At 48.3% G+C, this 53089-nt stretch overlaps 4 protein-coding genes across 7 annotated transcripts; 3 read left to right on the plus strand and 1 right to left on the minus strand.

Moving 5' to 3' along the window:
- Positions 1-1343: 1343 nt before the first annotated feature.
- WNT10B (Wnt family member 10B) lies at positions 1344-7820 on the plus strand. Of its 3 annotated transcripts, none has more exons than XM_043885383.1 (6): positions 1344-1956; positions 2281-2424; positions 3340-3459; positions 3583-3851; positions 5609-5982; positions 6643-7820. In XM_043885383.1, the coding sequence occupies exons 3-6, from the start codon at positions 3386-3388 to the stop codon at positions 7099-7101; spliced, it is 1176 nt and encodes a 391-aa protein (XP_043741318.1). In that variant the 5' UTR covers positions 1344-1956; positions 2281-2424; positions 3340-3385; the 3' UTR covers positions 7102-7820. The 3 variants fall into 3 exon arrangements, with proteins under 3 accessions (XP_043741318.1, XP_043741308.1, XP_043741326.1); XM_043885373.1 differs by having other exon boundaries at positions 2311-2424; XM_043885391.1 differs by having other exon boundaries at positions 2358-2424.
- Positions 7821-12334: 4514 nt separating this feature from the next.
- ARF3 (ADP ribosylation factor 3) lies at positions 12335-29952 on the plus strand. The gene is made up of 5 exons (XM_043885443.1): positions 12335-12541; positions 24976-25215; positions 26017-26127; positions 26361-26485; positions 27047-29952. Exons 2-5 carry the CDS (start codon positions 25068-25070, stop codon positions 27206-27208), a joined length of 546 nt encoding a protein of 181 aa, XP_043741378.1. The 5' UTR covers positions 12335-12541; positions 24976-25067; the 3' UTR covers positions 27209-29952.
- A 6447-nt stretch (positions 29953-36399) lies between these two features.
- Positions 36400-41067, plus strand: FKBP11 (FKBP prolyl isomerase 11). 2 transcript variants are annotated; one of them, XM_043885418.1, is made up of 6 exons: positions 37528-37796; positions 37969-38034; positions 38407-38494; positions 38815-38848; positions 39207-39277; positions 40821-41061. In XM_043885418.1, the coding sequence occupies exons 1-6, from the start codon at positions 37668-37670 to the stop codon at positions 41036-41038; spliced, it is 606 nt and encodes a 201-aa protein (XP_043741353.1). In that variant the 5' UTR covers positions 37528-37667; the 3' UTR covers positions 41039-41061. The 2 variants fall into 2 exon arrangements, with proteins under 2 accessions (XP_043741364.1, XP_043741353.1); XM_043885429.1 differs by lacking the exon at positions 38407-38494 and having other exon boundaries at positions 36400-37796; positions 40821-41067.
- Positions 41068-41662: 595 nt separating this feature from the next.
- Positions 41663-49970, minus strand: CCDC65 (coiled-coil domain containing 65). Its single transcript, XM_043885403.1, has 8 exons — positions 49643-49970; positions 48723-48890; positions 45415-45584; positions 44411-44549; positions 43370-43567; positions 42952-43170; positions 42176-42328; positions 41663-42065 (listed from the first exon to the last, which is right to left on the minus strand). Exons 1-8 carry the CDS (start codon positions 49772-49774, stop codon positions 41748-41750), a joined length of 1497 nt encoding a protein of 498 aa, XP_043741338.1. The 5' UTR covers positions 49775-49970; the 3' UTR covers positions 41663-41747.
- Between the last annotated feature and the right edge of the window lie 3119 nt (positions 49971-53089).

Consider the following 53089-nt stretch of genomic DNA (forward strand, 5'->3'; position numbering starts at 1 on the left):
GAGCCCCAGTGTTCTCAGATTGCTCTTGATACTGTCCACCCCTATGATGGGAAGTCAGCCCCCTACTCTTCCCCGCAGGGGAAGGGGGACCAGCTTGCTCCCACTCCCTCCCTGAAGTAATGACAGCCCCTCACTTTCCCCCTGCTGTCATGGCCCCAACCCTTGTCAAGGTCTCTCTGGTTCCCGCCCCTCTCCTTTCCTGGAGCTGGCCGCGTGCTTGGGGTATTAGGCAATGGGTGTGTACCCACAGCCCTCTCCAGGCCCCGCCTGCCCCACCACCCTCCAGCCGCCTGCGGGTCAGTGCTCAGGCCAGCCGGTCGGGCCGAGGGCACGGGGGCCAGCTCAGGCCACCCAGTCTGCCTGCCTGTGGCCTCCTGTCCCAGAGCTGGGCTTCTGCTGGGAAAGGAAACAGGAGTATGGGTCTTTGGATTTGGGACAGGCCAGCCTGGGGAGCCCGGGGGTCATTAAGATATTGGAATCTGTGATAGTAGCTGTGACCCTGGCCCTTCCTTGGCACCTGACTATACCACAGCCCGACAAGGGTAAAATCAGAAGGAGCAGTCTGAAACCTGAGGGAGACTTGGAGTCATGTGGAAAAATGCAAGTGTCCAAGAGGTTCCCATGGGGGAAGAGCATGGGAAACCTTGTCCCCCTCCTCCAGGGACCTAGGTAAAGTTCCAGGCTGACATGCAGGAAGGACAAGGACAGGATCCAAAAGCTACTAAGATAGGGTGCAGATTCTAGTGGTCTCAAAAGCCACACATGGTTTGGTTCTTGGCCCCTAAACAGGAAGGAGGGATAAGAGCCCCTTCTCTTGTAGGGCTTCTTCTCCTCTACTCCCCTCTCCACCCAGAGGTGGGAAAGCAGAAAAAAGCAGCCCTCTTTGATCGCAGCTGTCCAGGGTCAGGAACTAGGGTACTTTCACCTCCCCAGCCTGCCTGAGGCCTGGCACATAAAGGTGATTAATAAATATCCCAGCAGATGAAAGTCATTAATCTCTCTCAGATGGCTTTGCCCCTCAGACAGCAGTGCCCCCTGCAGCCCAGGGCAAGACCTGCAGCCACAAAGACTAGAGGCTGGCTGCCCAGGAAAGCTGCATGGCCACTACCAAGGAAGAGATGACTGTGGCTGTGGGTTTCAGCCCTGTGGCTCTGTTTCCCCGGGGGGCCTGTCTCTGAGTCAACGTGCCAGCCTTGGGCTCGCGGGGCCAGCCGTGCCTTGGGCTGCGGTCTGGCAGGGGCGGGGGGCGGCTGGGAAGCCTGGGGCCCCTCTCTGGCAAAAATAGCCCACAGTGGTTAGAGCTGGGAGGGTGAGTCAGGCAGGAGCGCAGTGGCGCCTAACCCCTTCGCTGCCACTGGAGCTCCCTAGGGTGGTTTGCCTCCGTCTGTACAACCCACGATCAGACTCTTTGCCTGGTCATCCTCAGGCTGGGCTCAGTTTGGGATCCCTCCTCTTTCCACGTGAAGCAAGTCTGCGAGTCTGGAGCAGGAATATGGGCCACCGCGGAGTGCAGACTTGAGATCTTAGGAAGGGCAGGGGACCTCTGCTGGCAAGGATGCCTGTGAGCCCAAGGAAGCACAGGGGCAGGCTGAAGATCTCCGGAGCTCCCGGAGACTCTGCCAGAGCCAAACTCTGAGGCCAGAGCTGACCCCTCCCAAGGGGCAGGCGTAGGGCTCCGAGGTGGGCGGAAGCCAAGCCACCCAGAAGGGAGTTACTCCCGCCAGCTCAGATTGCCCTGCAGTGCGCTCTCCCCAGGCTCTCGCGCAGAGACCAAGACCGTCCAGCCAGGCAAGTTCGATCTGAGTTCCGTCTTCATCTGGTCAAAGGCACCTTCCAGTCACTCAGCTATCGGTGGGGGAAACTGAGGCATAGAGACATGACCACTGGGGACCAGGGGCTTGGTTCTCTAGTCTGGGTCACCACACCCTCCTTGCAGCCTTGGCGGTCCCAGAGCAGGTGAGTGGAACTCTGGCCACCTCCCCCTTCGGTGGGGCCGAGCCTGAAACCCAGGCGTCGGGGGAGAGGGTGTGTGAGTACGCTGGGAGGAGGGGGAGCGGCTGGGCTCCCTGGGTCAAGGCGGGGGGTGTGAGGAGTGGGGTGGGGATGCCCCGGGCTCGGGGAGGGGCCGCAGCTCTGTCAGCAGCGGCAGAGCCGCCGGTGAGCTCGGCGCGAAGAGAGCCAGAGCCCCCAGTTCTGTGCTCGCCCGCTCGCTAGCTTTCTCGATCACTCCCTCCCTTCCTCCCTCCCTTCCTCCCGGCGGCCGCGGCGGCGCTGGGGAAGCGGCGGAGAGGAGTGGCCCTGCCCTGGAAGAATGCGGCTCTGCCGAGGGGCCAGAACCCGACGCACTCTCCCCACAGTTTGAACAGCCCGAGCCCAGGCGACCGGACCACGCCGGTGGCAGACTCGGCCCCAGAGCAGCTGGAGGTAATGGGAACTGGGAAAGCAGGGAGGGCAGGGACTCGCACTGGAGGACGCGACAAGCACTCTGTTAGTCAGACAGACACGCATCCGCCCACGGGGGCACAGAGACGCAGAGAAAGCCCGGGATATTGCCAGAGATAAAGACCTAGCAAATAAAGGAGTGGCCCCAGATTTGGAGGGCAGTGAGTGGAGAGCAGAGGGGTGGGGTCTGAGACCGAGGACCTGGTGGGGACCAGATGAGCAGTGTCAGGAGGAGAGGAACATGTAGTTAGGAGAGGTAGCGGTGGAAGAAAAGGACTCAGCCTGCACCACAGTCCATTTCAAGAGGGAAGCAAGGTCCCCTCCCAGACTTGTGGCACCTGGAGCCTCCCCTGGCTCCCTACTGGGGCTGCAGAGGGCACAGTGGGATGGGGAGCCCATTCCTCCACCCTTTTCAGGGAAGCTGCTAGATGGCACTTGGAGACTACACTCCCCCACCCCCACCCTGCTGGCTGAGTGGTGGGGAACCCCCTCTCAATCCTGGCCCGCAGGCCTCCTGAGCAAGAGCTGGTGAAGCTGTGTTGGGCCTGGGAAGCCAGTCCTGGGGCCCTTGAAAAGGGAGCGGTGGACAGGATAGTGGAGAGCTGTTTGTGAGACTATACAGCTGTTTGCACGTGAGTGTGTCTGTGTGCCGGGCACTGTGTCTGGCTGGGTGAGCTCCAGGACGCTGGCTTAAGTCCCAGTTTCTAGGCCCACACTCTTCTTCCAGGGCCCAGGTACTCTGGGAATCAAGGGCGTGATCTTACTGTTTTGTTTGAGCGGGATGAGAAGGGTCAGCGGGGTGGCCCTGGTGAGTTAGGAGCCAGAGTTGGGCATCCTTCGGTTGCCCAGGTGAGCCACCCTATTCTAGAGCCCTCCCTAAGTGTCCCTGTCCTGCAGGCCCTGCTCGATCTGCGCATCGGGGCCTTAGGGCCCGGGATTCGACATGCGGGAAGAGCCCCGGCCGCGGCCTCCGCCCTCGGGCCTCGCCGGTCTCCTGTTCCTGGCGTTGTGCAGTCGGTGAGCGGTGCCCCTGTCACCCAGCCTGCGAGAGAAAGCCCTGGGCTAGAGGCGGGTCGGGAGGCGTCGGAGGGAGCGCGAAGGCCTGGACTGCAGACCCTGAGACGCCTTCTCGGTTCCCAGGGTCCTCGGCAATGAGATTCTGGGCTTGAAGCTGCCGGGCGGCGGCGAGCCGCCGCTGACCGCCAACACCGTTTGCTTGACGCTGTCGGGCCTGAGCAAGCGGCAGCTGGGCCTGTGCCTTCGCAGCCCCGACGTGACGGCGTCGGCGCTCCAGGGCCTGCACATCGCGGTCCACGAGTGTCAGCACCAGCTGCGCGACCAGCGCTGGAACTGCTCGGCGCTCGAGGGCGGCGGCCGCCTGCCGCACCACAGCGCCATCCTCAAGCGCGGTGAGCCTGACCGGGCGAGTCTGCGCCGCCCCCGGGGCTGGGGGGCGGGGGGCTACGCCGACGCGAGCGGAGGCGGGAAGGGACTGGTTCACCACTCCGGGAGGGGCCTCTCCGGGAATTCCCCCCCCGGAGCTGCGCGGAGTAGGGTCTGGCCACCCGTCTGGGGCCCCGTGCTTCAGACTTCCACCTGCGCGCTGCCGGCAAGGCAGCTGGGTCCCTGCTCCCTTACCCCAGGGCCCCCCTTTCCTGCCTCCGCCCAGCTGATCTCGGCTGCACCTGTGAGCAAGAGATAACCCCCAGCCCCAGAAGCTTTAAATGCACCCCTCCTCCCCGTCCCCCAATTTTCTGCCCCTCCTCTCTGCATGGGACAAGCCCAGGCTGGTGTCCCAATAGCCTCAGCGGGGGTGGGGTGACGCCCCCAACCGTTTAAGGGTTAAACCTACTCCCCTAATTACTGGGGTTCCCAGGAGCAGAAGCTGGGAACAAAGACCCCGATGGCTTTGAAGCCAGGGAGCATCCCCCTCCTCCGTGCTGTGGGGGCCCCAGGTGGCTCTCACCTGAGCAGGTGAGGAAGTGCTGGAGGTGTGGAGAACAGGTCACTGCGGGGCCCAGCCTGGGGGCCCTGGTCTGGAAGGGCATCACTGTCTCTTGCTAGGCCATGCCCCAGTTTACTCCCTAAAGGAGTAAACATCCATCTCTGGCTCAGTCCAAGGGTGGGGGCAATACTTTGGGGACTATGGGGTTAATAGGCAGCTGCCATCTGCGGGGGAATTCCCAAGACTTGTGCAAACAGCTTCACCCCTGGAGGCTTGAGGTTGGGGGATCAGGAGGCTGGGCCAGGAGCCCTGCATCCTGGGACGGGAGAGGCCTGGCCCCTAAGGAGGTGCTCCCATCCACTCAGGGCTCCAGAGAGGGAGGCTGCTTTTCTACAGGGCCTGGTGTAGGGGAAGGCTTTGATGGCCCAATGAGAAGCATGTCTATCTAAGCCTGGGGAAGGCTTGTCATCCTGAGCCTCTGTGACCCCCAAAACATAACAAAGAAAAAAAAAAAAAACAAAACGTAACAAAGAAGTCAACATTTTAAGAGGGCCTTAGGGAGAATCACCCCCACCTCTCTCCCTCTCCCAGCAATTTATAGAGTAATAGCAGGTTAGGATAAATATAAGGGGCAATCTTAACGGGCAAACATAAAACTAGAAACTGGAAAGAGGAAGGACAGCTCCACAGCTCCAACACTTTGGGGATTTTGGGCTGGTGGAGGGTAAGTTGGTTAAAAGACTGATTTAAATAACCTTGATTGAAAAACCAACAACAAAAACAACACAAAACCAAAGGCCTCTGCTTCCATCCCACCTGCAGGGCTGGGGAATTTCTAAGGCTTTCAGATATAGAACTAAGTGAACATATCTTCAAAGACCTCAAGGACTCTCTCTTAGTCATCTCTAATCTCCAGGGGTCTTTCCCAGTAGCCTAGCTCTTTCATCCACACCTGAAAATCCCAGACTTAAACAGAGCAAGAATGGGCCTCAGGGATCATCTCAATTCATCTTCTCCCTTTATAGATGAGGAAACTGAGACTCTGTGCTTTTAGGTTCCCTTCCTTCTCCTGTGACTTGCTCCCAAACTACTCAACTGGTAAATGGCAGGATCTGGACTCAGTTAGGAAATTCTGGAATTGCAGTTTGGCTGTTTCCTTGGGCCTCCTTACTCTCAGCGGCCTGTCAGACTTACCCCTATCCACACCCCTTTCATCCCTAGGTTTCCGAGAGAGCGCTTTTTCCTTCTCCATGCTGGCTGCTGGGGTCATGCACGCAGTAGCCACCGCCTGCAGCCTGGGCAAGCTGGTGAGCTGCGGCTGTGGCTGGAAGGGCAGTGGTGAGCAGGATCGACTGAGGGCGAAACTGCTGCAGCTGCAGGCACTATCACGGGGCAAGAGCTTTCCCCACTCCCTGCCCAGCTCGGGCCCTGGCTCTGGTCCCAGCCCTGGCCCCCAGGACACGTGGGAATGGGGCGGCTGTAACCATGACATGGACTTCGGGGAGAAGTTCTCTCGGGATTTTTTGGATTCCAGGGAAGCTCCCCGGGACATCCAGGCACGAATGCGGATCCACAACAACAGGGTGGGGCGTCAGGTATGTGTGTGCAAGTTGTCCTGGGTCTTCCTGCCTTTTAAGGCCTGGCTAGATTTGAGAGGGTACAGCAGCATAAGAAGATGAGATGTAGGGGGTGATTGTTACCTGTGGGGTGGCCTGGAGCCAAGCAAGTCACTAAATCTCCGTTTTGCACCTGTAAAAAAGTCTAATGATACTACCTTACAATGTCATTAAGAGTGAGCTAGCAAACAGAGCACCCAGAGTAGTTTCTAGTCCTTGGTGCTCATTATATATATATATATATACATATATATATAATTAGTATAGCTGCCTTCCCTAGAATTTAGGGGTTCTCTGGGCTAGACTCCCTGGTTTACCAGGTTCATTCTGGAAAGAGCACTGGATTGGGAGTCAGGACAACTGGAGCTGAGTCCTGTTGCTGGCTAGCTACTAGCCAAATCTCCATAACCAGCTGTTTGTTGAAGATGGGCAATTTGCTCTCTGCTCTGGCTTCAGTTCTCCAACATAAAACGAGGGAGTTGGGCTATTAGCCAGTCTCATGGTGCCCTTTCTCTTCTGATATTTTATTGCCATTCTTCCCTCTGTTTCTGTATGCTCTCTATTCCCTCCCCTCTCCTGTGCCTCTGTGCTCTGTCCATTTGCTGCCCTCCCCTCATTTCTTCCTCACTGATGCTCTAGGTGGTAACTGAAAACCTGAAGCGGAAATGCAAGTGCCATGGCACTTCGGGCAGCTGCCAGTTCAAGACATGCTGGAGGGCAGCCCCAGAGTTCCGGGCAGTGGGGGCAGCCTTGAGGGAGCGGCTGGGCCGGGCCATCTTCATTGATACTCACAACCGCAACTCCGGAGCCTTCCAGCCCCGCCTTCGGCCCCGTCGCCTCTCAGGAGAGCTGGTCTACTTCGAGAAGTCTCCTGACTTCTGCGAGAGAGACCCCACTGTGGGCTCCCCAGGCACGCGGGGCCGGGCCTGCAACAAGACCAGCCGCCTGCTGGACGGCTGTGGCAGCCTGTGCTGTGGCCGCGGGCACAACGTGCTCCGGCAGACCCGAGTCGAGCGCTGTCATTGCCGCTTCCACTGGTGCTGCTACGTGCTATGTGACGAGTGCAAGGTCACAGAGTGGGTCAATGTGTGTAAGTGAGGGTCAGCCTCACTGCGGGGCTGGGGCAGGGGAGGGGCACCTTTGCAGCCTTTTGCTCTGATTTCTGTCCAGGGTCAATCTTGGCCCCTGGCAGCTCAGAGTGTCTACCTGGAAACAGCTTTGGGTCAGGTGGAGTCTGTGATGTGTGGCTTTCTCCCCCACAGTAGGAGGGCCTTGTGGGGGAGCTGTGACCCTCTTCTGCTCCTTGAACATCTGAATGGAATAAGATGAACTGTGTTGCTCTCCCAGCCACCCAACCTGGGGTCCCTTTAACTCTCATATTCATATTCCTTTTGGCTGGGGAGTCCCTATAATTTGCCCACTCTTTTCTTCTGAGGGATAGCCCCAGCATTGTGTGGAGCCATACAACCTGTATCCAGAAAGAGACCTCTCACTCCTATTTGCTGTTTCTAAACTCCTCTACTGCAGCCTGCACCCCATCTTAGGGAGTCATAGGAGCCAGTGGTAGAGAGGTTTTTCTTAGGGAAGGGACAGGGTGCAGGGCACTCAAAAACCGTGAAAGTTGTCTGTCAAGGCCCTTAGGGAAGCTGTCTGCCCCTATTCAGATGTTGAAGGGAAACCTCCAAAGGAGGAATTTTACCCAAGACTCTCTGAGCCTCTTTTTCTTTCTTCAGCAGGAGGGGTGGGAATGGATAATTTATTGTACTGAGACTTGTTCTTGGTTCTTGTTTGTAATAAAAATAAATTAAGTTCCTGGACTGGTGAATACAGATGGTTATATTTCTAGCCACACTTGGGATCTCAGGCCTGGCTTCTTTTCCAGGTGAATTCTCTTACCCTCCCATACTCAGTGACTTTATGTATATCATGCCTGGTTCCACAAAGGATTTGAAATGGTCTTCAGGTGACTCAGCTGACAATTTTTAGTGTGGAAAAAACTGGGCGGGGCAGGGGGACTTCTAGGTGTGAGGGACTCAAGATGTAAACATAGGCCCTATTCAGGTTCTCTGTGCCTCACTTCCTAGATTTTGCCTTGGCCACTGCCCTATAACAGGGCTTGGATTTTTTTTTTTTTCTCAACTCATGGGCATGCCTATGTCCAATAAAACTTTATTCACGAAAATGGACTGTGGGGCCAGATTTGGTTCTTTGGCTGTGGTTTGTTTTGACACCTACCCTACACAGTGAGGTCACCTCTGTTCTGGGATTTTCAGGTCCTGAAGATGTCTCACCATTGAATCTGGACTCAAAAATGGCAGGTGCTTTTCTCTGTGGTTTCAAATTGGAGAACTTGATGATAGATACAAGACTGATGGGAAACATATATAAAGGACTCCTGTGCTCAAAATTGGAGTTTTTTGCTCTGGAAACCAGCAAAATCAGCATGCTATCCCACTGAATTATTTGCATATGTAGTTTGTCTTTCCTTATTCAGAGCTCTTCTGCATTTAATCTCAGCAAAACAGCTCCTTTATCTTTTAAGAGATAACCATAACTAGAGAAAACAGAACTTCTTTTATTTCAATTCCACTTTCTTTCTATTCCTAGTCAAGTATTATTGAAAATAAACAATCATCTTTCAATTTAGAAAAGCTATAGCACAAATTTAGAACTTTACAAATAACTGATTATTTATGGGGTTGCAAGATGCTGACTCTGTCAGGTCATCTCCTTGGCCAGAAGATGTCGAAATAGTCCTTTTCACACCTCTAGGCGATAGCTATATCTGCCCCCAATTACCCTCAAAATCAGGTAGCATCAAGGTAGGAAGGACAGCAAGGGGTGTTGGTTTAGGGTAGTACTTTATGGCAAAACTTTATGTCCTAAATTTCCACTTGCACTCTGAGAATTCTTGATTTGGAAATTTGATGGAGGTAGGCCTTTAGGCATTGACTGAGCTTCATGTATGCATGGCCCAGCAGGAGAGAGATGGATGCAGCTACAACAGACATAGGATATGAGGGAAAATAATGATAAGGAACATCCAGAGTGGGAATTTCTCACACTCAGGAAGAGGGAAGAGACTGGCCAATGAAATCACAGCAGGAATATTTCAGTTTTCCTCCAGTTCCTTCCTCTGTGCTCTCTTTGGCTCCTTTTCTCTTTCTAACTTTCTTCTTTCGTCAGACACACTCTGTGGCAAACTGAAGCCCCAAACCACAACCTTGAGAAATTCCAAATGGATTTTGTCAGCGAGGCCAACACCCCCCTCCCCACCCCTGCTCCCGGCACACGCACTGGGCTCAGGCCCAGGCCTGGGGTCAGTGACGGAGACGGAGCGGGTGGCTAAAATTTCAGCTTTGGTTAGCGCCAATGGCAGCCAGAGGGATGGGGAAAGACTGATCAACTGTAGTCAGCCCTCTCGGCCTCCTTCAGCTCTGGATACAGCGCTTCTCCTCTTAGAGCATTAGCCTGTCAAGTGGCTGGGGAGCTGGGGAGTGGCAGTGACTGAGCAGCAACCCTCCTGTCTGTGCTCCTGTTTGCTCTATGGTGAGCACCCAGTAATGCTGCAATAGCACTTCCCTCTCCAGACTCCAGAGGGTGAAGGATAGCAGGGCTGGAAGATTCTCTAGTTCCATTCATCAGTTCTGACTCAAATACCTTGGGACTTGCTGCTAACCATACAACACTATCACCATTTCCTTCCTTCTGTCATACCTGGGACTCAACCTTGAGAGGATCTGAAAACTTGGGCAGGAACACTGACAGGTGTCACCTCCTGTCAGAGTCTCACAAGGCGTCTTGGTATGGTTGAGGCACTAACAAGGTCAGTTGCAAAGCATAATTTTGGTGATGAGTGTGAGGGCATAATCTGTGGTGTGTGCCTTGAAAAATCTAGGAAAAGAAATGGAAAGAAAAATCATGTGGAGGTATCATGTGGCCCACTCTAGGAGTCATTAAAACACTGGAGGAGTCTTCTGCCATTTAAAATACAGAGCTTAGGAGAGCCAAAGTCCTTTGATGGCAACAGCCCAGGAAGGATAGGATACAATTCTTTTTGTTATAAACATACTCCTTATTAGTCATCTCATCCTTCATCATCTTTTTAAAAAAAATCTTATTGGAGTATAGTTGGTTTACAATGTTGTGTTAGTTTCAAGTGTTCAGCAAAATTATTTAGTTATACATATGTATATTATTCATATATATATATTCATTCTGAAGTAGGTCCTTGTTGGTGATCTACTTTATATATAGCAGTGTGTATATTTTATTTTATTTATTTATTTTTAGTGTGTGTATTTTAATCTCAAGCTCCTGATTTATCCCTCCCCTCCCTGCCCCCCCCCCCCCAGTTCTCATATGGTACCCACAAGTCTGTTTTTGATCATCCTTCACCAACTTTTTTTAAAATAATATTTTACTTTTATTGGTGTATAGTTGATTTTAGGGGCATCCCTGGTGGCTCAGATGGTAAAGAATCTGCCTACAATTCTGGAGACCCAGATTCCATCCCTAGGTTGGGCAGCCCCTCAGGGAACAGCAACCCACTCCAGTATTCTTGCCTGGAGAATCCCACGGGCGGAGGAGTCTGGCAGGCTACATTCCATAGGGTTGCAAAGAGTTGGACATGACTGAAGCGACTTAGCACACATAGTTGATTTACTAAACTAAGGTTGTGTTCAGTTTCAGGTATACAGTGAAGTGATTCAGTTATCCATACACATATATTTGTTCTTTTTTAGATTCTTTTCTCATATAGGTTATCATTCATCCTTCATGATCTTAAATTAAGTTCCTGTTGACTTCACATTCTAGGGTTGTGTTATTCTCCAGGTTAAAACAAGAGCGAAAACAGACTGGGATAAGAGGAAGGGGTTGGTGAACGTGTATACCAGGGATTGATGAGGACAAGGAGTAGACAGAGTTATCTACCAGTCTAGTTCTTCTTGGAAGGAGACAAGAAATAAGGCCCCAAAAAATTGAATTAAAAAAATCGACAATTTTGGTTCAAGCTTTAGGGAAGAGACATGTGTTTCCTTATACAGATGGCCCAAACTTACAATGGTTCCACTTAATGCTTTTTTTGTTTTTTTTTAACTTTATGATGGTGCAAAAGTGATATGCCTTGAGTAGAAACTGTGATTTGAATTTGATCTTTCCCTGGGCCATGTGGTATGATTTTCTCCTGTGATCCCCAGTAGTGGCAGTGAGTTGCAGCTCCCAGCCATACCATCACAAGGGTAAACAACTGATACACTTACAACCATTCTGTTTCCCACTTTCAGTATAGTATTCAATAGATTACATAAGATATTCAACACAATTATAAAATAGGCTTTTTGTCAGATTATTTTGCCCAACTGTAGGCTAATGTAAATATTCTGAACATGTTTAAGGCAGGCTAAGTTAAGCTATGATGTTCAGTAAATGCACTTTCGACTTTAGATATTTTCAACTTACAATGGGTTTATTGGGATGTAACCCCAATGTAAGCCAAGGAAAATCTGTACTGCTGTAAATGAGGAGAAAGGGCATTTCAAGAACCTTCTGTGCTTAGCATTACTAGTGCCCTTCTTGTATCACAGCTGTGACTGTTCCAAGGTAACTCTGCATGTCTAGACCAGGTGCAAAAATGAGTGTGATGAAAGTGGGAGTGGGCAGGAATAGAGAAACACAGGTGAAAAATCCCTCACTTTCCTTGTAATACTAAAATTTATACTCATCTAGGTATACTTCGTCAAACCACACCTCTGAATACTAGGCCTCAACTGTTTGTCTTTCAAGTTCCAACTTCCTAACTGGCCCAGTGTCCAGTTGTTTCCTTCAGTCTCTTAAATTCATCACTCTCCCTCTTCGCTATGGAAAAGATCTCTTGATTCAGACCCCCTCCAGCAACCTAGTCTTAGCAGTGAGTAGCAACACTGGTGCAGTGAGGTCTCTCGGAGGCCTCCACCTATCCCTGGTTAAGAAATGAAAAGGAGAGCTGAAGGAGTAAGGTCCAAAGCAAGAGATGTTCACTCATTCTCCGGCTTCCTGACTTTGCCCAAGGAGCCCCAGCCTCCACTGCGCCCACTACGCCGCCCCAGTCCTTAAATAACAGGCATAGCCCTGTGACTTCTCACCTGTCCCCACTGTCTCAGCCCAATTCCCTAGCTTCCGCCACCACCGCCCACAGATTCCAGCCCCAACATCGGACCCCGCCCGGACTTCGCCTCCAATACTGGCTGCTTCTGCTGCAGCCGCTGCCATGGTGATGAACCTCGCGAGATCTGCCGCTCGCCGGTGCTCAGCTCTCGCGCGATCGGGGAGGTGGGAAGTATCCCGGTCTGGGGGTGGGGGTGCGCCGCACAGCTCCTGTCGCCGTCGCGGCTTCCGGTGCTAGGTGGAGGGCAGGAAGGAGGGAGCCGGGAGCGAGGCCAGGGGAGCAGCCGCGCTGAAATCGGCTGAGGGAGCCGGAGAGAGTGGAACGAGAGCCGAGCGGAGCCTGTGGGGGCGGAGGCGGCGGCCGCAGCGGCGGAGCTGGGAGCAGGAACAGGTGAGGGACTTGGAGGAGGGAAGGCGGGTCCGGGTAGAGGAGAGGCTCGGGGTGGGGGCTGCGAGGATAGAGCCCCCTCGCCCCGCTCTTCGCTCGCTCGCCCGCCCGGCACTGCCTGGCATGGAGCGGTGTGGTCCTTTCCTCCCGAGAGCTCGGAGAGGGGGCGCCGGGCGAGCCACAAGCCTGCCCCCGCATTTGAAGGACGCTGAGCTGGTGTGGGGGTGGGGGGCGCACACGGTTTTGTCCTCCGCCTCGCACAAGGGGGCGACCTGGGCTGCAGTGAGGATCCCCTCGCCTGCAGGAGGTGGGCTTTTGAAGGGTCTTGGTTGAGGGGGAGAAAAGCAGTCCTGGGTGAGGTGACGTGGGGGCGGCGATGACTGTTTTGTATTCTTTTCTTATTAAAGGGCTAGGGAATAGCGCTTTTTCTTACCCGCTTTCCGCCTTCACCTTGGTTATAGACCAGAGAGAAGCCTTGCTATGGTGACACCCCTCCCCCTATCGTGGGGCAGGGGTCCGTAGGGGGGTTAGGGATTAACCTGGAACACAGGCTAGTGGGACAACCCAGGGGCACTATTCTGGTGGAGGTTGAGCTTTCGGGTCCTGGGAACCGCATGTTGGGAAGAGGGCAGCAGGTGGGGAGCCAGAAGAGAGGAGGCAGCAGAAGGGGGAGGGGGACCTGGTCTTCCTTGGAGAAAAGAGGTGGTGCCTTCCTCCCCCAGGCGTAGCGGGGGCGGTCTCACAGGAGGAGGGAGCTTCTGGTCGCTGGCTCCGAGTTTCGCTCTTCCAATCCGCTTTCTTTCTTTAGGAAGTACCAGGATTCCCGGAACCGAAAATGGAGCCGTTGCTTACACCAGTGTTTGAGGGAAGAAGGTGGGGGTGAGGGGTAGGATGGAATTCCCTGTTAAAACCGGGCCACTTGATTAGCCAAGTTGTAGCTCCTCTTTGGGGAGAGTTCCCTTCTTTCTGGGTTGTATTACCGCTGGTCTCCCTCTGGCTAGGCCGGGAGGAGTGTGGTATGTGGTCAGGAGTGAGAAGAAATAGTGAGGTCATGGGGGAGGGAGAAGTGTAACTTAAAACGTGTCTCCGTCGCTGTTGGATTGGGTCACTCCTGGTCTATGGCATGAAAGTTTTATTTGGTAGGAGATCTGCTGCAGGAGTCTGATTGCTTAGGTCAGTGCAGCTAGGGTCTGCATACTTCCTTCCCCATCCCTATTCAGGTGGTGACAGTATTTGCTACCATTTTGTCTTGAGCTTGTTGTTGGGGTAAGTGTCTCCACTTGCTATGACTGGAATGGGTCAGTGAATTGGTCATTGTGCATTAGACTTGGGTTTGAATACCATGTCTATAAAAGCTCGTTCTAAGAAAGAAACTGATCCACCTTTTCACAGAATGGATCTTTGACCGTGGATTCAGCTTGGAAGGGTCCTCTTGTATCACATATTAACATTCCTCCTGCCTCCCAGCATAGAGTTATTGCCTTGGGTAGTCAAAAAAAATTTTTTTTCTGGTGTAGTCAAAATTTGTATGCGTATGTCTTGCTTTTCCAAAGAGACAAAACTTTGAGTGCAGGAATTGGAATTCATCTTGTGTCCCCCACACTGTCTGGGCACACAGTAAGCTCTCATGAATACTGAATGTGAATGAATAGAACTTAGGTTTTCTTTTCTTTCTTTTTTAAAAAAAATTTATTTATTTATTTGGCTGCACTGGGTCTCAGTCGTGGCCCTTGGGAATCTTTATTTGCGGAATGCAGGATGGGCATGGTAACTCTTAGTTGTAGGATCTAGTTCCCTGACTAGGGATCAAACCTGGAAAGTCCTGAACTCAGGATTTCTGACCACAGTTTAAGGAAAGAGGAAGAGATGGCTTGGCTGTCATAGAGAGCTTCCTGAAGTTAGCTGAGTGAGGGTGTAAAGGTCTTTACCCTTTGTAATTAAGAAGTCTTGGTCTCTCCATGTTTCCTACGAGGCACAAAACAGTCATGGATATTGAAAGTTAAGACCCCCAAAAGAAAAGTATTAGAACACAGAGTCATTATTTAGCAGAAATCCTAGATCTCCTGCTTCCCTGTTTTGGGCAAAGGAGTCTCTCCTTTAGACCTAGGTCCTACAGAGTTGTCTGCAGATTGAGTTCCTGATAATTACAGAGAAGGGAGCCAGTGAATGTATCTGGTACCTGGCATAGAATTGGTGGCAATGAATGGTAGCTGCTCTTACTAAACTGAATGCAAGTGTAAAGGAGGACAGACAGCAGGCTAGAAAGAGTGGAAGTGAAGTCTTAAGTGCACAAAGAGTCATAAAGTGTGTTGTCTCTGCTACTTTCTTCCACTGGAGTCATAATAGAGGAAATGGACTCAGAGGACAGTGGGCGGGATTTATTGGTTAGAAGGAAGTTCTCTAAAACCAAGTTTGTTAAAACTGAGTCAATGACTGAGGGAAATTGTGGAATCTACTTGCCCATATACCTTTAGAAATGGATTTCAAGAGGCCTGAGACTCAAAACATATCACTGTATTTCACCCTCCTTACCATTTTTTGTGTGTGGCTACTGTGGAACTTCCCTGACTTGGGATCGAATCTGTGTCCCATGCAGTAGAAGTGCAGAGTCTTAACCACTGGATCACCAGGGAAGTCCTTCACATTTTTAAAATTGCAGTATAGTTGATTTACAATATTGTGTTCATCTCAGGTGTACAACATAGTTTTCTTCACCATTTTTGTTACATAGTATGATAATTAAGAGTGTGGACCTTGGAATCGGACACAATTGGGTTCAAATTATGCCTCTGCTAGTTACTAGTTGTATGATTTTGGTGAAATTATTTATCTCTCTTAGCTTCATTTTCCTCATCTGCAAAGAATATGATAATGATAGTGCCTGTTCATAGTGTTGGCATGGAAATTAAATGAGATAGCATATACAGAGTCCTTAGGGTTATACAAAGCACACATAGTAAGCCTCAAGTAAATGTTAGCTGCTATTAATAATCACCATCATAACAGTAATAATAACGAGTCCTCAGGGCTGCCTTAAAAAAGAAGAGGTTTATAAAAGAACAACTTGCTGCCTGAAGCGCCTGTGTAGAGGGGTGATTGTTACCATGACTTTCTGTGCTGGTCGTAGGCTTATGAGCAATGAAATCTTTTTTCAGCATCAGCCTCACAGAGGCAGCTCCTGTTGCCTGAGTGGGAGGTGAAGCTGGAGCAAGGCAGGGGCCCTGAACCATCAACTGGGATGTAGAGTGAGGATGTGGGGGCTCAGGAATACTGTTCATGATACAAAAGTCAGCAGGAATGGCTGACTCTTCCATGTAAGAGCACCCTCATTGGCCTATGTCAGGTGTTTAGATTCCTGGGTCCCATTATTTTAGATCTTGGTATTTCAGCATCCTCCATTTCCTGGGCCACTCTTTTCACTTAGTCATATCTCCTTTAAATGTCTGCCTCTGTTTCAGAATGTACTGTATTAAGGTCCAGAGTTGCAATGTCTATAAATCTGTCTGCTATGCCTTTTCCAACATCTGTTGCAAATATAGGTTGAGTGCTAATAAAGCTTTTGGATAATGAAAGGACATGGGGAGCATTTGGAAAGAGTTCTACAAATGTTTGAGGGCTTTGTCTTAGAGTCTGGGAAAGAACTGACTGAGGTAGGGATTCTACAAAGGTGTTAGAGATTTGTCATGGACATCTGTAAAGGACCTGCTGCATCAGATGGACCAGAAAAAGAAATAGCTCAAGATATCAGGGATCCACAGTTATCACCATATTCCTGAAGAAAGTTGAAATGACTGGGCGTGGCAGATTTTAGTTCCTCGACAACCAGGGATTGAGCCCAGGCCCTTGGCATTGAAATTGCGGTGTCCTAACCACTGGACTGCCAGGGAATTCCCATAGCTTGTCCTTTATGAGCTTAAACACAAGCGTGTCAAGCATGAATGTTTAAATTTCAACATGATTTAGGATGCAGAAGAACATAAGCTTTCTGTTGGAGTGGTTTAATTCTTCATCCTCCCCTTTTTGAAAAAAAGGAATCTAACCCTACCTTATATAAAATGTTATTTGAAGTCTAATAGATAAAATGGATAAAAGCAGTGCTGCTGTGGTAGTGGTGGAGAGTGGCGGACCATAATCAGAACCTCTCCCTTTCCCTTTCTCCTAGGCAGGCTCTGAATCCCATCCAAGGAACCTTAGGGCTCTGAGAACATGGAAGCCACTTTTCTAGTTTGTCAGTTACAGGAAAAGGATTAGAGATCACATGTAAAATACTGTCTTCCTCAACCTCACAAGCGTTTGCCACCATCAGTAGAACTGAATTCAGCAACAAGTATATCAGTCACTAGCTACAGATCAGTCATGGAGCTGGATGCTGGGAGAGCATGAAACATGAATAAGGCACAGTCCCAGCTGTCAAGGGACTGAGAGTCTAGTGTTGTTTTCCCACCATGGTGCCCTGAGAAAATGGTAATAGTGAAACACGCATAGCTGCTTGCAACCCGAGATGACTGGCCCATGGGCTCTAGCCACTCTAAGCCCTAGCTATCCAGTACTGATGGGATCAGCATCTTCAGCTGATCTGTATTACATTAAAGGCACATTATTTGGGAAGTTCCAGCTCTGGAAAGCAAAACACACCAAGGTAAATAAAACATTCTGTGGTAAGTCCTAGAGAAGTGTGTTTGAGGTGCTGAGGGATCACAGAAGGCTCTTATCCCCCAAGGTAGGACATTCCTTGTCTTCTGTATCCTTAGGCTGCTCTGTTAGGGGTGGCCTTGTCCAAATCATGGCCTCCTGTTTCATCTTTTCACTGGCAGCTCCATCTTAACCTGCACAGTGGGACCAGATTGGGGCAAAGGTTTACTAGGGCTTTAGGCTGATTACTCATGGGATTTCAGTGATTTTGTAATTAGGAAGGTACAGTGTACTGGATATCCAAGGCTAGAGATGTGGGCATTGAAGCAGCCATCAAATATCAGGATATGGTACAGTTTTAAGCTGGTCAAATTCTAAGAATAGGGTACACTGAAAGCTTTGATTAGAGGGCAGTGCCACGGAATGTTCCAGGGGAATAAATGAGTCTAGTTTTTATTTGGTCACTGTCTTATCTAGCTAGGTCATGCATTCTGAAACAGACTTGAGGTTCTGTTCTGACTCACTTGCTGAGGTTTGTCTTTGGGAAAAGCCATACCCTTCCCTGATATTTGGGTCTATCAGGGCAATTTAGACTCCTTCGCTTGACGTTGTGGCTTCCTTCAAGTTATCCTGAACTGGAGTCTTCCTCTCGGACTAGAAGGGAAACTGGTGTTTAACGATTCTGACTCAAACCTAAATGCTGTTAGTTAAGTAGAGACTAATTTTAGTCATATGTTCTAATTTATAACAAGGCCATTCATTGATTGCCTAGTAGCTAAGTTCAGTAGGTATCTTTCAGGCCTTATCTTAATTTGACTTTTTCATAGCCTTTGACCCTTCTTTTTTTTTTTTCTTTACTCATTGGTGTCTATGATGCCTTATTCTTTTGATTTCCTTTTTACCTGTTTGGTTGCTTCCTACTCTCTCTGCTGGCCTTTTTTGGCTTTAAATGTTGATGTGCCCCAGGTTTTTATCTTTGGGCTTTTCTCCTGTTTGAGCATGCACACTCTCTCTAGATATATAGATTAGGATGTATCAGTTGCAAAAGATAGAAAACACACCTGTGAAGGACTTCCCTGGTGATCCACTGGTTAAGAATCCGCCTTCCAATGCAAAGAACTTGGGTTCTATCCCTGGTCCCAGGATGATCCCACATGCCTCAGGGCAACTAAGCCTGTGTGCTGCAACTAGTGAGCCCACCCTCTAGAGCCTGAGCATGGCAGCTAGCGAAAGCTTATGCACAACGAAGACTCAGCGCAGCCAACATAAAAAAAGAAAGAAAGAAAAGAAAAGAGAAAACACACCGTGGCTCAAATAATCAGAGGATTTATTAAACATCTAGCAGAAAATCTAGGTGAAATAAGCCAGACACAAAAGAACAAATATTGTTTGATTCCACGGGTTAACGTGGTACCTAGAATAGTCAGATTCAGAAACAGTGTAGTGGTTGTTTCCAGGGGTAGGGGAGGGGCATTATTGTTTAACAAGTAAGAGTTTCAGTTTGGGAAGATGAAAAAGTTCTGGAGATGCATGGTAGTGATGGTTGCACAACAGTGTAACTGTATTTAATGCCACTGAACTGTACACTTAAAAATGGTTAAAATGGTAAATTTTATTCATATTTTACCACAAGGCTTCCCAGGTGACACCTGGGTAAAGAATACACCTGCAGTCCAGGAGACTCAGGTTCGATTCCTGGGTCAGGAGGATACCCTGAAGGAGGGCATGGCAACCCACTCCAGTATTCTTGCCTGGAGAATCTCATGGACAGAGGAGCCTGGTGGGCTATGGGCTGTGGGGTTGCAGAATCAGACACAGCTGAAGCAACTGAGCACACACACACATAGTCTACCACATGCAGAAGTAGTTCAGGGGTAGAACGTTTCTTCTTACAATTGTTTTTGATCTACCAACTAAACACTGGTAGGATCCAAGTTTTTCTGCTCTGATATCCTAGTGTTCCTGTGTCTGTCCCATCATATACTCAAGATTACGCCAGCATCTTGCCCTTCTACATTAACATCCAAAGGCTAGAGAAGAGAACATTGATATATGTTCTTTTTTAAGATTGAGGAAATCTTTCCCAGATATTCCCAGTAGACTTTTCTTACATCTTATTGCCCAGAATTAGTGCTTGACCGTTTGTGACTCAAATCATGGTGAGAGAAATGAAATGCCCACAGCCTTTGCTGATCAGCTTTTATACTCTAGGGTTGGGGAGGGGTAGCTCATAACCACTGCCTGCCAACGTCTGAACAAATTAAGGGTTCTGTTAGAAAAAAGAAGGGAAGATGGCTGTTGGGGCAGGCAACCAATAACTGCTGCCACTCTGAATCTTCCTGGTTCCTCTTGGGGCTTCATTTACTATCTATGCAGGTGATTCTGAATACCCTGACCAGACTTTTCTCCCGATCTTCAGACCTTAGCACTTCAAAATTAATCTAAAAACAAACATCTTTGCTGCCAGATCTGTTTGTGTAGTGTTTCCAGTCTAAAGAAGTGCCACTGACTCACACAGGCAAGATACCTGGGAGTCATCTTTGACTCTCCTCTCCCCACTATAATCAGCTATCAAACCCTATGGAGTCTACTATTTTGGTGTTTCAAATCTGTCCTGTCCTCTCTATTGCCACCTCTGCTTCAGAACTTTTGATTTCTTTCTTTTTTTCTCTTTTTTAATTTTATTTATTTAAAATTTTAAATTTATTTTTTCATTGAAGGATAGTTGCTGTACACAATTTTTTTGTTTTGTTTTCTGTCAAACATCAACATGAATCAGCTATAGGTATACATATGTCCTCTTCGTCTTGAACCTCCTTCTTCTCTCCCTCCCCATCCCACCCCTCTAAGAACTTTGGACTTCTTATCTGTATTACTGGACCTCGCAAGTGGTCTCTTTCCCTCCGTCTTTCCCCCCTTTAACTTATTCCCTACACTGCTGTCAGAACGACCTTTCTAAAGCACATATCTGATCATGTTACTCAGTGTTACCTTTAGGGCCCTTCATGATCCAGCTCCTGCTTCCCTCCAGCCTCATCCCTTCTTTTTACTCACAATGCTGCATCCACATAGATGACCTCCTGGTTGCACCTGGCTTTGGCTAATCACTGTTCTAACTCATCTTTATGCCTGTGCATACACTCTTCCCTCTTCCACCTTCCCTATTCTTTAGTGTCTGACTGATTCATATTCTTCCTTTAAGAGTCAGCTCAGGTGTGACCAGAGAGTCATGTCTTGGAATTGGCCTTCATCCTCCAGTCTTGACTAACTGCTCTAGCTTTCTGTCCCCATAATACCATGTGCTTATCCCACTCTTAGCCTCACACTATAATCCTCTGTTTCCTAGTCTTTCTCTCCCATTGAGTTTCATGAAGGCAGAAACTGTCTTCCTCTGTATTCCTAGTTCATTATACTTAATAAACATTTAACGAATGAATGGAAACTGACATCAGAAGCTGTTTCTTGGCTTTGGGAAATCTTTGAGTTTAATAGAAGCCATTGAGATACTAATCTACGAGTTCTTGTGTGCTGATTACAGTGCTCTTGAGACAAAAATTTGGAAAGTTTACATAGGTCACAAGCCAGCTGCATTAAGGAAACCAAATACAGGCAGACCCTACTTTGGTTTCCCTAAATTTTTTGGTCTATTCCATTGGCTGTGCTAAAAATAGCATCTTTATTAGTGATGTTTCAATTTGAAAATCGTCTGGGAATATAGCTGCTTTTTGTGCACTCTGCCTGGCAGCAGAGGGTTTGGTAGACTCTGGTCTTCTTTTCCCTGAGCCCATGCAGCCTGAAAAGGGGTGTCTCAGGACACATGCCTGTGACGAAGAATGGGGAGTGTGTGTGGCAGGCTGAGCTGTGCCTCTTAGAATCACCTGGAGTGTAGGCAGACAGGCCTCGAGTCAAAGGGACTGAACAGTCAGTGACAGCACAAGCCTGCCTCTCCTGGGGGAGGGGGTGCGGTGGGAGTGGGAGGGAGGGGTTGGGGGCCATAAGTGGTCATCAGTGAGGCTTACATCAGTCAGTGTGCCTGATTGAACTGCACCGTCCAACACAGATTGTACTAAAACACATTTTTAGAGTTCCTGTTGCTACTTTTACCACTGATAACAAAGTTTGTAACTGTACAATAGAATGTTGAGACATCCTTTTTGTTAATAGAGATATTAACATCCTTTTTGTTAATAGAGATATTGCTGTATTCCATTTTTTATCTTGAGCCACTCACCTTCAGTCTTACCTGCTTCCTGTTTCTCCCAGCCCATGGAACCCTGGTATTTTGCCCTATTGACACAGGAGTGCCATCTGTGGCAAAAGAGAATGACTATAGGCTATACAGTATGTAGACAATCCGAGGTTGGTTTGTTTGCCATTCTGCTTCCCAGAGCTGCTTCTAGCAATGCAGTGTGGTGAAAGTGAGAGCTGACTATATAGCCGTAGGTGTATGTTCATGGCACAGAGCTGAAAGTTGCCACCATCCTGGTGGTCGGGGCAGCATGCCATCTGGAAACAGACAGGAACAAGGAAAGCCAAGATAAGAAAGCCAACATTTGCTTTGGACTGTTCATCTGAGTCAAGCTCCTGATTATATTAAAGAAGAGTCATAATGTTCATTAATTTCAAGGCCCTGGGGCGCCATGGCGGACACATGATAACTACTTGAATATTTCATTAGTTATCTGCCAGCCCCATTGAGTTTTAAATGCCAAGAGAAAATTTTACCACTTTTAGTCTTCTTGTCCTTTCATGGCTTTCCCAAACCAGTCTTAAGGTCAGTGTATGTGGAAAATGGCCAGGAATTGACAGGAAAGCTGAGCAGCCATCTGTGCACCACATGGAGATACCAAGTACTGCTAGGACAGAAGAAATGATATAAGCCTTAGATGAGGCTTAAATCAGCCAATGTGCTTGCTTGAACTCCTACAGCGGGGCTTGGCACTGGGAGCAAGGAAAGATCCAAAATAAATAGAAGGCATAGTCTTTGCACATGGTGAGCACATGGTTAAATTGGGGAGACAGTAAATGCACAGATTTAGAAGGAAAAACTCCACAACGTAGTGCCACTTGAACGGTTCAGATAATTCAGGGGCCTTTATGTAGCTTGCCAGGAGATAGAAATCAGTGTAACACTGGGATCCGCTTTTGAACCAAGACTTCAGTGTGATAGCTTAGCAAAGAAGCAAACCAAAGGACAGTGTGTGCATATCCTGGGGCAAGGGCTTGCTTTCAGCCACTGGTCTACTCACAGTTGGTAATCATTTAATCAGCAATACTTCTAGTCAGAAGGATGGCAAGATAAACGTGTGGTATAAATTCAGTTCAGAATCTGGGCCAAAGCCTATTACCTAAGCTTTAAAGCAAAGTGTCATCTGGAGCTAAAAGAAAGAACACGTGAGCAGGAAACAAGATAAAAACTAGGAGGACTTGGGGAAGGTGTAAATTTCTGGAAGTGAAGGCATCAGAACCAGAAGTCTGACTACCACGGATTACCAGAGTCGGTAGGATCTGATCTTACTAGCTGGGTAGGTTTCCCCTCCTGCCTCAGGAATCCTCAGGAATCTGTCTGCCTGGGTGGTTGAGGCAGGAGGGGCCGGGTGGATGGCTAGTGGGTGACTTGGCTGAAGTTGCGCCCTAAAGTTGAGCCAGGCCCTCCCCCTGGGGTGTGAGCCCTCTGGGTCAGGGGCTGGGCTCATCTGTGGAACCTACCCAGAGTACCACGCCTGGCTTATTAGTGAATGTCTGCGGAGGCCTTTGAAGATGAAACACTCCATAAGCACTCATTGTTTCTGTTTTTTGGACAAACTAGTACTTTGGTCTCCAGGGGCCGTTGATCTGGCTCCTTTTTACTAGTCTGGAATTCACTGCAAACTGAGGAGAGTAGGAAACAAATAAACAAACCTAAAATAGTTTTTGAAAAAAACAACTAAACTCCCACCAAACCCTTGTGCTTTATCTTGAAAATAGGATTCCTCCCTATCCACCTTTCACATTCTTGGGTTTGGGTGCACTCTGTCTTGACCTGTTCCTTTGCCTGCTGGGTTTGTGGTGTGCATATGTGTACCTCTGGTTCCCAGACTGTGGAGAACGCCAGCAGCTGGCATATGGTGATTGCTGAATAAGCTGCTGACGCATTGGCTCCCGCAGGCACAGAGAACTGGCTGGCATGGGTGATTCTGAACCCCTGTTTCATTGTTGTTTCAAAGATTCATTTCTGTGGCTGTCCGGAGCCATCCAGATGGGAGAGAAGAGAAGAAATGAATGACTCTATGATTCTGTCAGTCTGGGGCAGTGGGCAAAGTGGGCAGATAGGCATTTTGTACTTTTGTAGTGTTCTAACTGCTCTCTTCATTTCTGCCAATGATGTATCAGGCGGAAGCGGTCTAACCTGAATGAGGTGCTAGCAAGGTCAGTAGAGACCTTGTGAGCTAATTCAGTTACCCAGCTGCTGTGTGCCAGGCACTAGTCAAGGCACCAGGAACACAGCAGGAAACAAAATAGATAAGGAGCTGACATTATAGTAGGAGGAGAAAAACAGTCCAGAAGGAAACAAATACGGAACGTGTCAGATGGTGATAAATTCTGTGAGGAAAAAGTGGAATAATGGGTTAGAGAAGTGTGTGTGTGTGTGTGTGTGTGTGTGAAATATAGGTGGTTGTGGAAGGCCTCTTTGATAAAGGGACGGTCGAACAGATGCCTGAAGGAAGCGAGGGAGGGCTCCATGAAGGCTGTCTGGGAGATGAGCCTCCCAGGCAGAGTGAAGACAGGAACAAATGCTTTGAGACGGGAGAGCGCTGGGGACCTGAAGTGGAGTACGCACAGGGGAGAGTAGTAGGAAAGCTGATGAGAGAAGCGGGGTGCAGACTGCGCCAGGCTTTGTAGGCCATGTATGGCTTTGGGTTTTACAGAAAAGGAGATACGGAGCCCAGAGAGGGTTTTGAACAGAGGAGCAACATGACCTGGTTTTGGTTTTAAAATCAGTCTGGCTGCTCTGTGGAGAATAGGCTGAAGAGGGTTGGAGCCGAAGCAGAGAATGAGCTGACTGCCTCATTGCAGGTGACCATGTGGAGCAGCTGTCCTGGGAGGGACCACGGGAACCCAGGACCTGCCTGGCTGAGGAATGAGGGGGAGCCTCTCCACACCCCGCCTCCCAGCTCTCAGCTCACTGTTGTATGCACAGAGTATGGCTTTAGCAGCTGGTAGTTCACAGAGTGGAAAGGATCAGCTTTTCTTAGGAGTGCTGTTTCTTAATTCTTTCTGGCTAATTTTGGTGTGTAGAAGGAAAGTGTAGAAACACAGGAAGGGAAGAAGCAGAATCTCTTGATTAGGGCTGAGAGAATAAACCTTGGGAACCTGACAAGCCTGAACCTTGTCAGGAGTCACAAAGAGCCACTCCTTATTCCACTCCCTCCTCTCCCACCCTTTCCAGAAGTCTCAGGGCAAGGTTGGGGCAAGGAGGGGCATTAATGATCTCTCTATGCTTTGGGATATACTATAGAATGTCAGGACTGAAGGGACTTTAGAAATCATCTAGTTCAGCCTCCTCATTTACAGGTGCAGATAAGAACAGGTGAAATAACCCATCCAGAGTCCCCTGGGTAGATTACTGGCAGAAGCAGGGGCCCTGAGTGTTCAGTGCTTTGTCTGCTCCCAGAGGCTCAGGATCTAAGTGGGCCTTGATCTTCATGGTATGCTCAGGCTCTCAGTTTGTCAGAAAAGAACTCCAGCCATGTCTTTGGCCAGTCCCATTAGCATGAAATCCTGACAAGCAGATGGTGGTAGTGAGTTTGCATTTCTTTGCCTAGGATCAAGTCTTCCATACCAGGGTCCAGGCCTGAACCAGACTGCCACTGCCCCCACTGCACCCTACTGTCCTCAGAAAGCAACTGCTGTGATCATGGGTAACATCTTTGGAAACCTTCTCAAGAGCCTGATTGGGAAGAAGGAGATGCGCATTCTGATGGTGGGCCTGGATGCCGCAGGAAAGACCACCATTCTGTACAAGCTGAAACTGGGCGAGATCGTCACCACCATCCCCACCATTGGTAAGGGCAAAGCTCAGATGGAGGCTCTCATGCCCACCACTGAGCCAGATAGGGGGCCTGTTCCTGGATCTCTCACCTGGCCACCAGGCAAGTCCTTATGGTCTGTGGGGTTCAGGGAGGAGTGGTTATTTACCTTCCTAGCAGGTGCTGGGCCTGCCATTTGCAGACCTACCCTGGCCCTCTCTGATGCGAGAACTTCCGCAGCCTGGCACCCAACAGTGGCCCTCAGGCACTGAGCTGGTTTGTTCTCTGTTGTTTGAAAAGCAGGTGAAGAGCTTTGATGTTCCTGCCAGAGGCCTGGAATTGCTTCAGTTTAGATCCTCGGTGGCCCTGATCCCAGTTAAGACCTGCCTCTGGGAGGGAGAGCATTTGCCTCGTGGAAGCAGCTCTAGATCACCATCATCAGCTGGTTCTGCTTTTGGGGCTCCGGGACTGTCACTCCCTTCTTGTTGTCCATTCTGCCTCACAGGCCCCACTTCTCAGCTGAGGCTGAGGCAGGAGTGGGGCTGAGTCATTTCTTTTGCAGGAGAGAGAGTCAAAGACTGAGAGTGAGTGGGGAAGGTTGTCTCACCGAGGCAGTTGGGAACCTCCTGACTGGCCCTCTTCGTCCTCTTCTGCTGCTTCTCTTAGGTTTTCTTTTTGGCCTTAGTGCTGCTAAGTCAGGGAACACCAGGTCTGTCTGAGGAAGCCTTACTTTCTTTTCTTGGCTAGGCCTGGGGGAAACAGAAATAACCCAATGGGGCATCGTTTGCAGGCCTGGTATTTCTGGCCAAGTGACCACTGTCTGTTTTTTCCCCAAAGGGTTCAATGTGGAGACAGTGGAGTACAAGAACATAAGCTTCACAGTTTGGGATGTGGGTGGCCAGGACAAGATTCGGCCTCTCTGGAGACACTACTTCCAGAACACCCAAGGTAGGGCGTGTGAATTGCCCCCGGACCGGCAGGGGTTGGTTGGGTGTGAGCAGAGGGTGGCTATTGTTCTCGGTTATCAGGCGCCAGCTCTTGCCCTGCCGCAGCTCCTAGGGGTGGGAGGCGGGAGAAGAGGGAGCAGATACTTGAAGGGTATAACGAGGGTGTGTTCTCTTTTCGGTGGGGGAGGGGAGTTGATCTGTCGTCTCTGTGCAGCCCATGCTCTGCCTCCCCAGGGTTGATATTTGTGGTCGACAGCAATGATCGAGAGCGAGTAAATGAGGCCCGGGAGGAGCTGATGAGGATGCTGGCAGAGGATGAGCTCCGGGATGCTGTGCTCCTTGTCTTTGCAAACAAACAGGTGTGACATCTCCCTGCCTCTGCGTTTGAGAGAGGGCAGCCTGGCCATGGAAGTCACGGGATCTTGGAGCCCATTGTGTGGTAAACCCTTTGACTAGGCTCTCAATTTGGAAAGTAAGAAACATGATTAGCTGGCTTCTTTACGCTCCTCTTCTTGTTCCTGCCCCCATCCCGGCTTTACTGAGCAGTGTTTCTGTCCAGAGGGACAGGTGTGGTAGATCTTTACCTCCAGCCCCTTTGTAACCTCACCTGTTGTCTGCTTTAGTGGAGCAGCCCTCTTTCTTACGGTCAGACAGACCTGGCTGTCGGCTCATCTGAATCACTTCTCCACTTCCCTACCAACCCCATACTTGGTTTCCAACTCCTCAGTGGAGTGACCTTTAGTGCCTTGGATCTGGAGTTCTAGGATGATTAAATCCAAAGTCGCTCTTTAGGATCTTGCTCTGGGTTCCTCCACTGAAGAAGGAGGAGAGGGTGCTGGTATACCTGCCTTTGCTAGGTGGGTGCTCTAGAAGCTTCTGCAAGATCTGAGGCTCCTTTTTGTGTCTCCCTTGTGCTCCAGGATTTGCCTAATGCCATGAATGCTGCTGAGATCACAGACAAGTTGGGTCTGCATTCCCTGCGCCACCGCAACTGGTACATTCAGGCCACCTGTGCCACCAGCGGGGACGGGCTGTACGAAGGCCTGGACTGGCTGGCCAATCAGCTCAAAAACAAGAAGTGAGAGCCAGACAGCCCTATCCGACCACCCCATCCACCCCTACCGTCTCCCTGACCCAGCCCTCCCCTTTTCCTTCCTGTTGCCAGTGCGGCCAGAGCCCTGGGTATCATGTCCGCATGCCCAGCAACAGCCTTGCTTCCCCTGTCCTCCCCTCCCCCCTCCATGACCAGTCCCCAGTTGCTGTCCTGATGATGAATCATTCCAATTTACTGGATTTAAAACAAAAAACAAGGTTGTTATGGTTTCATGGGGTGGGCCCCCCCTCAAGCCCTGGGGCTTGGGAGGTGGGATGGGGTGTTCCCTCCGGTTTGCTTCGTTTGGCCCTAGTTGCTGTGCTCTTGGCATCTGAGCCCCTTCCCTACCCCCACAGGTCCCTCTCCCCTTCCCCATCTTCCGTTCCTTTGCCGCTCTCCCCCTGTTCTACATGGAAATTGCACGGGCCTCTCTGTGTGTGCGTGCATGTGTGCGCGTGTATATACCTGTATAGAGAGATATATATGGGGGCCAAGGAGCGGGTAGAGGAGGTGGGTGCCGCTCAGGGCTGGGAGCCAGGACACTGCCCACTCTCGTCTATCAGCTGCTCCTCCCATGCTGGTGAGATAAAGGGAAGGAGGTGGAGGGGAGGCTGCCCCAGTCCCGTGCAGGTGCCTCTCCACTGCAGGTAGGTTTTCCTGGATGACAGGGCAGATGATGGCTTCTCTGCCACCATCTTTCTCTATCCCTCTCTCCACCCTACTCAGGTCAGGGGGGTGGCATTTGTCTCTAGATGACTGTTCCCAAGGAGATGCCATTCTGCCCTGCCTTTTTGTGGAAGGAGAGAGGAACCCACTCACTCTTTATCAGCTCAGAGTGTTCAGCTGATCCTCCCCCTCATCCTTAGATCTGTTCCTTGGAGCTGGAGCAGGGAGGTAGGGATAGCAAGTCCATGGGTTGTATTTGGGACCCAGGGCACTGGGGAGAGGGGCTCAGGTTTTCCGTCTTCATCCTCTTGTTATTAGGAGAAGGTGAAACACAGATCAGTTTCCCTATTCCTGCCTTCCTGCCCCTTCCGTCTTCTGATCTTGGGCCTGGGTGGTTCACCTGTCCTTTGTCAGAAATTTCCTCACCCTGGTAGTTCTGCTGGCCTCACCAGAGCCGGCTGGCTGGTTTACTGAGGAGCAAGGGAGTGGGGGTGGCACAACAGACCTCAGCATCAAGCCACCTCTTCTCCATTTTTATCTAGTCCAGGGTGTGCTGAAAGATGAAAATTTTCTGTTTCCAGACCCTTAGACCATCCTGCTGTCCCTCCCCACTCCATCCCAACAGCCTTTCCCTGCCCTCTCCACCCACTTCCCATAAATGGATCTGGGCATTGGAATGGAGGAAATCGGGCTCCGAAGTGATTGTTGGTGCTGATGGGATGCAGCGGTCTTCCGAGTCCTCCCTCCATTATTATGTAGTTGTTCAGAAGCTGCTGCTACTGTGTCTCTGTCTATAGGAGGCACTTGTCCCTGAGATCCTGGCCTGGGTTCCTGACTTCCGCGGTTTCTGTGAAGCCGTGGCTTTTCTGTGGGCTCCTGTGTGTGCTGGCTGCGCCCTGAGCTCCAAGACGGCCGCCCATAGCCTTTTTGCTAATGTCAGGGCCCAGGGCCTCCATAGCATGGCTGAGGGACCCCTTCCCAGAGGGGTTGTCCCAAGCCCCACCCCATGGGGCCAGGCTTCCTGCCACCTTTGTCTACAACAGGCGGATCAGTACCCCCTACCCACGTCAGATTGAACTGTGAAAGAGAGGTTCCAGGGGTGTCTCCCTCAGTGCCAGCTCCTCAGTGATGTGTTAATTATCCAGGATGCAGTGGGTGTATGCAGGTCTCGCGCTCTAGGCCTTGGTGTGTATGTGTGCGTCTGTGTGGTTGGTGGCAGGGTGGGGGGCGGGGTTGCTGGAGCTTCTGATTCACTTTAACATGAATTCACTCCTCTGACCCCACAGAAGATTCCCTCATACTTCTGCTTTGCCTTTGTCTGTGTTTTGTCAGATTTTTTTCGTTCCTGCTCCTGTCGCCTCTGCCTCCCTGAACTCTTCCTTTGCCTTCTCACCTGCTTCACTGCTGATGCCTGTTTGTCTCCCTTTTCCTGGGAAAATTTCCTTAGAATTGCTCACTCTGTATCGTTGTGGTTGGGGAGGACTTTGCCTCCTCTCCCGTCTCACTCCCTCTCTGACCCTGCCTACTTAGATGTCAGTCCCAAATGGGTTTTTCTCATTTTAGACCTACCCCCAACCTTGGTTTGGGGGCCTTCAGGGACTGGTGGGGCTGAGGGTGTTAGGAAACAGTCTTGGAGGTTGCCTGGGTGCTGCTCAAGGATCTGTCCAGCAGGGGGCAGTAAATGATCTTGTTAGTATCCCAGGCTGCTAGGCCCCCTCGGCAGGGGCGGTCCTTTCTACATTCCCATTCACCCAAAAGCGCTTTTGGAATTGGGTGTTTCATTCCGCTTCTACCCACTCCCTCCCCTACTTTCCTCTGGTAGGTTTAATTTTTTGCTTTCCTTTGTTCCAGCCTTTCTTCTCCCTGGGAATTTCCCCTGTCCCCCCTTAAAAGTTTGTTTGTGGTGTTATAGTGGTAACTGCAGTTCTGAACTGGTTTTTCTCTTCTTTTTTTCTCCTCTGGAATGTAGACTGTATATGTTAAATAACTCACCTTCTCTCTCCTTGCTCAAAATGTGGGATACGCGATGACTGTGACCCTGGTTGGAAATTAAACTTGTTTTATGCAGCTTTGGAGCAGACCTTCATCCTTGATGTGCAGCAGCCGCGGCACATCAGTTTATTGGTGTGGCACAGAAACCGTGGCACAGAGTTTATTGGTGAGGGTAGTTCTGCTTCTGGTCCCACTCTTCAGACTGCTGTTTGTTTCAGCAGAGGGATAAAGGGTTCTCTGGATTGGGGAGAGTGAAGTGATGGAGGTTCATCTCCACACTGCTTACTGTTTCCCATCATACCCCAAAGGGGAGCTGAAATGAATTGCGGCCCAGAGTTTGAGGGCTTCATGACTTTGCCCCTCAAGTTGTAAAGGGTTTAACCCTGAACTTAGCCATGTTGATCATCTTCTAGTAGACGTTAGGGACTCCCAACAGAGGGCCCTAATGCCTCACACAGCCCCCACTCTCAGATCTGCCCAGCCCTGTGCCTCAGGTGCTTCTAGTTGGAACAGGGTCCCCTCATCCATAGGTTGGCGTCTGCTCACCCGTCTGGTTTAGGACTTTGGCACTGAGCCTGGTGAAGGGTAAAGGTCTGAGTGGTATAATGAACTTGATCCTTCTTACAGCTCATGGCCCTGCATCGCCTCTGCTTTAGTGTCCGGTTCCCCATCGTCAGGAGGCCAGACCTCATCCAGAGATAATGTTTTGAGGAAAAAGACAAACCTTGTTCTTCCACCCAATTCCCACCACTACTCTTTTCCTCTCCTGCTGTTACTCAGGCAAAGAAAGGGATGGTGCTACCCTTTCTTGGTGAGGTCTGGGTGAGCCAGGCAGGCCTTCCCCACTCTCACCACTTTGCTAAGCTTTAAGGACAGAGGCCTTCCCAACTTGATGCTATGGAAAAGGCACAGGATTTAGGCATGTAATAAGTTTGAGAGCCCCAAATACCAGTGTGAAATTATCCTTTGTATTCAGCTAACTCCCTGCTGCCTCCCCTGGCAATTTTCCTTTTCAGCCCCTCTCTTGCTATTAAAATAAGCCATCGTGGTTAAGGACCAGTGCATCTGCCCTTATGAAACCCTTAAACTACTTAAATCAGACATTGCTTTATTAACCCCATAATCTTTGAACACTACCCACATAACCTCAAAACCAGGTAATGCTTTCCTCCTCCTAGGCTCCTCAGAAGTTCTGCTTGGTGACTGAGGTTGCTAATAAGTTAGGAGCACTTGCCCAAGTCCATTATTTGTATACTAACAAATAGATAACTTCTAGAGCTACAGCCCTGCATAAGATAACGATAATGGAGAAGACTTTAGCTGGATGGCAGGCCAGTGGGGTTCTTTTGACCTCTGACAACTTGGGGAGAGGATGGTCTAGTCCCTCTGTCCCTTAGTAGTCCACGATACCAGGAAAGGGGGGGAAGCGCTCTTGTGACAGTTGCTTGAAACTTCTAGCTTTTGGGGGGATGGAGGAGGACATGGGGAGATGAAAGGGAGACTTAACCTGGAAGGTGAATGTTTAGCATCCAGCTGTTAAGCTCTTATCTTCCCAGAACATGAATAGCTCCTCATTCATGGCTTGGCCTAGGATATACTTCAGGATAATCTGGGCAAGGGAGCTTCTGAAGTGAGCTTAGAGAAGGCTAGTGGAAAGCTTTGGATTGGGCCAGGTGGGATATAGTCAGTGACAGGCAGGATCAGTGTGAGTGGGTATGACTTTCTCAGACTGGAGGTATAAGGTCTGAAAGCTCTGGGAAGTTACCACATTGTCTCCAGTACTTAGATTGGTCAGAGCAGACAACTGACAGGTATTTATTCTGTACCTTCTTGTTTCCAGATCTGTGCTAAGAGTGGAGTTAAATCATGGTACTGAGGGAGAGACCAGGAAGTCTGTTCCTAGGCTGCTCTGGAATCCTTTGGGATAACCACAGAGTACCATACGGGGTAGTGAGTGTTGGGGAGTCACTGTATAGAAGGGATACCCCCTTGCCGCTGCTTGGAGCAGGAAGCGGTGTCTCTGTGCAGGCAGTCATAATATTAAGAACAGTCTCTTTTCCAGCTCCGAAGGGTGTGGAGGTAGAAGGGTCAAAGTCCAATTCTCTACTTTTTTTTTTTTTTTAACCTGGTAACTGGAGGTTTAGAGAATCAAGCTGGTCACTGGGGAGTCATGGGATCCAAGTGCCTTTTTTCCTCTGCAGGCTTTTCATTCAAATTAGGTTTCCTGGCCTTGATTACTGGGAAGGGTAAGGATGACCCTGAGTTCCTGAGCAAGGGAAGAAAGGGTTAGGTGTGAGGAAATCTGAGCCTTGACTGATAGAGGGCGCAGTGCTGCCGAAAGGCCACAGTGGAGACCTGGAAGTGAGGGACTTGGGCCAGAACTATTCGCCATCAAGGCTTGAAGGTAAGTGTCTCCTTGTTTGTGTCACTGTGGCCATGAGCCACAGAAGAGAGTATCTGGGCTCTAGTTTAGCAGCAGATCTGACTTCTGAGCTGAATGTGGTAGAGAGGGCAACATACAAGCCAGAACTCTGCTATCTCTGCCCAGAGCTGACAGCTCGGCCCATACCCGCTTCCTGCCTGACCCTTCCTTCAGAGCAGGTGCATTGAGAGCTGCCTCTGAGGAGGTCTGAACGGTTAGGCTAGGCCAGGCAGGAGGTTTGAGAATGAACGGTCCACCACGGTCCACCCAACACTCCCTCCCACATGTTGTCAAGAACTCTCTCAAAACAGAATTGAGTACGAGGCCTTCTAAGGGTTGGAGGGCTTAGCTTGGGGTTTTGAACTACAGGGATTTGGATGCTAGCTTTTTTCCGAGTTCTGAATATAGGACTCCTACCTTTAGGTAATAGATAGGAGATGGAGAATCTGTTTTTGCCTATGCCAAATCTTGTATTGATAGCACGATACATCCGTGGCTAGAACAGCCAAAGGGGATAGTGGGGCGAGACAGTAACGTATCATTCCTGGTTTTGAGAGCATAACCAGATGCAAAAGAAAACATCTAGTCAGCCTGGGTATGCATGCTCCTGAAAATATGGCATTCAATTTTGAACCCAGATTTTATATGCTAACTAAGTTTTTATTTATTAGCAATATGTTAAACATATTAAAACCATTTAAAAAGCAGTGCCTTGCTTGCTATCTGGCACATAATAGGCACTCAGCTTTGACAAAGGAATCAACGTCATTGTCTTTGACCAAGCTGGGCATGGTGGGTGCCCTGTGAAGCTTGGAAGCCAAGAGTATGTGGTAGTTTCTCCTACTTACTGACACAGACACCTCTGAAGATAGAAGCCTCTCCAGGGGTGGCCCCCTGATTAATTTGTGCCTTGAGTCAGGGTTGAGCCAGTCTCCCCTACCTTTCCCAAGGCCATGTCACCTTTCTCTGCCTGTCCAGGTGGCTCACTGGTAAAGAATCCACCTGCCAATGCAGGAGACATAGGAGACCCAGGCTTGATTCCTGGGTCAGGAAGATCCCTTGGAATAGTAAATGGAAACCCTCTCCAGTATTCATGCCTGGAAAATTCCATGGACAGAGGAGCCTGGTGGGCTGCAGTCCATGGGGTCGCAAAGACACGACTCAGACACAACTGAGCGACTGAGCCTGCACAGGCAGGCTCCTAACTTGGCCTAAGGAGAAAACGACCTCCCTGGTCCCTCCTGGGTCCAAGAGGGCTTGTGCTGCCCTCTGTGGGTGATACTGTTGACTTAGTTTTACTCTTTTCTGCTATTACCCTCTCACCCATTCCCATTCAGATTATCAAAGCCTCAGAGCTGGACAAGACAGTAGCTTTCCACCTCCAATACCGCATCAGTGCGGTATTCAACGTCACCCTTTGCCCAGAAACTTTCAGTGGATTCTCACTACCATTCAAGTATCTCCACACCAACTCTTACTTGTCTCTCCAGTTACCTCTGTCTACTCTCCTGGCTAAATCCTTTACTTTAGCCAAACTGGTCTGTTCATTTTCCCCAAATATCTGACCTTCTTGCCTTTATACCCTTTCTCACTTGTTTAAAAATACCGCTTTCAAAAAAAAAAAAAAAAAAACACACTTCTAGGATCTGCAAAGTTACCCAAGCTTCCCTGGTGGCTCAGACGGTAAAAATTCTGCCTGCAATGTGGAAAACCTGGGTTTGATCCCTGGGTTGGGAAGTTCCCCTGAAGAAGGAAATGGCAACCCCCTCCAGTTTTCTTGCCTGGAGAAGCCCCGTGGACAGTGGAGCTGGTGGGCCACAGTCCATGGGGTCACAAAGAGTCAGACACGACTGAGTGACTAAGCACAAAGTTACCCATGACCTCTCTAATCACAGGAAATGTTTCTCAGGAATTCCCTGGTGGTCCAGTGGTTAGGACTCAGCGCTGTCACTGCCAGGTCCCTGGGTTCGATCCCTGGTAGGGGAACTAAAATCCCATAAGTCATGCAGTGCGGACAAAACAATAACACAAGGATGCTTCTCAGTTTGGCTCCTTTAGCTCTGTTAGCCCAACTCCTTCAACACTTCCCACACATCATCTTGGATGGCTGGATATCATGATCATTCATTCAAGATTTTACAATTTATTTTTATAACCCAAATAATTCCTATTGCAAAAGATCCAAATAATACATTAAATGTTTAGAACAACATGTAATACTTATTCCCCTCTGCTCACTCTGTTCCCAAAGGTAACCACCCTCAGTTGTTTGGTGTGCATCCTCTAGTTCCTTTTCTAAATATATGTATCTATCCGTATTTGGGAAGGGGTTAAAATACAAAGGGGCTCATATCACCTGTATTAGTCTAGTTTTTTTTTTTTTTTTAACTTAAAGGTATATATGCTTGTCTTGGAGGTTTTCTGTATTAGTATAGTTAGGTTTTCCCTCTAATGGTATCTCAGTTTTGCATAGTATATTTACTCAAAGCATATTTGTCTAGAATCTTGTATGGAGGGTATTGTGCAGCTGGCACCTAAGGGACTCCAGATATGATCACAGCCTTGTCCTTGCCATTGGTGAGTTCACTCTTGAGAGGGGGAGGGAGGAGCAGGAATACACAAATAACTACAACACAAGGGAGAATACAATAAAGTCCCCAAGCATTTGCCTGAAGTTCAGAAATAAGTCACCTCCAGCTAGGGGAACAGAACTTCACAGAGGAGGTGATCTTTGAGTTTGGCTTGGAGGGAGCTTGACAGGTGAGGGAAGAGCATGAGCTGTGCACAGAGATGAAGACAACGCAGGTTCATCCGATGCCAAGAGCATCATGAGGCCAAGAGGATTTGATTCAATTTATATGTAAACACTTATTGAGCATCTAATGTGTCAGGCACCGTACTAGGCAATGAGAATGTAAAAATGGGAAAGGTGAAGTTCCTGTTTTTAAGGCTTTTATTTTAATGGAATCAAAGCAAAATTTGGAAAGGCAGATTAAGACCAGATAATGAAAGCTTTCAATTGGTATGTCAGGTTGTCTGAATTTAATTCACTGGGCAATGTGGAGCCATGCAGGCTTTTTTAGTGGGCAGGTAGGTGACATGACTGAAGCTGAACAGACAGCAGCAGTGTACAGAATGGGCTAGAGTAGAAAGAAGCTGAGGGCTTATTACCCTTTGTTGTTTTAACAAGATAGAAGTTAATTTCTACCTCAGTTAAAAGGTACCTGGTGTAGGCTTGGAATGGTGGCGCTATAGTTATCACTGTCCTAGCATGTAGCTTACATTCTCATGCTCACCTTATGATCTCATCTGGCTGCTAGAGTGTAGTTCATCTCATCTACATTCCAGGCAACAGGAAGAAGGAAGGGAAGGAGACTGGGGGGGAGAAGGTGGAGCACTATGACACATTTCTTAGCTAAATTAGCTCCTTTTAAGCAGCCTCCCTGAAAGTCCAGGACAATATTATGTCTTATTGACCATATCAGACTTGAAGGGAGACTTGGAAATAATAGTTTGGGTTTTTTTTTTTTTTTAAATATAGTATTTTTGTGTTTGATTTTGTCTCCTTTTTTAAAAAATTTGAGGTATAATTTGCATACAGTGCACACATACAGTTTGACAAGCATACACCCATGTAACCCACATCCCTATCAAGATATAGAGTGTTCCATCACCTCTAGAAGGGGGCTTTAAAGAAAAAAAAGATAAGCCAAAAGAGGGACTTCCCTGGTGGTCCAGTGGTTAAGAATCTGCCTGCCAATTCGGGGGACATGGGTTAGATCCTTGGTCCAGGAAGATCCACATGCTTCGGGGCAACTAAGCCCATGCACCACAACTAGTCAGCCTGTGTTGTAGGGCCTGCAAGCTGCAGCTCCCGAAGCCCCGGCAGCCTAGAGCCTATGCCCCAAAATAAGAGAAACTATCGCAATGAGAAGGCTGCTCTCCACAACTAGAGAGTAGCCACTGCTCACTGCAACCAGACAGAAAGCCCCAGCACAGCAACAAAGACCTAGCGCAGCCTAAACAACCCCAAAGAAAGAATGAAGGGTTAATTAGGGTGGTAGCTGTGGGAATGGAAAGAGCTGGAGAGGCTGTGGAGGGAGAATCCTGAGGAGACTGGTTGGATGTGGGGTGGGTGAAAGAAGAATCAAAGAGAAGGCTGATAGCAAAACTAATGGAAACAGGATGCTGGGTGCAAAATCCAGATTGTTACAGGTGGGATGGAGGAGAAAGAGGAATGAGTAGGGTAGTGTGTGTGTTGATTTGAGGTACTGCTCAGACATCCAGGTGGAGGCATGCAGTACACAGTTGTGTCTAAACCTTGGGAGGGCAGTCAGAGCTCAGGCATCATGGACCGGAGAGATGCTAAGGAGGACAAGGCCTGAGAGGTGACCCCCAAAAATGATGACTGTCAGCTCACTGATGGGCAGAATCCAGATAGCCAAGGCCTAAGTGGGCAGTGAGGGCTTGAATCATGCAGAAGGGGATTGGTAGGGTCACCTGAGACAATAGAAAACTTCTAAAAACTGAAGTCCTTGCACAAACAAAAGGAGTGTATGTAGCTGCCCTTTTGACAGGTTTGTTGAAATAAATGGTACTCTCACAGGAAAAGACCAGGGATCCACCCCCTCCTTACAGTAAACAGCTCTGTGCTCTTTTCAACTACCATCCCTAAGGGTGGGTTGATGGGACAGCACCCTCCCTGCCTCCTTTTGGGTATATGACCTCCAGGAATGCAAGCTGAATGGCTGGATGTGGGAGGGGGCTGCCATCTTTGACAACTGCTGGGCTGGGGTGGGCCAGCCAGATCCTGCCAGGATAGGTGTGAGGAGACAAGAGGAAAGAGCATGGAGCAACCGGACTAGACTCAGGTAGTCCTAGGGTTGAATCCTGTCTCTGTTACCACCTAGTTAAGCTAGTTTAACCTAGCTAGTTAAGCTAAACAAGCTAGTTTAAGTAAGTTAAAGTTACTTAACCCGGACACCCAGTTCCTCATCTGTAAGATAGAAACAATTATGTCTACCTTTCAAGGTGGTTTTGAGGATTACAGACCAGTGTCTGGAACACAATAGGTAATCGTAAATAGATGCTAGATGTGACTCAGCCGCTCACTGTGGGACCCAACGAACGGCTAACCGACAGGTCGGAGTCTCACCCTCGGGATCTTAAAAGGCCGGGAGAGCTCCCGTGGCCTCCTCCCTCCAGGAGGTGGGGACTAGGTGGAGGAAGGGCTGCGGGAGGAGGAGCTGGCGCGTCGCGACCCGCCCCGTCCCATCCAGTCTGGCCTGGGCGCCGAAGGAACTGCGGTCCTAGCCCCTGTCATCCAGCGGCTTGTCCTGCGTGCCCCGAGCCCTGCCCGCACCCAGTTATGACTCTGCGCCCCTCACTTCTCCCGCTCCGACTGCTGCTGCTGCTGCTGCTCAGGGGGGCGGTGTGCCGGGCGGAGGCTGGGTCCGAAACCGAAAGTCCCGTCCGGACCCTCCAAGTGGAGACCCTGGTGAGGAGGAGAGAATCCCGGGAGGGCGCTGTGGATGGAGGTCGGGCCCAGTTGCGGGGAAGGTCGGGGTCTAAAGGATCCTGGGAGCGGGGAGGAGGGAGTGCGGGCACCGAACTGGGGGGCGCTGGGTCGAGGGGCAGGAACCTCCCTGACTTGTATAGTGCGATCATAGGTGGAGCCCCCCGAGCCGTGTGCTGAGCCTGCTGCCTTTGGAGACACGCTTCACATACACTACTCGGTGAGGGGCCTTGGGGGCCGCGGCGGGGCCCCGGGGGCGGTGCCCCGCTGAAACACGTCAGCTTTGGCTTGGACACGTGGCAAGCGGTCCGGGAGTAACTCCGGCTCTGGGGTCCTCCGGCACGTGGCGGGGGGGAGGGGCGCGCCTCTTCCCTACCTTTTTCCCCTTCCCCGCTCTTCCGCAGTGAAGTGAAGGGTGGAGGGATCTCCGAGAAGTGCCAGCCCTTTTGGGGCTTCCTGTTCCTTTTTGCCCGAAAGGGAACGTTAGACTGCAACTGCGAGGGGGTTGCGGCCCGAGGCCAGGTGTGTGCGCACCCTGCTGGGAGGGAGAGGTATAGGTGAGCGCTCTAGATGCTCTCCCTCCCACCCCCAGGGCAGCCTGGTAGATGGACGCATCTTTGACACGTCTCTGAGCAGAGACCCTCTGGTTATAGAACTTGGCCAAAAGCAGGTGATACCAGGTATGTGAGCTGAACCTCCCATTCCATTTCTTCCCAACCTAAGCCCTTTCTTAGTCTTTTTAACCCCTCAGCTACCTTGGAAATGCGCCCCCTCCCCACCCCCACCCCGGGTTCTACCACTCACCTCCTGAGGTTCAAATCGCACGCCTAGTACTCCTCTTGCCGCATACCACATTGGAAGCCAGAGATTCCACAAGTGGGGAGCTCAATTGAGGGTCGTGGGGAGCTCAATTGAGGTTCATGGGGAGCCTTTGATCTTCCTCTCCCAGGATTTGGGGAATGTAGATAGCTTCCTATTCATTTGTGTCTTCTTCCTCAAGGTCTGGAGCAGAGCCTTCTAGACATGTGTGTGGGGTGAGTATCTGAGCAGGGGTGGTTTTGGGTGTACCCCTTCTGCATGGGTGGAGGCTGTCTCTGCTCCTAGAGGACGCAGGATAATGGGCTCTGGCTTGGTACTGGGTAGGTCCTGCTCTCTGGGCCTGGGGGCTCTGGATGAAGCCTCAGGCTTTTTCTGGCTGGGGGTTCTTTTGGTGGAGTTGAGACACCTGGGGGGATGGACACCTTGACCAGCAACCTGTTTGGTGCTCAGGTGGGAAAGTTCATGTTTTGAGTGTGAATATCCAGAGGGTTTTGTTGGTGGGACTTCAGATGGACTGAGGTGGTTGGCCCACCAGGTTCTACCCCAGGCTATGATTCACATTCCTTTCCTCAGAGAGAAGCGAAGGGTAATCATTCCTTCTCACCTGGCCTATGGAAAACGGGGATTTCCACCATCTATCCCAGGTAATCTGACGAGGCGTCTCTCTGGCTATCGAGATACCCAGTCCCTGGGACTTCCCTGCGATCCAAAAGTTAAGACTCTTGTGCTTCCAACGCAGAGAGCGCAGGTGTGAGCCCTGGTTGGGGAACTAAGATCCCATATGCCAGAGAGCGCAGCCAAAAAACAAACAAAAAAAACAGTCCCTAAGAGCTACAAGGAGCTATGCACTTTGAAGTCTGAGAAGGTCTAAACCCAGTTTGCTAAATGGTATAGGATTGGCTTATGCCTCCTTCTGCAGGGCCACCCTTTTCCTCCTCCGATCACCAGCAGGGACTAGAGACATATAACCTGTTAAAGCCCCCTGGCTTGTCCTCTGGCAGCCGGCAACTTTCTAGGGAGGTGACCCTTGCTTGAGCCACATGAGTCTGCTGCCTGTGCCACCTCTCTGAGAACTCTGGCCTTCTTTCCTGTGCTTTTCCTATAACTCCAGACTGTCATTTGTGCAGCTGACATGGCTTCTCACCACATCTCCACAGTTCCTTTCAGCCTCTACCAGAGATGAGATACCGAAAATGGTCACAGTCAAGTAATTCAAAACAAAATAAAAACAATATTTAAAAGCCAAGCCTTGGGGCCTCCCTGGGGTTCTAGGTAACACTTCCCCTTCCAATGTTGGGGGTGTGAGTTCCATGCCTCTGGGCCAAAAAACCAAAACAGAAGCAATATTGTTACAAATTCAATAAAGACTTTAAAAATGATCCACATCAAAAAAAAAAAACAAACAAAACTTAAAGTCAAGCCCTCACAGGTCACTGCTAATACCTATTTTTTAAGGCCTGAGCCTAGACAGATTTTCCAAGATGCAGATCTCTTGCTTTTGGTTATAAGAAATGTTCCATTAACTAAAATGAATTGTACTGGGATAAAAATTCTTATCCTAAGTTCTATCTTAGAGGTAGACCCAGAGAGAGGGTCAGGGGACTAAAGCGAAATTCTTTTACCCAAAGCTCCTTTGCCTCCTCATCTCCAGTACTGCTTGTTTACATTTCTCCATCTCACTCCTGTTCATTTCTCCATTCCGAACGTCTTAAACCACATCCTGCCTCTCTAGCCATGTTGAAACACCTGTTGTTTTTTTTTTTAAAGAATCACAGTGAGTGTGCTTATTGGTTGGTGACATTTTAAAAGGTCTAGTTTAGGTCCAATTAATTTCAGCCTTGCAAAGATTCTATCCATGTGGCTGTTTAGAGATACAGTTAGTACAGAGGTTCTCTAACTTATAAATGGAGAACAGCCTGTACTTTTCACAAAGGTTCTCCTGTTGTGTCAAAGACCTGTCAGTGAAGACAAGCCACACTTGTATATTTGGGATAAACATGACTATCACTTAAGAGCCTCATAATCCTCCTCTGCCTCTCGAATTAAGAGAACTCAGCCCCACATTTAAATCTTGCCAACTTCACAGATGTTGCTGCGGTGTGGTCTGCCCTCCCTATTTGCGTTCAGATTCTGAGCCCTGGATACCGTGCACAGGGATTCTAACCCTCACCTCCTCTCTGCCTCCAGCGGATGCAGAGCTGCATTTTGACGTGGAACTGATTGCACTGATCCGAGCCAACTACTGGCAGAAGCTGGTGAAGGGCATTTTGCCTCTGGTAGGCATGGCCATGGTGCCAGCCCTCCTGGGCCTTATTGGCTATCATCTATACAGAAAGGCCAGCAGTCCTAAAATCTCCAAAAAGAAGCTCAAGGAAGAGAAACGAAACAAGAGCAAAAAGAAATAATAAACAATTTTTAAAAAACTTTGCATTCTTCACTTGATACATTCTGTGACTGCCTTTGTAAGTGGGAATGAGATAAAGGGCTAAGGAAAAAGGCATTTTTAGTTGGGTTCTGCTTGGCAGGGGGTGGTCGGAGGCTTTGGATCAGTTCTCCTGGCCTCCTCTTCCTGTCCTAACTTACACCAAAGACCAGAGGATCTCTGGGTCCTGAAAGCATGGGTTTTGGCTCCCAGGATGTCCTGACACCGAGGAGCAATACCTCACTGAGAAGTAAGCGTTGGGGTGGTCGCCTGGCTGCCCTCTACGCCCTGTGCTGTATGTATGCCAAGTCGCTTCAGTCGTGTCCGACTCTTTGTGACCCCATGGACTGTAGGCCCCAGGCTCCTCTGTCCATGGGGATTCTCCAGGCAAGAATACTGGAGTGGGTTGCTGTACCCTCCTCCAGGCGATCTTCCCAACCTAGGGATTGAAACCCGCATCTCTTTCATCTCTTGTATTGGCAGGTGGGTTTTTTTTCTTACCACTAGTACCACCTGGGAAACCCTCTCTACTCCCTAGGGCTGCTGTATTCCTAGTATCCTCCAAGTAGACTGTTTTATCCAACATGGAAAAGATACAGAGAACTTATAAACTCCATGGTAATTTTTAATAGCAAAGTCCTTGGGTTCCTCAAAACATTCTCTGGGAATTGAAAAGAGGTTTTCCCCTCGTATCACAGGGTGTGGGAGACCACATGGGCTGCTTCAATGATGCTGTAAGTGGCTGGAGGTTTTTTGTCACCTGGCTGGGCTGTGGGCGCGGGCAGGAGCTGGGGTAAGTTGCTGCGGTGATTGACGATGAAGAGTGGGTTGAGCTGGCTCAGCACTTCATCACTCACGGAGATGCCATCCAAGTACTGCCTAAGCATCTCCCGCAGCTTCTCATTGATTTCCAACAACTGAACACGTCTGTGCCGAAGGCTCAGTTGCTCCAGTTTCACTTTGTTGTACCTTTTCCAGAAATTCTCCATCCCTTTGTAGTCCATTATCACCTGGGAGTGAGTTACAGGGAGAAGGTGTGTGATAGGATCTGTTAGCAAGTGTAGCCCAGGGCTCTGTCACCCCAGCCTCAGGTGCTGGCCTTGAGCCCATGGAACCTTACCTTTCCAAGTTCTTCCTTAAACTCCTCTGGGTCCATTGTCTCTATCTCTTCCTGCTCTGCGGGAGTCAATGCCGATGAATAAAAAGGCAGCACCTTTTCTTCTTCTGTTTCAAATTTCCTACATATTTCAGCAAGTTTAAGAATCTTTTCACCCTGTTGGAAGCAAGCAGAAACCTTCTATTAGGAAAGGGATTGGGAAGGGGAAATAGTGGAGTTGGTTCCCCTGCTTCAATCCAGGGAAGCTACTTAGCCAAATGGGATACAAAAGTAATACATCCAACACAAAGGGCTTACAAGCACTATTCTAAAAATTTTATATTCTTCTAAAACCCATTCACTGTTAACTCATTAAATTGAAGAGGTAAGAGGTGAGGGACTTCCTGGTGGTCCAGTGGTTAAGGATCTGCCTTCCAATGCAGGAGACATGGGTTCCATCCCTGGTTGGGGAACTAAGATCCCACATACCATGGAACAACTAAGCCCGAGTGCCTCAACTAGAGAGCGCGTGTGCTGCAACTACTGAGCTTGTACGCCACAAGTAGAGAGAAACCCGCATGCCACAACTAAGACCCGATGCAGCCCAGAAATAAAATAAATAAATATTAAATAAATAAAATAATATGTGAGAGGCAAGGGAACATGAAATAAAATAGGTGTCCCAAGTGTGCACTCAGGTAGGAAGCTGGGGGAAGCCCTCTTTGTTTTGCCAGCCCCTTTCACTCTGCAGGGAGCCAGGTTCCCTGGTTCTGTTCTGGCTACCCTCTTCCCTATGTTACCTTGTCGACAATCTCCCTCAGGGCCTTGAGGGTAGCATTGCTTTCCAGGGTGAGTTTGACTAAGTTCTCCTGCGCTATTCCCCGGGCTTGAGTCCTCTGGGCCTTAAGTTTCCGCAGTTGTACCAGGACCAACTCCTTGTCTTCACGAATGTCCTGATTCTGTTCTTCACTCTCTCGGCTGTGCACCAGGATCTTGCCTTTTAAAATAATGATGGCATCCTAGAGGAACAGGGCAGATTAGAGGAAACACTTGACTACGTGAGGGTCTTCAGTGAGCAGATAGAAGGACTGTCTGGGGACTGAAATCAGAGCATACCATCTCTCCCCCAACAGTGATGAAGCCCAGGGGAAACGGGAAGAACAACAGAGGATAATGGAGCAGTTAAAGCAGTGAGTCGCTCAGGTTAGCTGCACTAACCTGTAGTTTCTGTATTTTTTTCATCTGTACTTCAATCTCTTTGGAGCTTTTCTCGTCCTTCACCTTGAGAGTCTCGAAGGCAATCTTTCGATCCTCTGTGGCATCAGTGTAATTCTTGAGTGCATCCTGGAACCTTCTCCACAGATCTTCTACTATGTTCTCCAGTTGCAGTCTTAGAAAGTGCTTCTCTTCTAAATTCTGGGAAGTGATCCCAAAATAGCCAGTGCTTGAACTTAACCTATTAGTGCCCTTTCACTGGCACCAACACCTCCCCCTCTTGAACTGTTTGTAGCACAGCATGGTGCAGAGGTTGCCAGTGAAAATGCCTACAAAGACCAGGCAGATGATATAAATAAGTGCTGTGGGCTACGTGGGGCTGGTGGTGAACCCCAGAGGAAATGCCCCATGGTGGTGGGGGTGAGGGCACAGCTGCTCAGCTCCATAGGAATGTCCCCATTTAAAAATGTGCCCCAGTGTTACCAGATCTTTAAATTGTTTAGGGGAAGTTGCAATTTTGGATTTTTTTTTTGTGTGTGAAATCTCCCAATTTTTAAATGTAGGAAGCTTATCAAAATTTGTATGAAACATTATAGGACAAAATGAAAACAAAGCACTCTACCCTCCCAACCCAGGTCTGCAGACTGGCTAAGTTGGCAGCCTCCAAGGTGGCGGAAGCTCTTGTGGCCAAGTGGCAGGAGAACTGGACTCCCCCCTGGCTTGATCACAGATCAGCAGCCTGACTTTGGCAGGTCATTAAGGTGCTCTTTGGACCTTAATTTCTTCTTCTACAGATCACAGGGGTGAAGCGAGAGGATCTCCTTGGTGTGTGTTAGCTCTAAAATGCATTTTCTTGGTATTTCAGGATGGTCTTTCCTCCTCACCAATTTTCACGAAATTATAAAAAGCCGCAGGGGTATACCTACAGTGGCAACAGGCGTTTTATTGACTGTGTTGGTTAAAGGGATCTCTTCTAGCTCTACTACCTTCAGAACTATTTTCTCTCTTCTTCCCACCTAATGCCCATCTGCTCTCCCTCCGTACCTTGTTTTTCAGATCGTCCCACATGCTCTGGAACTCCAGCTTGCTTTCATATTCAGAATCTATGTAATTCTGCTCCATGGCCATGAAAACATCTTGTAGGTAGTGAATCTCTTTTTCATGCTGATCAATAATTGTTTTCCTGTAGGAGATAAGATACCATTCCCGCTCTGAGGCATAAAGCATATAGACCAATAATGACAATGCAAAGCAGTATGTAATAAAACTATATGAATGGTACAAACTCTTAGGTACTGAAGAATAGAAGGAGGGCAGGTTCTGTCCTTTGCAGGGCCAGAAAAAATGAATAATGTTAGTTTGATTTTTGAATAGGTAATATATTCATATGATAAAAAAAAATTAAAAAGTACAAAAGGTTGCAGTGAAAAGTCTCTTTCCCATCTGTATTGCTGATCCTGTTCCGGATGCCAATTTTCTTCTGTTCACACTGTCCGCACTGTTCGCTGAACCCAGGATAGGTAAGCCGAGAGCTCAGAGGTTGGAAGAAGACGCCAGACACTGTAGGAATTGTAGCCAGGTTTATTCTCTCCTGGCTGGCATGGCAGCCATAACACAGCCTCTCTCCCGGCTGCAGCCGTAGCAGTAGACATAACACAGCACAACATAACTGCACACAACCCTTCTGGGCTTTTCCAGGTGATGCTCATGTAGGCATACCACACAAAGGAGTCCGGAACCCAGCGAGTACCTCCTGACGCGCATGCGCAATGCTACAAGTGACCTCAGCAATTACATAATCATTGTTTACAGAACATGGGGCAGAGGGCATGAGAGGGTAGGGCGAGAGGGCCTGAGTGGTGCCATCTCATTAATTTCCCCACACTATCACTGTCCTCCAAGTAGGTATATGGATAGGATTTTGATCGCTGAAAGTGGGTGCTGCTTACAGGTAGCATCTTGACATAGGCTCTGGATACACCCCTGGGCCCAACTCCACCACCCCCCCTCCTGCCCCCGCGACCATAACTCCTCGTAGGCCCCCACACCTTTCAGTCTCAAACTCCTTGGTTAGGGCCTCCAGCTCCATGTTGTAATTTTCCTCTAGGAGGTTGAGCCGGCATCTCTGTAGGGCCAAGAGCTGGTCGATGCTATGCAAGTGGCTGCGCAGGGCGTGGGCATACTGCTCCTCAGCTTCCGACAGGTCCTTTGCTAAAGACTGGGTGGGAAACACAGAGTTACCACTTTGGCTGAATGGCAGCCGTGTGAGAAAATAAAAATGTATTCAACCAGCTAGTTCCTATTTTCCCCAGTTCCTAATGCCAATTCTTTGGCTCTGGGAGCTCCAGTTGTCCCGCTTTGGAATGTGAGAAGCCAGTGCCGGTGGAGGAGCCCTGTGAAAGCATTCATTCCAGTCAGCAGCCCCGCTGAGCTCCCAGTGGACAGTCATCTTACACATGCAGCTCAGTCAAGCCCCCAGGTGACTGCCGTCCCAAGTGACATCTCACTGAAAACCGTGTCAGAGGTGCCAGGCAAGAACCTCCCTGCTAAGCTAAGTCAACCTACAGAACCCTGAGAGAGAGAAATAAATTGCTGTTGTAAGTCACTAATTTTAGGTTTGTGATGTAGCCATAGATAATGAGAAGACATCCACTGGCAAAAAAAAAAAAAAGCGACAGTGTGAACATCAATAAGGATAAGAATGGCAATGGATTAAAAAATATAAAATATATTTGATTATGAGTTTATCAGGATACTTAAAAAAAAATCAGTTACCATTAGAGGATGCCAGACAATGAATTTTTTTAAAAAACTGGTTTATAAAAGGGAAGAGAAAGAATCAGGCATTTTTTATATAAACCATACCTCTGGGATAACTGAATGGTAAATGATAGTAAGTATTTCTTTATAGAAGTATTTGAACTAATAAATGAAAAAAAAATGATACTATTAGAAAATCAGCATTAAAAAAAAGAAAATCAGCATTTTGCAACCCCCAATTAATTAACAATTAATTAGTTAATTAATTAATCAACAGCTGCTATAAAAGAACACAGCACCTGCAAGCTTCTAGTTGGAATTACCAAGACACAGGAAATACTGAGGACCAAGTAACATGTTAAACTACAGTACAGAATACTATGCAGTTGTAAAACAAAATGAGAAGCATGGGCTAATGTGGAATAGTCCCCAGGATATATCATTAAATGGAAAAGGCAAAAAAAAAAAACAAAAACAAAAAAAAAGAAAAAGGCAAGAGGCAGAACACTATGTAATACTGCCATTTGTGTAAAAAAAAAAGCTTTATTCATTCAACTAAAATTATCAGGAGGGGCACTGGGTGGTTGAAAGGCACGAGCGGAAGGGAACTTTTCTGTACATAACTTTTTTATCTCTTGAATTTTGAATAATGTGAGTGAACTACTTATTCAAAAAAGCAAAACAAATTAAAATTAAAATGAATAAAGCAGCCTTTACCAAATGTCCAGATGATCCACTCACTGTAAACTACCACATTGCTAACTTTTACTTATATGTTTAGTATGGGGCTTCCCTGGTAGCTCAGACAATAAAGAATCTGCCGGTGATGTAGGCGACCCAGGTTCGATCCCTGGGTCAGGAAGATCCCCTGGAGTAGAGAATGGCAACCCATTCCACTATTCTTGCCTAGAGAATTCTATGGACAGAGGAGCCTGGTGGGTTACAGCCCCGCCAGGGAGTTGCAAAGAATTACGTGGGGTTGCAAAGAGTTAGACACGACTGAGCAACTTTAGTATGGAAAAGATCTTATGAAATCGGTGCTGATAATGGAAGACTGTTCACTCACTCAGCTAAGGTGTACTAAATCTGCTCTGTACCAGCACTGTGCCGGATGCTGAGGATTCAGAGATGAAAAGACATTTTCACTGTCTCCAAAGGAGTCTGAAGTCTTTCAGTAGGAAAAGATATATAAATTGAAAATTACAAATAAATTCTGAGAAAAAAAAACAGGTACAGATTAAATTCCCATTTTATAAAATTTGAAAAAATGTTATAGCACAACATGGAAAATGCTATGAAGTTAATGATTCCCCAGTGACAAGGGGATATAAAAGACAGAGTGAACTGGGGAAGGCTTCATAGCAGAGATGTCATTTGTGTCACTCTTGGAGGAGGAGTAAGAATTTGCCAGGAAAAATGAGGAGATAAGGAAAAGAGAATTCCAGACAGAGGGAACAGCATGTGCAAAGGCACAGGAAAGAAGGCTGGCTATGTGAAAGGTACAGGTAGAGGCCAGATCATGAAAGGCTTTGCTGTTCCTTCTGTGGAGGAGGGGAGCCACTAAGGAGATTTACACAGTGGAGTAACAGGAACAGATTTTTGTTTTAGAAAGATAATCCTGGTCATTGTGTAGACAACCAAGCACTGGAAGATAAGAAGCTATTGCAGCAGAGATAATACCTGGGTCTCAACTACAGCAGGATAGCGGGGTGGGGTGGCAGGGGAATAGCAGGGTGTGACTTATTTAAGCAGAAGATTTACATAAGACTTAGTACCAGAAGTCAGGGATGGAGGCCAAAGCTAGAATGAGTCCCAGGTTCCCGGGTTGGGTGATGGTGAGTGGCACCAGCCACCCAAACAGAGAGTATGAGGAAGACCAGATTGTGGAGTATGGGAAAGGGGACTGGAGAGAGGAGGAACTCATGAGTTCAGTTGTGAGAACAGTGAAAAAAACAGGAACAGAAATTGAGGGATCCTAAATATAGGGACTTGAAACTCAAGAGAAAAAAATCCCTTAGGGAAAAAGATGGTATGTACTCAACTCAAGAACCTCCCAAGGGCATAAAGTTAGCTGATTGAATTGGTTAGAGATCCAGAACCGTTCTTACCGATGGAGATCTTCACAACCTCATCCATGGCCAATGAAGTTGAATCCAAGAGGCCACATGGAATTGGGCTGCATAAAGCACTGGAGTGGGAATCAAGAAATCCGTGCTGTAGTCACAGCTCTCTCACTGACTAGCTGTGTGACCTTGGGAAAACTTCTTCTTCTCTCTGGAACTAAGCCTTCTCACATTGAAATGAATGTTTAGGACTAAGTTCAAGTCATTGGGTGATGTCTACTGTGCCTTTCAACTCTAATACTGTATAGTACTGGTTTGAGGCAGTAGATGATCAAGGAGAATGGCTCCTCTAACAGATGGGGAGGGATGACAGCTCAGTATTCTATTTTTCACTTCAGTGAAATGAATGATAGCCTAGCTGCATCACAGCATGTGTCTTGGGAGCGCTTTAACATGAATTAATTCACTGGGCCCATTCTATTAAGAGATCAAAGGCAGTCATAATCAACTGTTTCTTTGGAAAGAGAGCTTGCCTTGATGACACTGTCCTTGCAGTCCACCACTCGTTCAAATGTTTGGCTGAGGATCTCAATGTCCTTATGAAGCTCTCTGGTCTTGACTTCCCGAAGGACCGTTCTCCACTGTGTATTAATCTTATTAAGGTTCAGAGCACTGTTGTGCTCCTCCTTGGCCAGCTTGTCCTGTGGGAAGGAAAGGAATAAACATACCCCCGCCACACACACAAACCAGAGGTCAAAGGATGAGATGGTTAGATAGCATCACTGATTCAATGGACAAATGAATTTGAGCAAACTCTGGGAGATAATAGAGGACAGAGGAGCCTGGAGTGCTACAGTCCATGGGGTTGCAAAGAGTCAGATATGACTTAGAGACTGAACAACAAGCCCAGAGGTCCGGGCTAAAAGCCCTGATACAGTACAACAAACAAGATCAAACTTAGTTTGTCAACTGTCATCTTACCCTTTGTCTTTTCTGAGGGACCTGATGGCTAACATTCAGGAGTTTTTATTCTTGTTTTGGGAGGGTCTTAAGTTAAGACAGGATCTGCCCAGTGGCATTTTAGGGAGGGCTATGGTGAGTTTCCTTCTGGATGGAGGCATCAGAGCAGGACATTGTTTGTAATGGCTCATCTCAAGGGAGAATATCAGACTTTCAGATAGCTCAGACAGATGATAGCACCTACTATCCCAGTACTGGGGCTCAGTAGTGATTGTCAAGCTCTATACCATCTCCCTGCCTCCGTGATCCACAGAGAACTGTTCCTTCCCCCATACAATATTGCCTGAAATCTAAGTCTATCTGGGTCTTAAGATTTCCAGGGGGAGGGGAGGCTACCATGAAAATGAGGCTGCCACAAAGACAGGGTCAAGGTGACAGGACCAGGGCACAGGGTGGGTGGGGTTGGGCAGAAAGTAATGCAAAAACCCATCACCTTCAAGAACTGGTTCAGGAGCTTCTCTTTCCTCTTGGACATCTCCTCCTCTGCCAGCAACTTCTGCTGAAACAGAAGCAGCTGCTCCTCATCCGACAGCGGCACCTTGGCTTTTTTCCCTTTCTTAGACATAGCTGAATCTGGGCGAGGGTCCTCCGCCTGCCACGGCCAGCATTAAAAGGGCAGGAGGAAAACGTCCCCAGAAAAGGGTCTTCTGGAACTGCCCCTGCAAGGCAGTGGGACCTCAGATCTCAGACCTCAGGCTAGAGAAAACCTGGGAGAACGGTGTGGCAGGGTTCCCAAACCAAAGGACGCGTCTCCGTCTCCTAGCAACGGAGATCTCGCTAAGATGGCGCAGTAACAGCTAAGAGAAGGCGCCCTGTCTTGGAGCGCCCTCTGCTCGCTGGAGGACCTCAGTCAGTTTCTGAGAGAAGGTCGTTTCCTCCTCAATGAATATTCTAAAAATCTTCTGGGGGGAATTATTTTTCACGTAGTGGCCATATCTTAAAATACAAGTAATAACTAACTTTTGAGAGATATGGAGAAACAGGAATCTTCACAAACTGTTGGTGGCAAAGGTAAAATGGTAGAGCAATTTTGGCAGTTTCTTAAAATGTTAAACATAAATTTACCTTGTGATTCAGTCATTTCACGCTTAGATATCAATCTAAGAGAAGTGAGAGTGTATCCACATAAGGATTCTCACAGGAACGTTCTTAGCGGCATTAGTCATAGTAGCCCAATTGAAAACAACCTAAATTCCAAAAACAAGTGAATGATGGGCAAAATATGCTTTCTCCATACAGTGAAATACTATTCAACAATAAAAAAGGAACAGACTATGCATGCATGCTACACTGTGGATAAACCAGAAAAACATGCTCAAAGAAGCCAGAAAAAAGAGGCCACATAAATTTCCATTTATGTAAACTATCCAGAAAAGGAAAAGCTATTAAGATGGAAAGTAGACTACAAATTACTAGGGGCAGGGGGTGAGGGAGATGAGAGATCATACTGGGTTGATCAAAATGTTCTAAAACTGATTTATGCTGGAGAATTTAATGAATCTGGGATAAAAGCCTCATTGGGTTATATTCTTGAAAAGGGTGAATTATGATATGCAAAATGTGCCTCAATAAAGTTGTTTTAAATAGGAGATGTAATGCCTGAATTGGAGTTTTTCAGAGAAACAGAGCCAATATTTTAAGTATATAATAGATAATATTTAAAATATAAATATTTAAGATATAGAATATATATCTTCATCCATTTGATGTTTCAATCTGAGTCTAGAGGCCAGAAAGACCAATGTCCCAACCAAGCCGTCAGGCAGAAGAGTTCCGTCTTACTCAGCCCTTTTTTTCTACTCAGGCCTTCAACTAATTGGATAAGACTCCCCACATAAGGGAGAACAACCTGCTTTACTCAGTCTACTGATTCAAATGTTAATCTCATGAAGAAATACCTTCACAGACTTACTCAGAATAATGTTTGACCAAGTGTCTGGACACTCTGGCTCAGTCAAGTTGGCACATAAATTTTATAATCACAGGTCCACCTCTTGTTAATACCCATGTTCTAAACCATACCTAATCTCCAAATAAAGACAATGACAAGGTCATAATACTTAAATATTATAATATAAAGCCAATACATCTTATGTTACATGATAGGGAATAAGAAAGGGGAAAAATGATTTTATTTTTATACACACACAAACATATTCATAACAAAATGAGGAAATATAATAATTATAGTTCTGCAATTACAGAAATTACATTTCTATAACTGGTCATGTTGTTGTACTGGGAATTTATAACTACCTTCTCCCACTACTCATTTTGTATTCTTTCTGCCTTCAGCAAGCACCTCAGCTAGTCATGGCTCTTTACCTGGTGGGTTGACCCAAACTCATTCCTGAAGAGTCTGGGCTGTTAGTAGTCCTGCCTGGATTGCCACTGTTGCTGGTACTGAAACCAAGTCTTCAAAAGGCCTTTCCACCATTTTATCAAACCAGTAGCTTCAGGATAACAGACAACATGGTAAAACCAGTGAATTCCATGAGCATGGGCCCATTGACACACTTCATTTGCTGATAAGTAGCTTCCATGATTAAAAACAATGTTGTGTGGAATAGCATGATGGTGGATTAGGCATTCTGTAAACCCACAGAATGGTAATTTGGGCAGAAGACTTGCATGCAGAGAAGGCAAATGTATGTCCAGAGTAAATATTTATTCTATTAAGAATAAAACACTGCCCCTTCCGTGATGGAAGTGGTCAAATGTAATCAACAGTTCACACGGGAATGGTACCATGCAGGGGGCCCAGTGTTCGTCTCTGCTGTTGCCAGTTTGGGCACTCTGTGATTGCCTTAGCCAGGTTGGCCTTGGTAAGTGAAGAGCCATGTAGCTGAGTCCATGCATAACCTCTGTCCTGGCTACAATGGCTGCTTTGTTCATGGGCCTGTTGTGCATTGACATGGGTGGCTGGGAAAAAAGACTGACTGGTATTCACATAATAGGTCATCCTATCCACTTGAGTATTAAAATCTTCCTCTACTGAGGTCAATCTTTGTGAACTTTTCCTTGGAACACAAATACCTTCATATTTTTTGCCCATCTGGAGAGTTCTATCCTATAGATCTTCCCCAAGTTTCCGTGTTACAAATTTTCCAATCATGTTCCATCCAAGTCCCTGACGATTCAGCCAAGCCACTGGCCACAGCCTAGGAGTTGATATACAGTCTCATGTCTGATCATTTCTCCTTTCAAACAAAGTGAACAGCCAGCTGCACTGTGCAACGTTCTGCCCACAGGGAGCATTCCCCTTTACAATGCCCTTCAGGATGTCCCCCAAAGGGGCTACAGTGTTGCAGCTATTCACTTGTGGGTGATGCCTGCGTATTGCACAGAATTATCTGTAAACCGGACCTGAGTCTTCTCTTCTTCCATCAACTGACCATAGGGAACTCCTTCTAAGGCTATGGGTGGAGGCTAGAAGAGACAAATTTGTGGAGGCTGTAAGAATTTGGACCATTTCTTCATGTAACTTACTTGTACCTTCAGGGTCTATTCAGGCCTGATCTGTTTTACACCACTTAATTTGGAAGGAAGGTTATGACCAACCTAGACAGCATATTAAAAAGCAGAGACATTACTTTGCCAACAAAGGTCTGTCTAGTCAAGGCTATGGTTTTTTCCAGTTGTCATGTATGGATGTGAGAGTTGGACTATAAAGAAAGCTGAGCACAGAAGAATTAATTCTTTTGAACTGTGGTGTTGGAGAAGACTCTTGAGAGTCCCTTGGACTGCAAGGAGATCCAACCAGTCCATCCTAAAGGAGATCAGTCCTGAGTGTTCATTGGAAGGACTGGTGTTGAAGCTGAAACTCCAATACTTTGGACACCTGATGCAAAGAGGTGACTCATTTGAAAAGACCCTGATG

This window comes from Cervus elaphus, chromosome 3 (assembly GCF_910594005.1).
Source record: "Cervus elaphus chromosome 3, mCerEla1.1, whole genome shotgun sequence".
Classification (NCBI taxonomy): Eukaryota; Metazoa; Chordata; class Mammalia; order Artiodactyla; family Cervidae; genus Cervus; species Cervus elaphus.

Bases quoted from the DNA above. Each gene is read 5' to 3' on its own strand.
- WNT10B (XM_043885383.1), top strand. From the start codon at position 3,386: ATGCGGGAAGAGCCCCGGCCGCGGCCTCCGCCCTCGGGCCTCGCCGGT. The intron at 3,852-5,608 runs GTGAGCCTGACC...TTTCATCCCTAG, and splicing joins CAGCGCCATCCTCAAGCGCG to GTTTCCGAGAGAGCGCTTTT. The intron at 5,983-6,642 runs GTATGTGTGTGC...CTGATGCTCTAG, and splicing joins ACAACAGGGTGGGGCGTCAG to GTGGTAACTGAAAACCTGAA.
- ARF3 (XM_043885443.1), top strand. From the start codon at position 25,068: ATGGGTAACATCTTTGGAAACCTTCTCAAGAGCCTGATTGGGAAGAAG. The intron at 25,216-26,016 runs GTAAGGGCAAAG...TTTTCCCCAAAG, and splicing joins CACCACCATCCCCACCATTG to GGTTCAATGTGGAGACAGTG. The intron at 26,486-27,046 runs GTGTGACATCTC...CTTGTGCTCCAG, and splicing joins TTGTCTTTGCAAACAAACAG to GATTTGCCTAATGCCATGAA.
- FKBP11 (XM_043885418.1), top strand. From the start codon at position 37,668: ATGACTCTGCGCCCCTCACTTCTCCCGCTCCGACTGCTGCTGCTGCTG. The intron at 38,495-38,814 runs GTATGTGAGCTG...TTCTTCCTCAAG, and splicing joins CCAAAAGCAGGTGATACCAG to GTCTGGAGCAGAGCCTTCTA. The intron at 39,278-40,820 runs GTAATCTGACGA...CTCTGCCTCCAG, and splicing joins ATTTCCACCATCTATCCCAG to CGGATGCAGAGCTGCATTTT.
- CCDC65 (XM_043885403.1), bottom strand. From the start codon at position 49,774: ATGTCTAAGAAAGGGAAAAAAGCCAAGGTGCCGCTGTCGGATGAGGAG. The intron at 45,585-48,722 runs GCAAGCTCTCTT...TTTCCCACCCAG, and splicing joins GCAAGGACAGTGTCATCAAG to TCTTTAGCAAAGGACCTGTC. The intron at 42,329-42,951 runs GTAACATAGGGA...TGCTTCCAACAG, and splicing joins TGAGGGAGATTGTCGACAAG to GGTGAAAAGATTCTTAAACT.